The 63,506-nt window shown below is 35.3% G+C and overlaps 1 protein-coding gene across 2 annotated transcripts; it reads left to right on the forward strand.

The window, feature by feature from the left end:
* Positions 1-44,970: 44,970 nt before the first annotated feature.
* Positions 44,971-58,854, forward strand: LOC107850779 (transmembrane protein 87A). 2 transcript variants are annotated; one of them, XM_047400925.1, is made up of 5 exons: positions 44,971-45,371; positions 51,069-51,987; positions 52,622-52,717; positions 56,587-56,723; positions 58,409-58,854. In XM_047400925.1, the coding sequence occupies exons 1-5, from the start codon at positions 45,157-45,159 to the stop codon at positions 58,578-58,580; spliced, it is 1,539 nt and encodes a 512-aa protein (XP_047256881.1). In that variant the 5' UTR covers positions 44,971-45,156; the 3' UTR covers positions 58,581-58,854. The 2 variants fall into 2 exon arrangements, with proteins under 2 accessions (XP_047256881.1, XP_047256883.1); XM_047400927.1 differs by lacking the exon at positions 56,587-56,723 and having other exon boundaries at positions 45,034-45,371.
* Positions 58,855-63,506: the final 4,652 nt, after the last annotated feature.

Raw genomic sequence — 63,506 nt, forward strand, 5'->3', positions numbered from 1 at the left:
CTATTCGTTTCTCAACCTTAATAGATAATTACCCTCTAATTCTCTCAAACTTAAAGAATATATTGATAGGTCCAATTGATTTCTAAAGTGAGCTAATCCTATTAAGGCATCAACCCTTAACCCAAAGGCTAAATCCTTTAAGATCCTTGTTAAGCTCCTCCTTTCCCTACACACATTTCTACTCAAACAAGTGGTGTTCTTGGGCTCACCCTTTAAGTTTGCAACCAAGAAAGATCGTAATAATGAAGAGGTGTTTATACAATTGCAATTCGTTACAGAACTCAGGCAATCTCACAACCCAAAACAACCAATTACATCAAGGCTCCCATAACCCTAGTTATGAGAGTTTTAGCTACACATCATAGAATAAAAAGAAGATTCCATTTTATTTCTCATAGATAATTTAGAAAATTACTTACAAAAATATCCAAAAGATTGTTTTTGATCTACAAAGAAGAATAGAGAATAAAATATTAAGATTCTCAATCTCAGCTATTTCTCAGAGAATAGTAGGTTACAAATTGCTCAAAAGTTGAAAAAGAGATAAAATATGAATGAAAGATGCCTACTTTAACCCTAAATTGGGTATTTATATGTCCCCAAGTATTTGGAAATCAAAATTTGAACTTAAATTTGTAGTGTCACAGTTGACGTCCAAGTTGACAGTCCTTGAGTGTCCTGATGGTTCTTCACTTGGATCATCACTTGGATACCCAGAAGGCCTTGTTCTGTCTTAGGTATGACGGCTAAGTTGACAGCCTATTAGAGACCTGACGGTCCGTCACTTGGATCTTAGTTTGCCCTTTTCTGTCCCAGTCTTGATAGTTAGGTTGCTGGGTCGTCAGTGTCTTGACGGTTCGTTGCTTGGAACCTTAGTTTTTTCCACTCTGTTTAGGGCTGGCGGACATATTGATGGTCCATCACATGGTTGACGGCCCGTCAGTTTGACTGTCAAAAATCTTTAGCTTCTATTTTTCCAAGTTATTTCTTCTATTGAGTCCTTTTCTTGAAAACAGTAAAATCCAACATCAAATACACTAATAGTTGCTTAAAGATACACAATTATCCCTTGTAAAAGATGTAGAATGTTTCATCAAAAGCCAAAACATCAACACCCTCAACTTAAGACAATTGCTTGTCCTCAAGCAACTCAACACCATATCATATGTATGAACAAGAACAATGATGGGTATTTAACCGTTCAGCTATGTATAATTCAACCACTAAATTTCCAGCTAACTCATGTAGTTTCAACACATCAGAATTCACAATTAGCACTATTTCCAATTTAGCACATACACAATCATGGATACAATAACCCACAGAGATCCATAAAAGAAAGCATAGCTTAGATTGCCCTCATAGTAAAAGAAGTCCACCACACTTTATCAATTTAACTAGTGGACAAATAATTAAGACTCTCACTCTCACAAAAGAAGTTGCAAACACAACACATAGACCCATAAGCTTGCCCATCTCATCTAATGCTCCTCTACGGCTGATTCATAAGGATCAAACAGGACTTCTATGGCTTGTAACCAGGTTTCGAGGCTAGGTGGGGAGTAATTTTGGGAAAGTGACTTCAAGTTCAGATTTCACTCTCTTCTCCTTTGCTTGATACTCACCATGACTACCATTTTTATACTTTAATTACAATCTATACTATTCGTCTACAATTTCACAATAACTTCTTCTTTTTGGTCTACAACAGCCAACCTCAACTTATGATGATGCTTTTAGTTGAGGTGCACATTATCTATCTAGATTAGGGCTGGATGAGACATTTTCTTTTAACTCCAACCCACTTAAATTAGAAACTAACTTCTCAGCAGTAGCCACCCTCAACTTAGCCATTTTGCCTATCTTAAGGTGCATAATATCCAATACTAGACTAGGGCCAAAACTAGGTGTTAACATCCTAATGAGAGTAAATCAGAATTATTGGGGCTGAATAAACAATCAACAAAATCTCAAAGGGGGTGCAAAGAAAAAATAACATATTCTTGGTAGGATTTTTATGGATAAGTGGACTAAAACTAAAGGAGGTCTTCTATCCTATCCTATTAAACCAATCACAAGGTAACACAACTAAACCGGGCAAGTTATAGTTGTACATACTATGTAAAAACTATATCAAATACTCGCACACACAGGCAATGAGCCCATACGTTTCCTACAAATTCTTGGGTTCTCATCACAAGCTCATGCTTACTTTTTCTTTACATCCTAATGCCAACCGCAGATTCAAAATGGTTGTTCAACATATATTAAGTGATAAGAAAGCATACTAATATACAAGTATATTCACAGTATTCTACCATAATTCATCATTCATACATACGTACAAAAGGTGCTAAAAGAAAAGAACATGGAACATCTATAATAACTGAACGATATTTACATCATAATGCATAAGAGAAAGAAATAGCAACCTAAACATGCCGGTTCTACTAGATAGCACATGAGGGAAAAGAACACGGGCAACAAAAACCCCCATGGTGACCAATAACACAACAAGCACCCACCCCCACTAAACAAATATGTTTTGTCCTCAAATGCATAAACAATAAGGTACAAGAGAGTGAAATACTTGGAAAACTTATTAGGCTGTGAGTCGGACAAATTTGGTGAGGCTTATTTGGACTCAGGTGCAACATCAGTGACCCCAATGGTAGTAGGGGTACTCAAAATAGCTCCGACCAGATCAGGTATGGGCCCCTCAGTAAGGTTGAACTAGTTGAGACTCCCGTTGCTTCATCTACAGCTTTTTTCCTCCTCCTTTTTTCATCTCTTTTAGACCACTTTATATATTTTATCATGTCTCTAGATTCTCTTTCCTTAGGTGTAATATGTTTGTGCCTCCTTCTCTTGGAAGTCTTTCTGTCAGCACTTTCGTCAACCTGCTTATCTTTATCTTTCAGTGGCCTACCCATAAGATCAACAAGGCCCTCATCTTCATCACTGATTATCAATGTAGGACCAAAAATAGGCTACGATGGTTGCCTTTTCAACTCAGCAATGTCAGCTCGTGCCTGCCTAAACTCTGCCACAAACTTTACAAAATTTGACACTGATAACTCGTCCAGCTATTTATTTACACGCTCTTTTATGTCATCCATTCTGGCCTGTATATTCTGATATAGCTTGAGGGCTTCATCAATGATGCGGTCAACAAATGGCTTGAACTACTTTGCCCACATATTCAACTATCTTTCAAACTTCTTCTAGGCTTACAGTGTTTGAAGTTTCAACCACAGGAGGCATCTATGCTGACCCTACAGAAGTATCTGGTGGCATATAACTAGTAATTTGCAGTGGCATACCGGTGGGAATCTCAAAAGTCCCAGGAGCTGGAGAAGACTAAAACAGGTAGGCAGGGGGCTTATGAACGCACATCTCATATTTTGAATCATCCTTCATTTATTCAATATCCTATCGATCACTAGCCCAAACCTCATTATCAACTCCCCTGAGTAAAGGCATATTAGACCTCTTACATAGTTCCGTGATCAGACACGGGAATGGTAAAGCACTGGCTATTTTGTGAGCACAAAAAAATAACTAATCAATTATGGTGTGGCCAAATCAATTTTAAGCCCATCGATCAAACTCACAACCACCACCGCCTTTTGAAGATTTAAATGTACATCTCCTCCAATTGGCATCAACCTTAAACTCACAATACCCACAAGAAATTTTCCTTAAAACTTAGGGATTGCTTAGCTATGTGTTCCTTGGTCTTATATAGCCATGAAGGGTTGTCCTCTTTTGTTAGAAGTCGAGCCAACCAAGGTCTTTTCTCTGCTGCAGTAAACATACGATGCTCAAGTTTTGGAATTGCAGTCGGTGGCTCATAGTCTAGAACAAATAGCACCCTATTTAGAGTTCCCTCAGAAATATCAATGTTTACCCCTCTTACAGGAATATGCGACCTATTTGGCAAGTCACTCATTTTAGTGCCTTTGGGTCACTCCTTCTCCAGTAGCGCCAAGTATTTAGCAAAGAACTCCCACACAAGAGTCAGGTAGTATGAACCCAATGGTTTACTCATCCATCCCAACTCATACTCGTTGAACCTTCTTTCAAGATCTGGATACTCATAAAGTTCTGATGTGATGATTTGGTATTCTTCATATAAGGGTCTTTTAATTAGTCTATTGTTATTGGTGCAATCCCATCAAAGAAGTGTTGTCGTACTTCCTAAGTCTATCACCAAATTATGTTCCACATCTGAAGGTACTTGCTTTTAATCACATTAGCGTCCTCAGTTTTCAATGCCTCAACTTGGTCGGGGTTTTATGTGTTAACCCATTTATCGTTGGGTACTGAAGTAGAACTGCTGCGGCCATCACTCTTACTCTTCTCCTCAGACTGGGAGAGTACTTGAGTCGCTCGCTAACGAGTGTTGAAGGTAGTTTCTTCTTTATTGTATGCCGGTTCACCTCTACCCCTTGCTTATTGAGATTTGCCACCGCCTCTATATAGGGGTAGTTTCTTGCCATTTTTCCTAAACATAGAATAAACCATTAATGTTGTATTAGAATCAGAAGGAAATACGGCTCAAAGTTATGTTGACGGACAGTATAATGGCCTGTCAGGGGTCTGATAGTCCATCAAGGTGTACGTCTCAACTTAACCAGTGAAATCTTTATTCAGAAGCCTTATAATAGTCAAGTTGATAGTCCATCAGATATCTGACAGTCCGTCAAGAAATTCGTCATGGGTAAACCAAAAAGGCAGTTGTTCAGAAGGTAGTTGATGGATAGTGTGACGGTCCATCAGGGGTCTGACGGTCTGGCAACTTGTCCATCAACTAAAATTTTTGATTTCCTCTTTCTCTTTGTCAAATTGGTAAACATCTGGTATGCATCTTATCATTAGGCACAATAATCACCATAACAATTCAACCTTTAGACACTAGCTTCACCATTTTTGGTTATGGGTTACTCAAACTTCACCCAAAATAGTATTTACCAGAGTTCAATTAAATTAGAGGCATAACAACAACAACAAGAAAAGAAGAAGTTTTTTCAAACATTATCAAACTCACACTATTCATGTTCTTCAATCCAAAAAGAGAAGTAGTGTTTTGATCATACCTTATCCTTAAAGTACTCTTCAATACTCTGAACTTGCAAAACTTAGAACAAACTATACTATTCAGTTTCTCAGTGAGTGATTTAACATTGATTTGGATGCGAAGAACAGAAGACGGTGATAATTTAAATAGGAGAAGAGAGGATATGAAGAGTCCTAAGATAGGATGTATTTGATTTCCATTATGAATTAATAGGAAATTAAACGGTTTTAGGAGTTAAAGAGATGGGAACGTGTGTGTAACTGACTCCCATTATCCATTAAATATGATTTGGATTGGACCAAAATTACTAAATAGCCCTTTGGTGACCCGACCTGTGCTTTTAAAAACTAGGGCTTCTCTGACGGAAAGCCTGACGATCTGTCAGTTGACTGACGGTCTATCAGTTAGACTGTCAGATCCTACCAGAGAATTATCCTGTAACTACAAGTTAATGGTTGAAGTGATGGCCCATTAAGTAGCTGACATTCCATCATGATGTCTATCAGACTCTTTCCAGTATATCATATTTATGGAGTACTATTGACCGTAACTTTAACAATCTGTCGATGAAGTGACGGTCTGTCAGCTTAACCTTCAAGCCTTATCCAGACTATCCATTCCTGCTCATGGCTTTGATGGTTTCAGTGACAGTCCATCAGGCCTTTGATGGACCATCAAAGTTCCCATCAACCTTCCTCAACTTGTTCAGATTCTTTTCTCTTGTATTTTTATTCCTACACACTTCAACAAACTTATCAAATTGCGCAAAAAGAAACAAATAACTCTAATTACATTTACAACAACACATTTTGGGTTGCCTCTCACTAGCGCCTGATTTACTGTCGTGGCACGACCCAGTTATCTCAATTACTCAGACTTCGTTGAGATAAACTATACTTAATAATTTAATCGAGTCCATTGGGCCGATATATAGCTTAACTTATTTCTCGTTGACCCTGAAGACACTTTCATCTTCATTTTCAAGTTTGACTATTCTAGATGAGTAGACTTGTGTAACTTTAAATGGGCCAGACCACTTAGACTTAATTTTACCTGAGAAGAGCTTCAGTCTAGAGTTGAAGAGTAATACCCAATCTCCTTTCTGAAAACCCCGCTTTTCAATCCTCCAATAGTGGTATTTCTTCATTCTTTCCTTGAACAGGTTTGCTTTTTCATAAGCCCTGAGATAAAATTCATCCATCTCATTCAGCTGCCCCAGTCTTAGTTCCGCTGCCTCCTTGCAATTCAGATTTAACCTCTTGAGTTCCCACAAAGCCTTGTGCTCTAGCTCAATCGGCAAATGGAATATTTTTCGATAGACCAGCTGATATGGTGATATCTCAATAGGTGTCTTGAAAGTTTTTTGATACGTCCACAAGGCATTATTAAGCTTTTGAGTGAAATCCTATCTACTTGTGTTCACGGTTTTTGGTAGAATTGCCTTTATCTCCTAGTTTTAAATCTCTACTTGCCAACTGGTCTGTGGGTGGTATGGGGTTTCTACCTTATGTTTTTTCACCCCATATTTTGTCAATGCAGCTCAGAATACTTTCTTGCAAAAATAGGATCCTCCATCACTTATATAAGTATGTGATACTCCGAAGCAAGATAAGATGTTCTTCTTGAGAAAAGTAACCACTCTCTTGCCTTCATTGTCAGCCAAGGTGATGGCTTTCACCCATTTAGATACATAATCCACAGCAACCAGGATATACTTTAGCCCATAGGAGCTTACAAAGAGCCCCATGAAATCAATACCCTAGACGTAAAAAAATCTAAACTCTATTATTTTCGACATAGACATCTCATGGTGTTTTGAGATTGGCCCTTGTATCTGGCACTGGTCACATCTTCTTACAAACTCAATTGAGGAAGCATGGCAGGCTTCCAAATATTCAGCATTTCAACTTTTGGGATACATCTTCTGATGATATGATTGGCACAATGCCTAAATAGATATGGCTCATCCCAGAAGTACCTTTTGGCATCATGGAGGAATTTCTTTTTCCGATAAAAGAAAAGATCTTCAAGAATAAAATTGCTTACCACATAGTTGGCAAAGTTCGTGTACCAACGTACCCTCTCAAGTACAGCAGCAAGGATTTGCTCATCAAGGAATGCAATATCAATTTCAAGTTTATCTGTGACTGCCTGATTTCCCTCAAGCCTAGATAGGTGGTCTGCAACCTGATTTTCGCATCGTTTCCTATATTTGACCTCAAAGTCAAACTCTTGTAGAAGCAGCACCCATTTGATTAGCCTTGGCTTAGCATTCTTCTTCACCATCAAATATCTTCAGGCAGCATGGTCTGTATCAACCACCACCTTGATTCCTAACAAGTAGGCACAGAACTCCTCAAATACATAGACAACCGTGAGAAGTTCATGCTCAGTAACAGTGTAATTCCTCTGCACCCCATTCAATGCCTTGCTTGCATAGTAAATGGGATGAAATAATTTTTCTTTCTTCTAGCCAAGCACAGCCCCTAGTGTCACTCCATTTGCATCACACATGATTTTTAACAGCCTAGACCAGTCTGGAGCAACAATAACTAGGGCAGCCACCAGTTTTTCTTTAAGGCATTCAAATTTCTTCCTGTAATCATCATTAAATACAAACTTAGCCTCCTTCTCCAACAGCTTGCACAGTGGATTTGTAATTTTGGAGAAGTCTTTAATAAACCAACAGTAGAATCCAGCATGCCCCTGGAAACTAAGAACTCCCTTCACCAAGATAGGTGGGGGTAGTTTCTCTATAACTTCTACCTTCGCTTAGTCAACCTCAATCCCCTACGCTGAAATTCGATGTCCAAGCACAATGCCCTCCTTCACCATAAAGTGGAATTTCTCCTTGTTCAGCACGAGATTGAATTCCTTGAATCTCTGTAGCGCTCTACTCAAATTCACCAGACATAACTCAAATGAATCACCCACTACAGAGAAATCGTCCATGAAAACCTCTAAGGTGTCCTTGATAACGCTCAACTTACACGTCAATTTAGTGCAAGACGGTCGTCGTCAATATATTTACCCAACTTTGGAGTCAGGTTTGAATCCACAGGGAACAATGTGAGTGGCGATTAAACTAATTTGAAACTAAACCTACAAATTAAATTCAAACAAATGATACGAAAAGATAAAATGGAGGTTTTCAATGATCAAACAGATGTTAAAGTTGTAACTTGCTTCAAAATCAAAGACAAAATTTCAATAGTTCAAATCAATGATAAAGAATAAACTAGGGTTGTGATCACTATGATTACTAATCCCCATTAAATAATAGTTGTGGTATTGGGTTCTCAGGACTTGCGGGAAACACCAGATTATTAGTTTCGACAGTCCATCTAAGTGTTTCTCAACCTATCTAGATGTTGAACTCCCTAATTCTCTCAAACTTAAGAAGTCATTCTATTCATACTGACCTTATCTCAAGTTGATCAATATTGTTACAGCATTAATCATTAGATGAGAACTTAACCTTCCCAAATCCTTGTTGGTAATTCACTTCTTACTAGGGTTGATTTCTTATCTCAAGCAAATCAACAGTAAGCAAAGCCTATTATTAGCAACCAACAGAAAATAATTAATACAAAAAAATTATCAAGATGTTCCCATAATCACTTGAACCCTAACCAACTACTAAATCAATGAAAGAATAGTCATAGATCCCACAACCCTAGTTGTGCATTTTAGTTGCTCATAAGATAGAAAGAGATAACAACGATTGAATTCATAATTTAAAGCAATTAAACTTACAAAAGATGAAATCCAAAGTTGATTCTCCTCCAAGTACAATAAGAATTTCCCACAACTAAATCAAAGGATTCAAAATTGAATTACAATCTTAGAGCCCAGAAAGAAGTAAACTGTTCTATGGAATAAGTTCAAGATTTTCCACCCTTTCAAGATGTCCAAGATTATGTGGCTGCTGAATGAACCCTAAAAGCTGCTATTTCTACCCATAACTTGAGAAAAATTCAAAATAAAAAAATTCAGAATTTTCCTTTTAGGTGACGACATGTGTGATAACTTATCACAAATCTGATAAGTTATCAGACATGTCGTCAGATCCTCTGCTTCAATGTGATGACATGTCTGATAACTTATCAGATTTGTGATAAGTTATCACATATATCGTCAGACATGCTTCTAATTTCTTATCTTCTGTCTCAGTGTGACAACCTGTGTGACAACTTATCACAAGTCTGATAACTTATCAGACTTGTCGTCAGAAGTGCTTCCAATTTCTCATCCTTTGCTTCAGGGTGACGACATGTATGATAGCTTATCAGAAATCTAATAACTTATCAGACATATCGTCAAACAGGTCTCCAGGTGATATCTTCAAAATTCAATTATTTTACCAAAAATCATCCTTCTTGACATAGCTTTCATATATTTCCATGCATCTTGACTTTCCTATAAAATCAAAGAGAAAACAATCAAAAATGACAAAAGTTGCTTAAGACTTTGCAATTATTCTGAGTTAAAAGCCTCAAAAGTGTTAGCATCTGCTCACACATCAACACCCTCAACTTAAAACAATTGCTTGTCCTAAAGAAACTAAAACACAATACTACGATGCTTAACCAAGAGACACACAAGATACCTATGACAGTTGATTGTCAAGTTTAGCTCAAAACATATTACCCTCTCCATTTTCAATCACTTCAAACCCAACTATTTATATCGATGAAGATCAATAATGTGACACAAGGGAATCAGGATATGACATCAAATTATCAACAATAACCATGCATATATACAATTTACACTACCCCAACATATAAGCAGCTAGCAATGCAATCAATGTGCCCGTACAACAAAGAAATCCCTTATCACTCATATATGAAATCAAGAATGTCAATGAGGGGACGGTCAAGAGACACACGCTCTCATAAAGAAGTTCCAATCAATTTATGCCAAATACCATAAGCTTTCCCTTATTTTCATTACCGAAGCTTTCAGACAGTTAAGTTAGGATCACTATAGGACTTTTCCTCAGCTTGTAATGTAGGCTTCGGGATGGTATGATACACAAGGATATTTAAGGTAACTAAGCTTCCTTGTCACTACACTATTTTTGGGGTCTTACTTATCAACCTTTGTCTTATTTCTCCCTTTCTTGATTAAGCAAATTCAGGATGGGTGTGGTCATTGAGTCATTTATTTTCTCTTTTTCACAACTTTTCTTTTCTCATTCTTTTTCTACCACACCCAGCCTTGCATATATATATTTTTTTATTACCCTTCTTCATACTCACTTTACATCACACACCCCTATGATAGCTACCCTCATCTTAGGCTATTTGTATAAGTCAAAGTGCATAATATTCAAGAAGGATCAGGGCCAAAACAGGTTCATTGTGATACCAATGGGAAGGTGATAGGTATAATAAAAAGAATAGGCATTCATACTTAAAATCAGGATCAAGGGATATTATTCACACATGGAAAGTCATTTAGGCTAAAAGTGGACTAATATCAACAACGACCTATGATCCTTTCCTAACCGCTATCCTACAACTAAGGCAACTAGGTAGTATCTCACACACACATGGAACAAAGGTACATCACAAGCTACTACCCATTCAGTTTATGCAATTATTTAGCAATGGTTATCATGTCACTAGTACTAATGCCATAAAAAGGTTCACAGTAGTCGCATATAAATGCACATCACCCAGTTACAAAATAGACAATTGGAGAGGTATTTACCATTCCCAAAAAATCAACCAAGTATGTCAAATATCGCAAATACTTATTTTCTCCCAGTTAACCATAGCACATCACAAAACAAACACCATACGCCTAACATGTTGGCTCTACTAGAAACAGGACTACGGAGAAAAGAGGCACGACAACAAAAACCCCAAGAGGACATCAACACCCACAAGTAGTTCCACACTCAACTTATAAACATGTATTATTCCTAATGCGTCAAACCAACACAAGAGAGTTAGAAACATACTTGTGGCACCACAGGTGTGAAGATCTGATGTCAATCACATAATACGAATACAAATAACAAAATACCTCAGGTTGCCTCCCAAGAAGCGCCTAATTTAGTATCGCGGCACGACATTATTCAGTCATCCTTTATCGCTCCACTTATATGATTTGAATTATCAGCCCATCTTTTAATCTTTACTTCTTTTAGGTCTGTTGGGCAAAGGTAAGGGCATAAGAAGGAATGTTCTATCACGCCACTTCGAAGACTTGAATCGCTTGCCCAATTTTGTATCAAACTTTTGTGTGGGCTCATTGGGAAGTAGTGAGGATCTTAAAAAAACACAAAATGGACATCAATCTTTAGGCTTCTTGGCTTTTGTGAATGGGGTTGTGGTGTACCCTTTTGGAAGAATAAACTGCAAAATGTAAGAATTTTCCTTCTTATTTTCAAAATTCATCATTTGCTTGGGTGATTCAACTTTCATCACTGTAATACCCCGATCATTCCTTAAGCCTAAAGTTGTCCTTTTAAATAGATATGTATGACTTCCAAAGTGATTGATGTTTAAACCATATTGTATTTCTCTAATTTCCACATTTTTCATGTAAAAAATTGAATAATCTTTCCATCGATACCAATTTCATCAAAATCCGGCATCGAATGAGTGAGTTATGGCTGTTTTACTGAATGCTATCAAATAGCCTAGGTTTGACAGTCAACCTGGTGGACCGTCAAGTGTCTCATCAAGCCAAGGCAGTAGCTCTCTTTTTGGGATGTCGTGTGATGTTCAAAGTGGTGGACCGTCACAAAGTCGACGGAGCTTCAAGGTGTCCATCTGATCGAGATAGAATGTCTCATTTTTGGCCCTCAAATGACGGACGACTTAGTGGACTATCACTTTTCTAACGGACCATCAGGTCAACCATCACATCAAGGCAGAACGTTCTAGTTTTGGTGTTTGAGTGACGGATGACTTGGTGGACCGTCAGTCTCTCTGACGGACCGTCAGGTCGACCGTCACAGGCCCCAATCAGCAAATTTCAACCTTTTTTCAAAGGGGCATCTTAGTCATTTTCGCTCCTTGTGGCCTTATATATATATATATATGTAGAGAAGAGAAGACCATTTCTCTCCAAATTTCTTTCAAGAATTCACTAGAAATCTAAGGTTTCTTCCAAACCCAAAAAATCAAATCATCTCCAAAAAATTCAAGAAATCTCCCATAAATTTCTTCAAGTTGTTCAAGAACTAAGCTCCTTAAGTCAAAGCAGCAAGGTCTTGGTCTAAAAGTGTAAGAAAGAAGTTTCAAGCAAGTTTTTATATCTTTAAAATCAAAATCTAAGGTATGTGGGGTTTGAATAAGAACACTCCTTTCGTTCTTGTGACTAAAGGTTTAATTTCTACTATTGATTTATATGATTTTACAAGTGGGTTTACACCTAAATTTCTTTAATTATGATTTATGAGATTTGAGTTGAATAAGTTTGATATTTATGATTATTTCACCATCATGTTTCCTAAATTAAGGGTTTATTCCATGAGCTGTATATTATCATTATGTATTGATGATTTCTAAGAAATTTAACTCAAGTGTCATGAGTTGAATATTCTTAATATGAATTTATGATTTTTGAACGATTTGAGATAAGTGTTATGAGTTATGTCTTTGCATGAAAAATTTAAATATTGAATGTATATTGATATGTGAACTTGAGAGTCAAGAATGAGTCTTGTGATGTTTCCATGAAGCTTTTGATATTTTAAATGACTTGATAAACAAATGTATTTGATGCCAGAAAGATTGTGTTGAGTTGAGTTGAGTCGAGTTAGGAATCCACAAGATGTTTATGATTTACAAATGAGATATATTTATGTTTTGGTATTTATGATAGACCCATGAGTTGATATTGATTGAGGTGGATTTTCTAACGCGTTCTGAGCTGAGTCTGGGAGGAGTATTTAGCACCGAGCGGAAAATATGGTATTTCCGTAAAACTACGTGCCATCGTAGGATTGATGTTGATGATTGTGGGCCAAAGGCCGAGTATGAGATTATGATATTGAGATTGAGGTTGTACTCCCTAGCAAGAGTACAACACCCCTGCCAATGTGGGGTTCTCTCCTTAGAAGGGCAAAACATTGGACTCTATGCGGCTCACATGGAGTAGTTATGTTGGTTATAAGAAACTCTCACGTCCATAATAATTTAAGTCTCTTGAGTTATCGAGTAACTCTAAGTCATGAGTTGAAGAGTTTGAGTTGATATAAATGATTTACGAGATTTATGAATCATGTATTACTACCGATAATTTATGAGAAACATGTTTCAGATAATTCAAGCGAAGAGAATTATTATGGTCAGCATGTATGACTTTCTTGTACATTTATGATATTATTTCAATGTTGCATCCACCCCCGCATACTCAGTACATTCCCAAGTACTGACTCCCATACTCTTTTGCATTCTATATTTCATCGTGATATAGGTTCAGGTGCTCAGTCTCAGCAGCGACAGTGATCTTCGAGTACTTTCTTCTACATCTCTTCAGTTGGTGAGTCCTCATGGTTCGAGGACCTGCATCTCTCATTTTGTCTTGCTAATAGATGGTCATTTATTTTTAGTTCAGTACGATTCAGTTGAGGATTTGTCCCAACGGCTCCTCAGTCTTATGTAATAGAGGCTTTGTCAGATTAGTGTGCCAGTATGTACAGGATCTCAGTATTTTAGTTGTACAGGATAGTATCATTTTGTATCTAAGCATGGTCATGAATGCTTATTCCTCTTTATCTTAGCATGATTTGTGTTACAGTGAGTTTTGAAAGTGATGACAGGCTTAGAGGGTTAGCTTAAGGCCACGTATGACCTTAAGCACCGTGTGACGTCTCGAGATAGGTTCTTGGGTTGTTACAATCACATCCACCAGGCATAATGTTGAAAAGTGGTTCGAATGAGGACTAACTCTTACTTTCGGAGTAGCATCCCTATTAGTATCTTTACCCTGAAATGGACTAGAGTCTTTACACGAATTGTGCTTGATTTCTTGTTTTGCCTCTAGCACCATTTCCCCAATCTTCGCATTATCCCTTATGGTTGGTTCGGTTGGTTGGGAAATCTCCAAGGGTTGATCAACATCAAGATCATCATCAGTATAGGATTCTTTCTCCTCATATTCACACTCTTCGATTAGTCTAAATGATTCCACAGACAAGATATCATCTAAACATAATGTAGAAGAGTGCTTTGGATGATTGACCTCGATATCCATCTCCCCTATCCTTTCTTTTTCCTTGTTAAATAACCTAATGTCTCGAAGTATATCACATATGATATCATTCGTTGTGTCCATATGATCCAACATTAGTTGAAGCATAGCTTTAATGCCACTCTTTATGGTGCTTCGTTCTTCCTTTTTTTGACCAAAAGACCTATTAAAATCAAAAGAAAAAATAGAATTTGGGTTAGCACAATGGGAGCAGGGAGCATTTGGGTAATCATTCCAATGTCCATCTTGACCACCACATACAGAACAATCATACTCCCGATAGGATGGAGATGGTGCACACATCTCTCTTCGGGGAACATATCTACAGTCTTGCCAAAAGTGAGGTCCATCACAATATGGACATGGATCATCAAGATAAGATTTCCAACCACCAAGATCATGATCGTTCCATGATGCCATAGTAGTAAGAAAACTAAAATAAAAATCTACCTAACACAAGAAATAAAAGTAAACTAAAAACAAATATTTACAAGTTTGAATTCAAGCAAGTAGGCTAAAATTTCAAACCAACTCAATATGCCAAAATTGCTCCCCGACAACGGCGTCATTTTTGATAATGCTCAACTTACACATCAATTTAGTGCAAGTCGGTCATCATCAATATATTTACCCAACTTTGGATTCGGGGTCGAATCCATAGGGAACAATGTGAGTGGCGATTAAACTAATTTGAAACTAAAGCTACAAGTTAAATTCAAACAAATGATATGAAAAGATAAAATGGGGGTTTTCAATGATCAAACAGATGTTAAAGTTGTAACTTGCTTTAGAATTCAAAGACAAAATTTCAATACTTCAAATCAATGATAAAGAATAAAATAGGGTTGTGATCACTATGATTACTAATCCCCATTAAATACAAGTTGATAAATCTTGTTACAGCATTAATAATTAGATGAGAACTTAACCTTTCCAAATCCTTATTGATAATTCATTTCTTACTAGGGTTGATTTCTTATCTCAAGCAAATCAACAGTAAGCAAAGCCTATTGTTTGCAACCAACAAAAAATAATTAATACAAAAGAATTATCATGATTTTCCCATAATCACTAGAACCCTAACCAACTACTAAATCAATGAAAGAATAGTCATAGATCCCACAACCCTAGTTGCGGGTTTTACTTGCTCATAAGACAGAAAGAGATAACAATAATTGAATTCATAATTTAAAGCAATTAAACTTACAAAAGATGAAATCCAAAGTTGATTCTCCTCCAAGTACAATAAGAATTTCCCACAACTAAATCAAAGAATTCAAAACTGAATTACAAACTCAGAGCCCAAAAAGAAGTAAACTGGTCTATGAAATAAGTTCAAGATTTTACACCCTTTCAAGATGTCCAAGATGATGTGGCCATTGAATGAACCCTAAAAGTCGCTATTTATACCCATAACTTGGGAAAAATTCAAAATAAAAAAATTCAAAATTTTCCTTTTAGGTGACGACATGTGTGATAACTTATCACAAATCTGATAAGTTATCAGACATATCATCAGATCCTCTACTTCAATGTGATGACATGTCTGATAACTTATCAGATTTGTGATAAGTTATCACATATGTTGTCAGACATGCTTCCAATTTCTTGTCTTTTATCTCAGTGTGACGACTTGTGTGATAACTTATCACAAGTCTGATAACTTATCAGACTTGTCGTCAGAAGTGCTTCTAATTTCTCATCTTTTGCTTTAGGGTGACGACATGTGTGATAGCTTATTAGAAATCTGATAACTTATCAGACATGTCGTCAGACAGGTCTCCAGGGGATATCTTCAAAATTCAATTATTTTCACCAAAAATCATCCTTCTTGACATAGCTTTCATATAATTCCATGCATCTTGACTTTCCTATAAAATCAAAGAGAAAACAATCAAAAACAATAAAAGTTGCTTAAGACTTTGCAATTATTCTGAGTTAAAAGACTCAAATATGTTAGCATCTGCTCACACATCAGTCCTCCACCATGTCAAAAAAGATAGACATCATGCGCCATTGAAATGTGGTGAGTGCATTACATAAACCGAACGACATTCGCTTGAATGCAAACATTCCATATGGGGATATGAATGTTGTTTTCTCCTGAACTTCTGGCCCAATCAAAATTTGATTGTATCCCAAATACCCATCCAAGAAGTATTACCAACCCCTTTCTGCCAAGCGACCAAGCATCTGATCCATGAAGGGCATTGGGAAGTGATCCTTCAATATCCACGAGTTCAACTTCCAATGGTCCATACACATTTGCCACCCAATCACTGGTCTAATAGGAATCAACTCGTTCTTCTCATTAGAAACTATATTCATGCCTCTTTTCTTGGGCACACATTGCACGAGACTCAGCCACTTGTTGTTGGGGATGGGGTACACTACCCCTGCATCAAGCCATTTAATAATCTCTTTTTAACTACTTCTTGCATTGGTAGGTTTAATCTGCATTGATGCTCAATAGTTGGTATGCACTTTTTCTCTAGCTGAATTTTGTGGGGGTAGATACCCAACAAAATACCAATAATATCAGCAATCGTCCACCCTATAGCCCTTTTGTATCTCCTAAGCACAAAGATAAGGGCTTCCACCTGCTGCTCACCTAAGTATGCTACAATAATCACAGGTAATGTGTTTCCACTGCCTAGAAATACATACCGTAGATATCCCAGTGGATCCTTCAGCTCTAGCACTAGTGGATCTTCAATAGATGGCTTAGCGAGTGGTGTTGGTTGATTTTTGAGGTCCAAATCCAACTTCTTGTGAGCATATAAATATGATCCCATTCTCGTCAGGGCATATACTGTCTCTTTATATTCTTCAATACCCTCACTATCAAAGTTTATCAATACTGTAGCCAAAGTTTCTACAATAAATTTTTCCTCAATCAACACATCTTTCTCATTTTCATAATATACATCGAAAATGGAGAATACACTCATCTCATTGTGCTACTTCATCGACTGGCAGATATCAAATTAGAAAACCTCATCATTGAGCCTAAATTGTAGTTGATTCGCCTGCAATTCAATCAACACACTCCCAGTTGTGAGAAAAGTTCTACCTAAGATTATACGTACCACAAAGTCCACCTCCCAATCTAGGATCACAAAGTCGACAGGGAAAACAAAACTGGCCACTTTCACAAGCACATCATATAATATACCAACTGGCCACTTCACTGATCTGTCTACCATCACAAGTCTCATGTTAGTAGGCATGAGATCACCCAAACCTAATTTCTTATAGACTGTCAGTGGCATCAGATTAATACTTTCCCTAAAATCATACAGGGCCTTTGCAAAATCTAGCGATCCAATAGTACACGGAATAGTAAATGCTCCAGGATCTGCTTTATTTTGAACTAAAGATCTTGTAGAAATGGCACTACAATGGTGAAGATTGTCCACCGATTCATAGCTCATTGTCCTCTTCTTTGTGACAAGATCCTTCATGAATTTAGTGTATCCAGGCATTTATTCCAGTGCCTCCACCAAAGGAACATTTACAGTCAACCATTTTAGCATTATCGTGAACTTGCTAAATTTCATATCATCCACCTTTTTCTTTAATAGATAAGGAAACGAAGGAAGTGGCTTCGGTATTACTTTAACCATTGCTTCTCCATCTTTTCCCTTATCTTTATCTAACCCATCAGGTTGCTGGTGGTTAGATGGAATGCCATCATTATCCAGCTTCTCAGACTCCACTAGACGGTTTTCTTCTACTTTCTCATCCAACTCTACCACATCATTAATTACAGGTTTTCCTACAGACAGGCCAGGTAATACTTTACCACTACGGATAGTAATCTCCATACAAGAACCATCATTCTGAGGATTTTGCACTATGTCACTTGGTAATGTACCATTCTTTCTCTAATTAAATACCACCAAAATCTGGTTTATTTGCTGCTCTAGCTATTTTATAGAGGTTGAATATGAGTCAACTAACTGACTCATAGTTGATAAGTCACTGTTCATCATTGTTACACCGGCATTAGTCGACTCTACTCCTTTTAATAACTTTTCCATCATGTCCTCCATAGATATCTTACTCAAACTAGTAGCAACAATATCATGATTTTTAGGAGGCACATACAATTCACTCCTGTCGTTCTTATTTTTCTAGCTCCTTTGGTCATAATCTCTGTAACCAGCTTTATCATAGTAGTTCCAAGCTTGATTCCCTTGGCTATTGCCTTGGAAACCCCCTGATTATTCAGATAGTTAGCCTCCTTCTTCGAAACAGATTCAGCTTTTCTACTTTGTGCTACCATGGACTTTACCTTTTCTATCTTTCTTGATAGCAAATTCTTAGTAAACAAGTCCATCTAGGTCTTCATATGGGCCATGTCTTGATCTTGTTTTTCCTCTCTACTTTGTTGTTCAGTTGCCATACCATTAGACAGAGTGGGGATTGCTACCACAGAATTCCTGGTATGCCAAGCTCTACTTATCTTAGTAAACCTCTCTAACATCTCTGCAGTCTCAGTGAAAATAAACTCCATGAATGCCCCCTATAGCATTGTCCACAGTTGGCTTAGTTATTGAGTTTAAAGCTCTATAGAATGTCTCCATCAAATTCTCGTCGGCCATCTTGTAATTAGGGTACTAAGTCAACTTCTTCTTGAATCTCATCCAAGTCTCATAGACTACTTCATTCGATAACTGCCTAAAGTTGCTAATCTCATCCCTCAATTATAACATCCTGGAAGGAGAAAAGAACTTTTTTAGAAAAGCTCCTTTCAATTGCCTCTAGTTTGTTATAAAATTGGGAGCTAACTCATTCAACCACATTGTTGCCTCCCCAGATAGAGACAACGGGAATAACTACAAATGAATTGCATTCTGTCCAACTCCAGGGTTGTCGAAAGATTTACAGATATTAATAAAGTTCACAAGATGCATATTTAGGTCATCCCCTAAAAGGCTACCAAACAACTCTTTGAGGTTTAGCAGTTGTATCATGGTTCTTGTGATGTTGAACTTTACTCCTGGAGCCAATAGTGGTGGAATAATTGCTCCTATAGCATCATCCTCATCTAAATCAGTGTCATTATCCTCATCAGCTGCAAACTACACAGCAGGTTAGCAGTTTGCTCTTCCTCTAACTGGTTGATTCTTATTCACCAGTGTAGCTATATTCTTAGCACACCTCCTATTTGCCGGCTTAATCAGATCATCATCTCCCAGGTCCTCATCAGCTGGGTTAGGATCATAAGCTGGTTGACTATCATTTTGTTAATTCAATTGAGATCTAGCCAAGGAGGCCAATCTATTTGCTTTTTCCTGATCTTCCATTCTATCAATTAATTGAGGATCCCGATGAAATGGTAATAGTGGTTCTCCTGACCTCCTCATATGTGGCATGCAAAGTAAAGCTCCTGTAATGAACAAAAATGACAAATAAAAGTAAAATTAGGAACTTGACCAAATGTTAATTAACACTCATAAACTTAATTGACAACTGTATTCCCCGGCAATGGTGGAAAAATTTGATACGCCCAAATTACAACTCTCATTAGAAAGTGTAAGCGGTCGTCGTCAAATATAGAACCCAACCAGGTTAGGGTCGAATCCCATAGGGAATACTATATAAACTAAGTGTTATGATTATTAATGGACGGTTGATCAAAGGTTCCGGAATAAAAGGGGGGTTTGTTTGTTAACAGTGAAGTATGCTTGTAGAAAATCGTGTTCTAACTAATGATTATGCTTGTAAGTTTTGATTAAATAAGAATGAATAAACTAGGATTATGTTCACCAAGATGTTACAGCAGTCAAGGTTGTGAGGTATCCCGAATTCATATGTAACAATTTTCAATTGCAAGAATTATTGAACTTTAAAGTTCATCTATTCATTTCTCAACCTTAAGAGATGATTACCCTCTAATTCTCTCAAACTTAATGAATATATTGATATGTTCAATTGATTTCTCAGGTGAGTTAATCCTATTAAGGCATCAACCTTTAACCTAAAGGCTAAAGCCTTTAAGATCCTTGTAAATCTCCTCTTTTCCCAACACACATATTTCTGTGCAAACAAGTGATGTTCTTGGGCTCACCCTTCAAGTTTGCAACCAAGAAAGATTATAATAATGAGAGGAGTTTATACAATTTCTATTCATTACAAAACTCAGGCAATCTCACAACCCTAAGCAACAATTACATCAAGGCTCCCATAACCCTAGTTATGCGAGCTTTAGCCACACATCATAGAAGAAGAAGAAGATTTCATTGTGTTTCTCATAGATAATTTAGAAAATTACTTACAAAAATATCCAAAGGATCGTTATTGATCTCCAAAGAAGAATAGTGAATAAAATGTTAAGATCCCTAATCTCAACTATTTCTTAGAGAATAGTAGATTACAAATTGCTCAAAAGTTGAAAATAAGATAAAAGATGAATGAAAGATGCTGATTCTAACCCTAAACTAGGTATTTATATATCCCCAAGTATTTGGAAATTAAAATTTGAACTTAAATTCGCCGCATAATAGTTTATTTCCAAATTGATGGTCCATCACTTAGATCGTCGCTTGGATACCCAGAAGGCCTTATTATGTCTCAGGTCTGACGGGCAGTCAGAGACCTGACGGTCCATCATTTAGACCGTCACTTGGATCTTAGTTTGCCCTTTTCTGCCCCAGTCTTGATGGTTAGGTTGACGGTCCGTCACTTGGAACCTCAGTTTCTTCCACTCTGTTTAGGGCTAACGGACATCTTGATAGTTCATCACACAGTTGATGGCCCATTAGTTTGACTGTCAAAAGTCTTTAGCTTCTGTTTTTAAGTTATTTCTTCTGCTGAGTCTTTTTCCTGAAAATAGTAAAACCCAACATCAAATACACTAATAGTTTATTAAAGATACACAATTATCCCATATAAGATGTAGAATATTCTATCAAAAGTCGGAACATTAATACCTTGTGACTCTGAGTTAGGCTAGAACATGGTAAGAGAATTTAGTTTAACTCAGACTTTAGTAGAAGGAGTTAACAATACCTATGTGAAGATTATAAGTGGCGTCAAATGAAGAGTAGTATTTAAAAGAAAATATATAGTTGAGGGAGTATATGAGATGTGTGTCTAAGCTTGAAAGTGGGCAGTTGCATTTCCTAAGGCATAGTAAATTTTATCCTAGCTTATGTTTTATATGCCTATATTCCATGTTATAGAGTGGTAGCCATGTTGTGATTCCTTATTCAGATATCTCGCTTAGGTCACGCACAAAATTCTTTACTCCCTAATGTTATTAGAACTTCTTACAGAGAGTGTTGAAGAAATACTTTAGTTGAGTTATAAGCTTTCAGTAGGAGTCAGTCCGTATGGCCAACAATTCAGTTTAGCAATCAAACAGATAAGCTCCGATATTTTTCAATCCTTTCATCTAGTTTACTATCTGAAGTTTTATGAATATGCCTATTCCACGAGGTAATTTATTCACATTCATAAAATTTGTAAATTCAGTTGAGTCCTTACTCCTAGTCTAAATCAGACTCAACCATAAAGGTTATCTAGATTCAGAAACCAGTACCATGTTAGTTATCCAACTTCAAAATTCAACCAGACAGTACTAGTGAGTTCTAAAATTTTCAAGCTAGTTAAAGTTAGTTGGAAATTTAGTCATCATGTCCATATTCAGTTCTCATAATTTTATGTCAGGTATTACATCTCTTTTTCTATTCTTTCAACCAAGTCAGTCTTCATTCAAGGACGAATGATCCCAAGGGGAGTTATTGTGACACCCCAAAAATCCAAGATATTGTTAGAACCATGTTTTAAGTTCATGCAAGATCAAACCTTATGTTTTGGTAGTTTTGGAGTTTTATTAGTTATTTGGACAAATAGTAAGGCCTCAAATAGCTCCTAACTTATGGACAAGTCCAAACATTCCTTAGCGATTAAATTATTGTGAAGTATATAACTATAGTCATATACAAATGGGAATAACTTTTGGTAGACTAAGAATTTTTGCTCTCAATACCCATCAACAGATAGATAATTGAATTATCTTTCCAATGATAACAATTTTGACTTAATTTAATATCTGGGTGAAAAGTTATAGCCAAAATACTAAAGCACTATCAAAGTTGCCTAGACTACAACTCGTAATGTCTCATTACGGGTCGTTAGGAGAGAGTCGTAATCTGGGCGAAAAAGGCTGAAAATGGGGTTTTAACTATGACTCAAGTCACGACTCGTAGCCAGACCTTACAAGTCGTGACCTAAGTCATCGAGGCTGCTTCCAGGCAATTTTCAGATGGTTCCTAAGGGGTTTTTTGGTCTTTTTCCACTCTTTTAACCCCAAAACTATGTCGTAAGGCTGAAGAAAAATCCAAAACAACCCCAAATCCCTTATACTCAACACAACACCAAAAATACTCCTAAAATATACAAATTTTCTCTTCTTCAAAAGCAAGAAATTAGGGTTCTTTATCTCCAAGTTCAAATCCTCAAAACTTTAATTCAAGAATCGAAAGTAAACAGGTATGTGGGATTTGAACAAGGATAATATTTCATACTTGTGTCCAAAAATATTAATTTTAAAGTTGAATTTATGTGATTTCAAATATGGTTCATACCCAAATTTCCATATTTTTTGAGATTATTGCTTTATCATATGATTTAAAGTTCAGTTTGCACAAAAATTTACCTTTACTGATGTTATTACTTTCATATTTCAATTATAAGATGAATTTCATTATTTTGACATGAAGTTTGATGAATTGATAAAAGATTTCAATGTTGAGCATTGAGTTTGACATTTTGATATGAAGTCTCTATGAGATAAAGAATGATTTTAAGTTCAAGCAGAAGTTGCTGAATTTATAAGAAGTTTAAGCTTATAAACTCAAGTTACAAGTATTACAACATGATTAAAGTTTAGGTTGATCTTTTGATCTAAGATAAGACATGAAATCCACAAATGTTCCTTATGAATATGATTTAAGAAAAGATAAGCATAATTGGTTTTCAATTTATAAAACCTTATGTTATTTTAAGGTGGATTTCCTAAGTCTGAGTATATAAGTATATGATTTGAGAGTATTATTTAGCACAGAGAGAGAAATGTGGGTTAGTGCAACCTATTCTCTAGAAACTATGTGCCCACGTAGGTTTAAGGGCCTCTCAAGAGAGTGTCCCTTTAGTTTTCCATTATGGATGAAGTATAGTGATAACTTTAAGTTAAGGTTCTATTCCTATTTCAAGAGTAGAACAACTCTTCCTAATGTGGTTAAGACGTTGGACTCCATAATAGCTTACATGGTTTATGTCGGTTATAAGAATCTCCCAAAAAGAAAAAAAAGAAAAAAATTTGAAACTAAGTGTAATGATCACTAAATTTATGATATTATGATTTATTATTCATGTTTTATGATATTTCAACTTTCATTTTTATTCATGATCAAGGTGAGTTCTTTTACACTTAGCATGCATGATTTGAAAGTATGTTCAGTTTTCGTTTTACTTATTGGATTCACCCCCATATACTCAGTATATTCTAGAAATACTAGCCATATATATGCATTTGTGGCTATATTCCTACATGATGTAGGTACCAGTTATAGCCCACAACACCATGATCACACAGCACACAACTTCAGCCATCAGGTGATGAGTTATCTTACTTCAAGGACTCAATTCAGTTGCAGTTCTTGTATTTTATTTTCATTATTCTTATGTATTTATTAGGGATAGTTGGGGTCGTGTCCTGAATACCTATAGCCAGTATTAGTAGAGGCTTCATAGATAGTCAGTCAAAGTATTATATGTAATTCAAGTTTCTTCTTTAGATTTACCGCTTGTAAACATTCACAACATCATATTGCAATAGTTTATCTCACGATTATGCATCCGCTCAGCAAATTTAGCTTTTATATACATTTTAAATTAGTTGCTGAAGCAGTATGTCAGTACATAGGTTAACTTAGAATTACTTGTAGTTCTAAGCACCGTATGATGTTTGGGGAGGTAGTCTCGGGGCATTAACATATACTCTTTCTACTATTATGCTAAGCATGCCCTAACTTCTCATTCAAGGATGAATGATCCTAAGGAGAGGACAATGTGAAACCCCGTAAAATATTGATCATTTTATTTTTACCCTCTCGCATGCATAATATTAATTTTTACTTGAATTACATTTATGGATGTTAAAAAGGGGTTTTGGAAAAGTTTTAGAATTTTCCAAAGAGGTTCAGGGTTATTTTGGAACCCCGAGCAGTAAGCCTCCATGATAATGGTGTGCCACTAAGGTTAACCTCTGCAATAAAGGCATGGCACGGAGGCTACCCTCTACGGTAAGGGCATGGCATGGAAGCTACCCTCCACGATAAGGGTGTGCCACGCTCCTATGTTAATTTTATTCAATTTTTATTTTTTTCACTTAGCGTGAGGGACTTTTGGTATTTTTACCCCTTATATGACTTAAAAATATAAACTAACCCTTTTTTCTTCAGTTTTAAAAGGTCAAATACCATTCTTCTTCTCTCTAACTCAAAACCCAAGAAATCTCAAGGGTTTTACAAAGAATTCACCATCCAAGCTCCAAACTTTGAATTCTCTTCAAATTGTTCTATATTTCAGGCATGTTACTCTTTTCTTTACTTGTATTTTACATTATGACATAAATTGATTAGATATTCATGTGATTTAAATTGTGGGTTTGAAATTGGGTTGGGGGAGTTTGATTGGGTTTACTTGAATTACTTATCCCATGTTTTAAATAGATTATTTGAGTTTTAATTGATGGTTTTGGGACTGCATTGGTGCATTGTCTTAATGGTTGGAATGGGAGATATGGGTTTCCCTAAATGATAGAATTTTGACTTGATAATAGCATTAACCTCAACCCACTTTGTAAACTTGATTTTGAAGGTTGATAATAGCACGGTTTAACTTGTCTTTTGAACCTATTGCATTGCATTAAAGGAATAAATAGATAACAATGGATTTAGAGGCATTGGTGGCCATGATTTTGTATTTCAAAGGAAACTTGAGAGTCCAATAGTTATATGGATTGGTTTGGCATAAATATATTAGCTTGCAAGCATATTGGTATGACGATACCAAGTTGGTAAATAACTTAATAAATGAATCCTGGGTTAACGGTTGGTTTATGTACAACTATTATAATTTAGGCTTAAAAAAAATTATGTATCTCATCATGAAGGTGTAGGTTAGGGGGATCAATACTAGAAACTATGTTTGTCGATGTTGGGGGTCCATGTGACCGTGTGCTTGGTGCATACTTTATATTTTGTGAGGGCTATAGCCTTGGTGTCTTTAGCCTTTTCTTGGTTAGTGCGGCTAACACGCACTGGAGCCCTTTCAGTAGGGAGAGCTGGATCCATATAGCCCATGGATGTCTTTAGGATAGATTGAGCTACATAGTTCAGATTAATACTTTAAAATCTTATGCTCATGACCTTTTTCTCTATCCTAACATCCTATATATATGTATATGAATGTGGTGCATTAGTTTATGACTGGATTTTGGTAATTGCATTATATTGTCCCTATCCCCTGAGTTACATGCCAATGCTCACCCCATTGACCGCTCCTGAATGCTGCATCGTTTCATGATGTAGGATCTGGGGAATTTATTATTTCTCCTATGTAGTGTTAGGTAGTCGAGTACTCATGTAGATCTGCTGTGAAGTGGTGAGGCTCCATCCTTCGAAAGGCCCTATCATTTCACTAGTTTCTTTATTATTCTATTATTTTATTCTAGATTATTTTTTGTCATATTCAGGGGCATGTCTCAACTTAACTGATATTCTGATTTAGAGGCTTTTATGGGCAAGTGTAGAATTGGTTGTTTGTTTTAACTCTTAAACTTTCATTAGGTTTATATATCTTTCTTATTATTACTGTTGGTTGGCTTCCGCTATTTACATTTATGTGCTCTTAAGGTTAGACTAAGGGAGTGGTCTCTATCCTATGGTAGGCTTGACATACCCATCACGTCTAGACCCTGGTTCGGGTTATGATAATCTTGGATGCTAAAGGCTATACCTTGCTCTCATGCTATAGTTATGCTATATTTTAGAAGATTGGAGCCTATTCACTATGTAGCACATTAGTATAGTAAGGAAACTTACCTCAAGACCTGTAGTTACTTCATTCAACCTGTTAATGGAATGATGTGGCCACAGTCAACCAACCTTCTTGTATACCACCTGAGATTAGAAAACTATCAGACAAATCTAGTAGGAGTAGAAGAAAAGAGTAGTCTAAAAACAAGACTGGTAAGCTATCCAAAAGAGGTGTTGAGATGATCTGCATTGTCATGACAAGGGCCACAATAAAAGGGGTTGCCCTTTGGGTGCAAAATCTACTACTAATAGCGGAAAAGGGTAAGTTCAACAGAGTCAAGTGTTGGTTCTTCTGCAGAAGCAAGTCAATCTCAACCAAGCACAATAAGATGGAGAAGAAGACCAAGAGGTTCTACAAAATAGATAATATTTATCTTTTTTATTTACTATTAGTTTACTTAATCATTATTAAACAATTTCATATTATATTATAAGTTATTATTGTTTCTACAACAAATGTGATTGGTGTGAATGGAAGAGAAAGAGGATTTGTTGGTGTTGCTAAAAGGGATAGTGGGTCTATTGGTATTGCTAGAAGGGATAGAGGGTTTGTTGGTGTTACTGAAAGGGGTAGAGGAACTCTTGTTGTTGCTGTAACTAATATTGGTGGTATTGCTAGTAGGGGTAGAGGGACTCCTATTGCTGGTGCATCTAGTGCTGGTGGTGTTGCTAGTAGGGGTAGTGGAACAACTTTTAAAATGCTAAGGATGGTTGGAAGGGGAGTGTTTCATCATAGAGTGGTTTTACAATTCACAATATAAGTTGAATGATTTTATACTTTTCAATTTTCAAGCAAATGATCAAATCTCTAGGATAATTTATTCTTGTGTTACTGCAGTTTGAAATGTCTTTGAACTCCTCTATAATGACTAAAAATCTTGGGCATCACAAATCAAGATAAGGTGCAAAATGAAAAGAAAAAAATATTGTGATTCAATAAGGACTTCAAGAAATGAGAGCATATAAAGAATGGAGACAAGGTCCAAAGTTGTTGAAATGGATCATATGAGCCAAACAGGCTCATCAGCTGTCTAGTAGAAGATGCAGTAGTGACTCGTATGCAGTTATGACTGCATTATTTTTTATGAATATTTTGTTCAAACAATTGTTTAGTGAATGAATCTGTCTTTTTTAAAAACAATTATGCAATTGTGAATGCATTGTATTGATTTATTTTGTTTGAAACAATTATGCAACCGTAACTATAATTTAATGTTATTCTTTATTAATTATGGAGCTGTGATTGCACTAGTTTGATCTTTTTAAAAAAAAAAATGTAGTTGTGACTGCAATATATTCACAATCTTTGATAAATATGCAGCTATGACTGCACTATTTTGATGGCCAATTATGATTACATCATTTTTCTCATATCATTATGCAGTTGTGTCTGCACTTTAGTGAATATGATTCTAGCAATTTCATATAGCTAAGATTGCACTGTTGAATCTATATATTAATGACAATTTCTGTGTATTGATATTATGTTTGGCAGTCCAATAAGAACAACAATATTCTATTGTAATCTCACAAAAAATCATTACATTAAGATATCATCCCACAAGAACAAACAAGATTTACTCAATTTCAAATACAATAAACAGACCAAGAACTACATTACACTAAAAAATAAGTCAAGAATTATTACAAAAGATCAAAGTCATTTCAAAATAAAGGATAATACACACCATTATATCATCTAACAACACCAAATTCTAAGGTAATTTTATTGAGTCTTTCTTTACATAGATCATCCCAAACCAATAGCTAATAGCTATAACAACAACACAACAACAAAGCACAATAAAAATGAACGCATTATCCTTAGTACTTCCTTTAGCCATGTTACTTCTACACTTCTTCTCTCTTTCTTTCATCTTCTCAACCTCTTCTTTCAACTTTTTCAATTTCGTATCTACACAATTATCATCTTTTTTGGATACTCTAGGCTTATCAACTTCTTCAAAAGTTTCCTCAATCAATTTCTCAACTTCATTGACTAATGTAGACTTGTTACATTGAGATGATTCCATTAAATTCTCAAGTTCACCTAATTTTTTAATTAATTTAGAAATTACAAATTTGGATCTGAAATCAATATTTTCTTTATCCCTCTTACACTGAAGTCACAAGATCTCAGGCCCTTCATTGATTAAAAAAAATCAGGGTTTAATTGAATCAGTTGGAATAATAAAATGAGAAAATGAAAGCAAAATATGATATTTACCTCATAGTAATTACATGCCCAATATCTTCTACTTGAATTTTTCAAAGTTCAAGATGTCTTCAAAGGCACCACAAATTCATGATTGCATCAAAATTCTTGGTTCAAAGCAAAATCCTGCTCCTCCATCAAAGCTTTCTCAAGTTAACTGATCTCATAATATGCTACAAATAATTTATTTCAAAAAATTTCAGAAAATACAAAATAAATTGATAATAGAAGAAACTTGACAAGAAATTGTAACTTTTTTTTAGAAAAAAGAGGTGAAAGATTATACTTTTTTTCGAATAAGTTAGAGCGGCTTAGTGAGAATAATGAAGTAAAGTTCTTGACTTTTAAGCAATTTCAAATTTTGGATTGTATCTTGGATCGGGTGTTGAGTTGATTGAAGATGAGAGAGATGAGAAAAAATTAAGGTTCTTAACATGATTTGGGTCTTTTCTATATAATATGACTATTTCCATCAATTTTTCTTTAATTATGTATACAATTTATGCATTAACACGCTTTATTTTGATGTGGCAACATGCGCATTAGTTGAATGTACAAAGAATTGAAAAAAATTCACTTTAAAGTTGTTAAGACGGTATATAAATATCCGTTAAGTTAAGTGTTTTTAAAATAAGTTGGTGTGACAAAGTTTAGAGGTTTCTTTTATGCAATTTTTTGGAAAATTTTAATATGGGTCTCATGCACCACATTATATTTGCATGAGACCCCTATTATTTTGACAGGAAATTGCATGTCATAGACCAAAAAATGGATGGCTTTAGATATTTGACCCTAAATAAGAATGTTTTTGAAGAATAGTCTTTCTTACTTTTTAATATATTAAAAGTACTATTTTGCCCCTCTACACCTCAAATATATTTTTAGACTTTCCATACTCATTTATCTCTCAAAATTTATTTTTTATTATTTTCACTTTTTTATTTTTCCTTTACTTTTATTATTCTACTTTTTTTCACTTTTTTATTTTTTCCTTTAAATTTATTATTCTGTTTTTTATTATTTTCAGTTTTTATTTTTTTCTTTAACTTTATTTTCATGTTTTAATTTATTTGTCTCAACCTTTATTTTTTTCTATTTTTATTTTTTTTCAACCATTATCTATTTCTTCATTTTTTTTTAATTTATTTATCTTTAACCTTTATTTAGAGTTTTTCTTATTTCTCTTTTTTTTTTTGCCAGATTTTTCTTAGATATTCATTCTCATTGTTCATCCTTTTTCCTCATTTCTCAAATACTCTTTCTCTTGCTCCTCTTTCTATTCATCTAATTTCAGTCAAATAGACTCATGATATTGATCATCAACCATTGGATCACAACTTGGTTCACCTTGGAGATTATCGTCATTTCTCCTCTTTCTCTTGATCCTCTTTTACATCATGGTATAAGAGCTATTGACTATTGATATGATCTAAGTTAAGATAATCGAGGAAAAAATTAAGAAATCTAGTAGGAGTAACAGTGATGGTGGTGATAAATAATGAATTATCCAAGAAATTGAGTCATAATCATCAATTGTATCTGAATTATCAGATATATCTGGAATTATGGTGATTTTTATTCAATTAGTGAGATCTAAAAACTATTGTGTGGATTAAATCGATGAGAATTTCCATACTTGGAAGAAACAAGTTGAGATTCATCAATTGCACATGTAGGAAAGAAAGCTTCGACCCACAGATCTCTTATTTCTCAAAGATGTGCTGCCCGAATGTTTAATGTTTGACTCTTGTGTTGTGGATTCGAAGGAGTGGTTTTATTCACTTGCAACTTGTGGTCGACCTTTGAATGACACGATATTATCACTTGTTATCCTAATCTATATTTGTAATGTGCTTTTGACTTGTTCTTTGTTTTGTTCCTCCATTTCTTCTAGTAGGTCAAACATGCTGATAGTATTTCTTGTTTGGTTGTTTGTAATGGTTATATTTATTCTGATTCTTGGGATATAAGCTTAAAAAAATTATTTTTATGTGTGTTGTAGACGATGAATGTCTTGATGAAAATCCAGCTTCTGCTAATGTTGATCAGTAGTTTTGTTTAGGTTTATTAGAAAGTGCTAAAGTTTGCTGGTTTGGGTTTTTATTGTTTGTTTGGTTGTTTTCCATGGAAGTTTGATGTCTTATCCTTTATTCTTGCCATTTACTTCATTAGTAAAGCTAGGGGGCAGAGTTGAGTAGAGGTTGTGCATTGGTGAAAATTCATCTGTCATATTATAAGGTCAAAAACTATTTTATATATATATTGTAGATGATGAACACCCTTTATGAAAATCTAACTTCCACTAATACTGGTCAGTAGTTTGGATTGGCTAATATCTACCTGCTACCTTTGTAACTTTGGTGTAAAGTTGTAACTTTTCTATTCACTAGTAGAGCCAAGTGTATAGTTAGAGGGGTGAAAGGGGGTCATTCGGACCAACAACAATATACCAAGTGTAATTCCACAAGCCACAAGTAGGGTCTAGGGAGGGTTGAGTGTAGGTACCCCTACCTTGTACAGGTAGAAAGGGTCAACTGGACCCTCTTTGTCAAAAATTCATATTGTATACTTTATACAAGGTCAAAAATTCTCTTTGTTATGTATATATTGAAGATGATGAGAATCCGGCCTCCATCCCTTTGAACGATGTTGTTTCAGTAGTTGATTGGCTAAATATCTAGCTGCTACTTTGTAACTTTGGTGTAAAGCTGTAAACTTTTCTATACGTTTAATTATTGGAGTTCTATTTCCTCTTGCTTATTCTATGCTCTAGTCAAACTATTTCTTTTAAATCATTCAGCTGGGTAAATATATGTATAGAATTGGTTACCCTAAAATATCAAAGAAATTCTGGAAAAGGTTGAATATTGACTTAGGAAAGGTGTCTATAAATCATAAGTAAGTAAAAGAGAGTGAATTTTTCCTTTGAAACTGAATAAACTATCTAGAAATATTTTGATGTGGTTTATTGCAAAGTAAATAGTGGAATTAAACTTACAGTAAAGGAATGATGCATCAATTATGTACCCAAGCAAAGTTATTTGAATAGTTGAAAGAGTAAGAGAAAAAGGTACATGATTCTTGTCATACCTGGAATGCACAATTACAAAAGTTAAGTCACTTTACGTATCATGAGTCTACAATTGTATCAATAAACACCCATATTAGAATAGGGCTTATAGTGGGATAAGTTAGAAGAGAAGCAGTGGTTTGGCACAGTTTGAGTTGTACCTATGTCTACTTTGATTGGCCTTTTAAAGTATTCTTCCTTTTATTTACAGCTAAAATACTTCCAGTGGTTAAAAACCAACATCTTTTGCTTTGCACACTCTTGATCGGCAACGCCTTTGCAATGGAGGCTTGTGTACCAATACTTATTTAGCAATAGTTATCCTTTTACTACCCCTGCCGGCTTATTTATTACTTTTCTCCTTTTCCGTTGTAGTCTCTTCCTATATTCTTGGACAATCTTGTACTGTCGTGGGCAGCAACACTAGTATCTATTACACTGATTCTCATGTTCGGAGAGGTGGTCTATTCTATTCATCAACTTAACCTTTCAGCTTGTTAGCTATGAAATTTGCTCGGCTCTTGTCCTCTAAATAGGTACATCATTTTTATATTTGCAGATAATTCCTCAAGCAATCTGTACTCGTTATGGATTGACAGTTGGAGCCACTATAGCACCCCTTATTCAACTTATTCTCTGGTTATTCTTCCCTATTTCTTATCCAATTAGTAAGGTATAAAGCATAACAATCACATTCATAATTTACTTATGTAGAGTTGTTAAGTTTTCATGTTTTGCTACCAGAGAGAGAGAGAGATGCTTCACCAGCTGTGTGTTCGGTTGCCACCTTGTACTCATAATCCAGGTTAGATGACAGGGTTTAAGAAATAAAACTACATGAACCCATCAACATCTCATAAGATAGATTTGTACTCATATACGCTACGGTGGTTAATTTGTATGCTTTGTTCCTTTTCTGTAGCTTGGAAAGAAATGGAAAGAATACAATATAAATTTGAATAGAGGAGTTCCTTGGTTATGTTCTCCCTCCGTTTGGATTTACTTGTCATATTTTGATGTGGCACACCTATTAAGAAAACAATGATTGATATAGTTACTTTACAATATTAGCGCTATCAATTGATGTTTAGTAATAGGTATTAGAAATGATTTGGAGAATAAATAATTAATGCTAAGGGTAAAACATGAAATTTTTTGTTTTGTTTTTTCTTGATTTGTCAAAAATGACAAGTAAAAATGAAAATCAAATTAGGAAAATAGTGCCAAGTAAATCCGAATGGAAGGAGAAAATTTATAATAATATCACAGTTACTCCATTTTCATATCTCTATTTATTTTTCGTTACTACTATAAATGAGAAACTTCTCATGCTAATAATTTGATATGTAAAATATCCATTAGTTTCTCTATTAAGATACACAGATATTCATCTTTAGAATTGGGAAAAAAGGCCAAAACCTCATGCAATAATTTGAGAGAATTTCTCAGTGCTACTTTCTGTTGTTAAGGATCTTATAGTTGGCTTGATAAAGAAAAGGGATCTTAACTTCATCCTTGGTTTTTCTTCTAGTTCTTGGATTGGATGTTAGATAAGGGGCACCCTGCCCTTCTATCGAGAGCTGAGCTAAAAATGTTTGTTGATTTCCATGGCAATAAGGTAATCTGTTCAGTATTTCCTAATTTTTAATGCAAATCTAAGCAAGTGTAAATATATCTCTGTACATGCAATATTTTTGTATATATGCATGAACACAATCCCCTTACACGACCAAGTTCATCTCACTAAGATTAGGTGCTATAGCTAGTTGAACCTCGTTTTCAATTCATTATGTTCCCTTTACTGTATGCCTCGGCTTGTTTGCTTCTTATTGCTATGACAGGCTGAAAAAGGAAAGGAATTGACACATGATGAAACAACAATAATTGTTGGAGCACTTGAGTTGACGAAAAAAACTGCAAAAAATGCAATGACTCCAATATCAAAGGATTTTTCTCTTGATCTGGACGTAACACTTAACTTGTGGGTTTATAAATTGTTGTTCAATTTTATTCATGATTTTACAAACTTTTTATTTCCAGTTTATGTTCCACGAGAAAAATCTGAACTTGGACACTGGATTTTGAAAGTTTTTGACTTTACTGATTGGTACATATACGTATACAACTCCAACCGTACCAAGCACAGTGATAAAGTTGTTCAAAGAGTGATGTTACCTTACCAAACATTGATACCTTATTTTCTGAAAAAGGTCAATTTCTATCTTAAGAAGGGCATTGACAAATCTGAAAGACACTTTGCCGATAAAAATGGTTGATGAGCTGCCACAACAGACTCAATGGTATCTTATTGCATTCATTTTTTAAATATTCATTTCACTTCTTTTTTTGCTGTTTTCCATATATTCACATAATATATTTCTTTTGTATCAAAGTGATTGTGGAGCATTTATTTGTGCGTTTGTTGAATATGTCATTCATGGTAGAGATATTCCTAAATAGATTCACATTGGTTATGTTTGCATGAGGTATGGAGCTTTGTTGTGGGATTACGGAAATAAAAAACTAGAAGCTAGTATAAAAGACAACACTACAAAAAAAGTTGGCAATTATTTGGAAAGGAAAAGAGGAAGAGGACGCACCAGTAGTAGTAGTTTTGTTTTGTAGTTATTGAAAATCACTGCACATGAAGGAGTTTTAGCTATTTTTATGCGATTATGTAAATTTTAAACAGTATTTTCAAATTGAATCGGCTATTTTTTATGCGATAACATAAAGTATACAATGTAGAATCGCTACTGATTCATTTGTTGGTATCTTTATATATTTATGTTTTATTATCGAAGAATATTTTTTGCCTTTTCTTGTGGAAAGTCTTGCCCCCGAGGCAAGAGTTATTGACTATCTTCTAAATTAGTAAATAATATGGCAGGGCCAATTCATGCCCATGAGGTATAACTTGTTCCTATGGTGGCTGTCTTATCTATGTGCGACTGCTACATGAGTATTTTGATCATTGTGAACTTTTCAATCACATTTGTCCATGATTAAATGGCATAAAATAAGAAACAGTTTGGACCTTGTAATCTAAGGGTCATCTACTTCTTCTCAATAGTTGGTTCTCCACTTTTATTTATTTGGTTAGATGCTTGATTTTGTTGATTGATATCATCTTTTTTCTACTCGTAATTGAATACTTCCTCGTTTTTTTCTTTTTGTAATTTTTAATATTTATTGATTTTGTTCTTGGCTTATAGTATTTTTGTTTTTTATCTAGAAGATTGATTCTCATATGGTTGTAAGATTATAATATTCCTATAAACATATTGTGTATTGTAGAGGAAGAATGTTCTTTGAAAAGTTGTGAATTGAACCACTTTTGATGTCTAAGTCTTGCCTCTAGGGCAAGAGTTATAGATCATCTGTCAAATCATTATAGACTATACTAGTGTCAACTCTTGTCCATGGGGCATAACTTGTTCCTTTGGGGTCTAAAAATCTTGCCTCTTGGGCTAGACTTATAAATTATCTATCAAATCATTATACACTAATCTAGTATTAACGCTTGGCCATGGGGCATAACTTGTTCGTTTGTTGTATTAATTTTTGCCTCTAGGGCACGAGCTGTAGATCATCTGCCAAGTTATTACACACTAAGCTAGTGTCAACTCTTGCCCATAGGTCATAACTTATTTCTTTGGGGCTTAAGTCTTGCCTCTAGTGCAAGTGTTATAGATCATCTTTGGGGTTAAGTCTTGCCTCGAGGTGAAGTGTTGTAGATCATCTGCCGAATCATTGCAGAATAAGTTAGTGTCAACTCTTGCCCATGGGGCACAACTTGTTCTACATCTTACCTTCAAGGTAAATTTTAAAGTGTATCCCGTGAAATTATTCACATCACATCTCTTGGGGGTGTGGTCCTTCCCCGAATCTTGTTAATATGATATATTTTTACACATCAATATATAAAAAATTTAACATGCTAAGTAATTTTTATAAAAAATCAATAAGAAGGTATTGAGTTAAATACTTCACCACAAGTTTAAACTTCAAATAAATAAAAAGGCATTTGTGATTGAAAGTCAAAAGTACTTGTTACTAATTAAAATAGGGGATCAAAGAATCGTATTATAACTGTTATTTTGATCCAACTTCTTGGACAGAAAGTAAAACTAATTATGTTTTCTTATTTTTTTCTTTCTGTATCTTCTTGCATATGGATGAAGGATGGGAGTGTAGTGACAATTTGATCTGTTATGCCCAGTTCTTTTAAATTTCGAACATCTGCAATTGTTTCTTGAAGATTCTGTTCTACAAGGATATCTGAATGTTTGTCTTCTCCTAAGCAGAACCTCTTTATCTGGGGGTTTTGTGATCAGATCCTTTATGCTATTTGGGACAATCCATGATGTTGTGCTTCCAACTAGTAGGATTTCTCCCTGGTATATTTGTAGCCAAGACTGTCTTGAGAACTAATGAGAATAGTAACTATACTTATTCGTATGTCTACTGTTTATTGCTGCAATTGCATGGGTGCATGGTATCTCATCTATTTGAAATATCAACCATTGACAAGTCCTACTCTTCAGGTCTACGATATATTCAACTCCTTCTTCTCTTACAACAAATGTTGTTGCATCAATGGGGTCTACCTGTAAATAAAATGATAAATAAATGACAACTGATAAACATCTAGTATATGAGCAGGATCAGGCATACGGAGCAATAAACCATACATAGGGAATGAATCTTGAGGCAACCAAAAAACAGCTATAATTAAGCATATAACATCAAATCACAATCTAATATTAAACTAGTCAAAAATCTAATAATAAGTGACCAATAATAAGGAGTCACAATTAAGGTTCAGTTTCAAAATGGAAGAGAAGGGCCAATATAGTTAGAGTTTTGATGCTTGGCTTGGTCAGGGATAGCGCAGGAGAAGGATCCGCCATCCAAGGAATGAGTTTTCAAAGTCAATTTCCTGTATTATATGGGAAAAAACAGAACCTTGCTCGGGAATGATAGTTGATTCAATAGTGATGCTTCCAACATATGAGCAAGAGAATCAGCTACAAATAAACTGAGATAAAACAGATATTGCATCTAACCTGGGAGTAGAATCAACTATGATAGTGAAACATCTAGTAAATGAGCAGAATCAGCCATATAGAAAAATTAAACATACATAGGGGACGAATCTTGAGGCAGCTAAAAAACAGCTACAATCAAGCATACAACATCGAATCACAAACGATCACACAGCTATGAGCAGAAGCAACGGAAAAGAAGTAACAAAAAATATATTTCGCGTGCGAATCTAAAGGAAAGCAAAAAACTAACAATAAATCACAAATAACAGTAAATCAGCTCTATATAATCTGCAATTAAAAAACAGTAACAGTATATTTCCCTATCATTAAAATACAATTTCAATTACTTACTTTTAATTTCAAGGCAACTTGAATCTTGGCAGTCACCTCCACTTCCGCCCAACGTGTGATGTCATGAAAATTGCCTTACGCTTCCAGTTTTCTTTCATAAAACCAACTTTGTAACTTATTATGAATGTAATCAATCAGTCCCAGTATTGGCAGTTGCCTTGCTTTTCTCAGTACCTCATTTATGGACTCCACGTTGTTAGTTGTAAACATATTGTACCTTCTGTTGGTATGAAAATCTTTCTGGTTCTTCTTCTTTCAAGTACTCCGTAACAAATTTGTTGACTTTTTCTATCTCATCCATGAAAGTATAAAATTTAGTTTATTTGTATGTTGTTGTTACATTGTAGAAGAGTGATAGAACCACATTTGAGAAGTATCTTTTTCTTCAATTCCTCTCCATGTGATAGATGCATATCCCGTGCTGAAACTCTAGATAGACATTTGCAATTGCATTTGCAATGGCTGGGTAACGATCTGATAGAATAGATAATTGTTCACATACCCCAATTGCATTTCTTAACTGATTGAAGAACCGATTATAAGACTCATTATTTTCTGTGTCTGCATTTCCAAAAGCCGAAGGAAATATGTTGTTGTTTCCGTCCTTTGATACTGCTATCATGAGGACACCAGGATATTTTAACTTCAAAATATTACATCTTCCATTATTACCAGTCTACAGTTGGTCCATCTAATGATTGAAGCACCATAAGCAAAAAATGCATATTGAAACCTGTGTTGAGCAAAAGAATATTAGTAACAATTTGCATTTGATATTTATAATCAGAGTACAACAATTTTCTAAACTAAGTCTTGCCTATGAGGCAAGAGTTCCATCTATGTTAATAATATAATCAGTACAAATAAAGGATAAACTTTTGCCTAAGAAGCAAAAGTTCTCAATTTCAACAATTTTTTAAACTAAGTCTTGCCCATGAGGCAAGAGTTGTATATATGTTTATAATCTAAACAGTGCAATTAAAGAATAAACTTTTGCCTCTTTGGCAAAAGTTTTTAATTTCAACAATTTTATAAACTAAGTCTTGCTCATGGGGCAAGAGTTGCATATATGTTAATAATCTAATCAGTGCAATTAAAGAATAAACTTTTGCCTCTTGAGCAAAAGTTTTCAATTTTCTAAACTAAGGCTTGCCCATGAGGCAAGAGTTGCATATATGTTAATAATCTAATCAATGCAATTAAAGAATAAACTTTTTCCCCTTAGGCAAAAGTTTTCGCATTTGTACAATAATTTTCTAAACTAAGTCTTGCCCATGAGGCAAGATTTGCATATATGTTAATAATTTAATCAATGCAATTAAAGAATAAACTTTTGCCTCATGGGAAAAAGTTTTCAATTTCAACAGTATAGCATTTGTACTTGTTCTCATCGTCCCTCTTTATGTTTGTGTACGTGCCTGAGTTGTTTTCTTTCATCATGTGAAGATACGATGGCAACCTGTTGTAGTTCTCTTCCACAGTTTCTCTTATCACCGTATAGGTATGTTGTATCGCTCTCCATCCTTTGTTATAGGATATGATTATTCCATATTTCCTTCTCATTTCATCTACCACAAAGTTTGGTGTGATTACATTACTAGAGTCACACACAAACTCTAGTATGTAGTCACATATGACTTTTGATGTTGCATTTCTGTGATCGGACGTTATAAAATCAACCGAGCAACTATAAGCCTTTTCATATGTAGTAACCTAAAAGAGTAAAGAATCGGGAATCTTCGAGGCATAAAATCGCCATACGCAGTTATCGTCCAAACATCGTAGTGAATATCTTGTTGTGCTTGATTTGATAAACTTAAATTGAATGTTGTGTGTAATTGCAATGTTTGACATGCACATCATCATATTTTGTTTGTCAATGAAGATCGACTTGACATTTACCTCATTCAAAGAGGCATTGTGTCTCAAAAGAGTAGTCTCGACATCAAGTATCCTTTTTTTTTTTTGCCATACCTTCTTAATCTTCGATGGCTACCCAATTTCTTCATCTATTGTAGCTTCCAATATTGGTTCGATAAACTGTAACTCGTTATTTCTATTAATAATTTCAATTGATTGTCCCCATATTGTATTGCTCAATAATCATTTCTTTTCCATCCATTCCAAGCACAACCCTTGTGAAAAATGAAACAACAAAAGATTAGTAACAATTTAATTTAGAATATATATCTTCAACAAGTAAAATCATTAAAGAGTAAGGCATAGTCACTATTGCCCATAGAGCATAACTGTCAAAGTCTTGCCTTATAGGTCACCTGCCAAATCATTACAGTCTATGGCAGTGTCAACTCTTGCTCATGGGGCATAACTGTCTCAGTGTTGCCTCTAGGGTAAGAGTTATAGGTCATCTGCCAAATTATTACAGACTAAAGAAGTGTCAATTCTTTCCCATGGGGCATAACTTGAAATGTATGGCAGAATCTGAAGATGCTAAAATTGCATTTGAAACTACTGAATAACACACACTATAGGGGTGATTCTGAGAGAGTTGTTTACTTCAGAGATAGGTTTCAAGTGATACAACATAGTTTATCAACTCAATACTCTGATAGTATGGCCTTGAAAGAGAATGATGTACTGACTATTATTGAGAAGTGGAGCAATATTGAAGAGAGCATGTTACAATAAAAATTTTGGGCTTTATGTATAAGCTAGGTGATTCAAACCCCATGTATTTTAGTGCAGTTAATAAAGAAAAAAGTAACAAGAATCCTATTTAGTTTTTAAACTAAGAATCTTATTATTTTAGTATTTGCTTTGCCTTTCAGGTTTTCGGTTAATGCTTTGATGAATATATTTTTTTTCCTCACCGGATACAGCCAGAAAATTTTCTTTTGGCTTTAAAATCTTGTAGATAACCATGGCTACCCCAAACGGAATCAATAATTATTCTGCCAAATCACCTCAACATCCAAAGGTTCACGGCCATAGTCAAGGGACTAAATATAGCAAACATAATGGATATTCTAATATGCCAAGACTAAAGTTTTCTAATAAAGGGTTCTGGGAGGTTTGTGAAAAACTAAGCAACTGTCATCTTCAAGGGATCTCCTGTGTTGTGTCACTCAACAGAAACACGAGATACTGAGACCAAAAAAGTTTCCAGAAACACTGGATACTGAGACAAAAGAAGTTGCCAGAAATACTGGTGATTATTCCAACATATCTAGGTAAGCATTGTTCAACAACAAATGGTCAATGAATATAAATATGATGTGTGTTCAACAATGAAGGATTTTTTTTAACACTAAAAATTTGTATAATAGTAACCTTGTTACCTAAAGTATCAAATCCTACTACCATTAGAGAGTTTAAACCTATTGCCTCTTGCTCTATGTTATACAAGCTAATAACTAAGGTGCTTTCTCTTAGAATCAACAAGTTAGTGCTTCTTTAATCTCTAAATCATAGGCTGGATTCATCCGAGATGGAAAACACAGTCTTTGCCTCTAAGACCAAACCCTTGCAACTACTCAAACACAATTATAATCGCAATAACAAACTCCCCACAACATGTTCGACACAATTCCTCATCATCTTCTAATGCTAATTATATTACTAGTTTGAAATACTTGAAACTAATTTCTTGTACCACCTTGACCTTATACGTTTGGCCTTCCCAAAATATGTTGCGATCAATGTTAACTCCCATATTAACGACTTTTACCTCCAAGACCAACCCCCCACAACTACTCAAACACAATTATGACCGCAATAACAAACTCTCCACAACCTGTTCGATGGAATTCCTAAATGGTAAATATGTTACTACAACAACAGCATATCCCAAGTTCAGCTTACGTTCACCTCCCCAAAAATCAAATCAATAGGCTAACTATATAATGAGCTAAAATTACCACAATGCATCAATAAACTAAAATTACCACAATGAATTTTGGTGATGAAATTCATACCTGAAGAAACCTTACGGCTAAAGTCAATTTTGCGAATGTGTGAAAGTCGATTCTTGAATTTGGAAGAAAGCGATTTAACAGCAATATTTTGGAGGTCGGTTCTGGAATTTAGAAGAAAGAGAGAAAGAAAGAGATTTAAACTGAAATATTTTGCAGAAGGGTATTTTCGTCCAAAAGAATATGGCTTAACAAGTAAAGACTATTTTGACAAAGCCTTTTTATTTGGGGTTACAATTTGAAAGTCACCCTAATTTGGGTCTATATTTGAGAATTACTCTTATTTTGACACATAAGTTTTGTGGGCCCTATCTATCAAAATAATTCTTTCTTCCTCTTTCCATATTCCTTTACCTTCTCATTTTTTTAAACAACTCATCTTTTTGCTCTTTTGTCTTAAAGTAATTTTCATTTTTATATTCTTTTATTTTTTAGATTTTTTTTTTTTTTTGGACAAATCACTTTTTTCCTTTTCCTTTTATGAGGTTAACTTTTATTTACTATTTTTTTATTTTTCTTTCTTTGTCTTTTTCTTCAAATTATTTTTTTCTCGTGTTATTGTACTAAATAAATTGAAGTTTTTATTATTTTTATTTGTTTTTATTTCCTCCTAATTTTTATTTGTTGGTATTTATAAATAAATTAATTTTTTTCACTCAATCATGGTGGTAATTTATATTTTTTTAATTATATTCTCTTAATTTTTGTTAGTATAAAGAATTTTGGATATTGTAAATTTGAAAGTAATAAATTTATCTTTCATAAGTCTATATGATATTATTTATTATGATTTAATATTATTAAAGTCATCTCTAATATTAGAAATTAAAGAATCATCACATATTTTTTATTGGTAAGGTCATCTCTTGTATAATAAAATTTAAAATTGATAGGATCAAAAAATGGATGGGTCCTACATAAATCTAAATATTAATTTTAATTTTCTTAGTATTCTTTTCCTAAAATTTTAGAGTTGCCCCATCATTAAATAGACATAAAAAATTAAATTAAAATATCTTTTAGAGTTTGTTTGAATAGGATTAAAATCTAATCAAATCAACTTTTAATCTTTTTTTAGTTTTTTTAGATGTGTGGTAAAATTAAAATGTACTTAAAAAAAGTTTTTAAAAAAAAGTGAGACGTCGGTTACCCCCAACTTTTACTTTTTAGATTAAAATTCTCTTTAGTTTGACCAAAATACTTACCTTCTTATTCCTTATATTTTTCTCCAATTTCAACAATACCCTAAATTTGCAGCTCTTAAATATATTATTTTTCTTTATTTTTTTCTTTGCCTCTTTTCTCCATCTCTTCCCTCTGGTTTTCTCTTCATCTATTTTTTTTTTGTTTTTGGATTATTAGAATTAAAAATATTTAAGTCATTTTGATAATAAAAAATGGTTAACAATCCTTGTTTATCAAGCTCATCCACAACTTTTTTTTAGTTTCAACACTTCTATCCAAATATTTATCTACTTAATTTTTAAACACTTATTTCAGCTTTTAAACACATAAATTTAAAATTTACTTTTTAATCCTATCCAAACGGGCTCTTAATTGATCTTAAATTAAAAATATATAAAATATATTAAAGTATTCTTTAACTTTTGTGATTTTAAACTTGTCATGTAAACAGTTAAAATAAAATAAAAAATAAAAAATAAAAAAGACATTCTTTTTTAAATGAACTTATAAAAAGTGACATAAATAAATTAAAACAAAAAAATACTATATAAATTTGATTTGATTCCAAATATCTACTAGTAAGAATTAGAAAGATAAAAAAATCATTAATTTAATTAGTTTTATGAGTATAAAAAAAATGAAAAGCAAGAATAAAAAAAGACAAAAAAAAAACAATAAATAAAAATTAGCTCTAAAACAAAAAAGCAAAAAGATGAGTTGTCTAAAAAAAAAAAGAGAAGGTAAAGAAATATGGAAAGAGGAAGAGAGAATTGTTTTGATAGATGGGGCCACAAAGTTTATCTGTCAAAATAGAGAAAAGACATTTTTTTTTCCCTGAACTTGTCCTCTAAACTCACTTTAGCACTTAAACTTAACTTCTGTTTATTTAACCCCCCCCCCTTAACATCTTTAAAGTATATTATTTTCACCCCTAAAGTTAACGTAAAAAAATTAAAAAAAAAGAAAAAAAAACGTTTTTTTTAATTTAAAAATTGATATGGCCCCACTTTTTAATATATATATATATTAAACCACCTTCTTCATACCCTCATCCCCATTTCTTCATCTTTTTCATACCCCTCCACCTCCATTTCCCATTTTCTTCTTCTATCTCCACCCCCACCATCAGTTTTACTCTCCAAACCCGCCACCACCAGCCCCCTTTCTCCTTCAACCACCAATTTCTCCACTACCAGTCCCACCCCTTTCCCTCCAAACCCCCAAAGTCTTCTCCTTCAATTACCAAATCCTTCACCCCACCTAAAACCCTTGACTAAAGATCATTAGAAAAGAATGAAATTGAATTTCTAAAATGAAAAGTTAGCTTCGTGAATTTGAAAATTTAAAATAAAATTGAAATTGAAGAAGTTATTTAACGGCGGCGTTAATGGTGGTGGTGGTGTTAATGGTGGTGATGGTGTTAATGATGTGCATATATTTTTTTGGGTTTGTTTTAATCATTTTTCGGTGAGTTTTGTCAGAATATTTTGAAATGAAGAGTTTTGAATTGGAATGTGGTGATGCTATTGCATTGTTGTTTCTTGAATTGGTGGTTTGATGAAGGAATCATAAAGGGGTTGTAATTATGTTTTAAGAAATTCAATCTTGATTTTGTTTTCCATGTTTTTTGTTGTATGGTATATTTTGAGCTATTTGTTTTGTTGGGTTTGTGTTAGAATCAAAAGGGGCTTTTAATTATGTTTTGAATTGATTTTGTTGGGTTTGCTTAATGGTTATTGGTAATATGTTTAAGTTTGAAGAAGATAGAAAATGAAGGAGAGGAGAGAGGTGGGGTGTTTTGAAGGAGATAGAAATGGGGGAGGGGGCTGTGTTGTAGGGTAGGGGGCGGAGTGGGCGGGCTGGGTGGGGGTTGTGAAGAAGAAAGAAATGGGAGTGAGGGTGCTTTTTTATTATATATATATATATATAATAGTACAACAACAACAACAACAAACCCAGTGTATTCCCACTTACGTGGGGTCTGGGGGGGGTAAGATGTACGCAGTCCATACCTCTACCTCTGCTGAGGTAGAAAGGCTGTTTCCGAAAGACCCCCGGCTCAAGTAACGAGATATCACACAAACACATAGTACAGCACAGAAGCAGATGACATAACATATAAAAATATATAAATGTCTATTTTTTATTTTTTTAAAAAAATATATAAAAATAAAGTGTGGGGGATTAATTATTTCTTTTAGAAAAATTGAACTTCTTACGTGGCAATGACATGACTCTGGCGTGGCATTGAAGTGACGTTGATGTGTAGGCGAGTGTAACACACTCTTCGTTGTGAGAGTGGTATTTAGTTTTGAGGGCGAAAATAATATACTTTAAAGATGTTAAGGGGGTAAATAAACAGAAGTTTAAGTGATAAAGTGAGTTTGGAAGACAAGTTCAGGGGAAAAAAGATGTCTTTTCTCGTCAAAATAATAGGGCCTCATGCAAATATGATGTGGTGCATGAGGCCCATATTAAAATTTTCCCAATTTTTTTTTAAAAAAAATTAAAAATTACACAAATACACAACTTATGTTTCTAATATTACAAAAAATCCTAACTCCCTAAACATATTACAAAAATTCCAACATATGCTTAGAATGTTATATATATGTTGGCTATATTATGTATATTAATAGGGGAAGAGAGTAAAAACAATTTAAAAAATGTCGATTATGTTATGTATATTAATAGAAAGAGATAGTAAAGTAATTAAAAAAAAGTGGGAGAGAATTTATTACGTTGCTATTTATGTTATTTAAAAAAAAAAAAAAAAAAACATAGTAGCAAATAGTCTTGTCTTTAACGTGTAGGCTCCACTCGTCCAATGGGTGATGGGTTTTCTTCTTCACCAGTTCATTTTACTCAACAACACCAGATCTACCATTCTTTCTACACTAAGCTGAAGTTACTACTTCTGTCTACTGAACTCCGTTAAGGGCAATGTCGTCATTTAACTTAATCGGAGGTTCAGCCATTGTTGGATTACTCTGCTTATTATACTCACTTCATTTTTCACAAGCTTCAGTACACGATTACTCCGCCGAGAAATTCGCAAGTAAAGGCAATGTATTCGTGGTTCATGGAGGTAGCGAAGGAATTTACTCTTCTGCCCCTAACCTTAACCAATCTTCTTCAAATGCCGACTCTTTTATTCGGTAATAAAAATATCTCTCACTTGCTCCAACTATATACATATCCCTATTTTATTATGCATTTTCACTGCTGTAAAATTTGCTTTTCTCGGACTTTTACACACATATAAAGAGACTAAGCAGTTAGGTTGTTATAGTTTGTTAGAAAAGAGAGCGATGTACAGCTGGTGCACAGCTGTCAAGTTAGTGGAGTTGGATGTTAGTGAAGTCGGTTATTTTTCTCTATAAGTAGCAATTGCATCACTAACATTGTAATAAAAATCTGATCATTTTTAATCAATAAAGCTTGTTCGTTCCTCTAAGAACCAGATCAACAAACTTGGTCCAACAGCTCTAGGGATTTTATCATGGCATCAGAGAAGTGATCCACGAGCTGCTGCAGCTACGCACCGGAGTATCGTCAACAATGGCGGACAATACCTCCTCTTCACTCAATTCGCAGAACCCAGCAGGAATGGCAGTGCAAATTGATTTCCATCATCCTCTATATTTGCAAAATTTCGATACACCTGAATTGGTGTTAATTGGCATCAAGTTAACAGGACCTGAGAATTACACATTGTGGAGCAAATCGATGCGATTGACCTTGCTAGGGAAAAACAAGCTAGGTTTCGTGGATGACAGTTGTACAAAAGCTCAGTATAGTGGCGATTTGGGGAAACTCTGGGAATGATGTAATGCGATTGTTCTGAGTTGGATTGGAGCTACTGTTTCGCCGGATTTGGTTTCTAGCATAGTGTATGTGTCTGATTCAAAAAAGGTTTGGGAAGAATTCAAGGAAAGGTTCAATAAATCAAATCTCACGAGAATATATCAGCTCTGGAAGGATATAGCTACTCTAACTCAAGGTACGGACTCAGTCACTGCTTACTATTCCAAAATGCGAGATTATTGGGATGAGATAGATGCCTTAGTACCAGGGGTAGGCTGTAGTTGTGAAGGATCTAAGGCTTCCACTGAAATGCTAAGAAATCAAAGGTTGTTGCAATTTTTGATGGGGCTAAATGAGAGTTTCAGTCATGTTCGAAGTGATATTTTAGTGCACACCCCTGTCTTGACGGTCAATCAGGCATTTGCACTAGTAGTTCAAGAAGAAAGCCAAAGAGGCATGGGTGCTGGTAGCAAACAAATGGATTCCATCACGTTAATGGCTGGAGGTGGCCACAGACACAAGGGATCAGCATTTAACCCATCTAAACCTGCTTCTACTTCAAATCAGACCACCTATAAGAAGCCACTTTTTCCTACAGGTTGTGCTCACTGTGGTTACAGAAGCCATTTAACAGAGGATTGCTATAGAGTGCTAGGATATCCATGGATTGCTATAGAGTGGTAGGATATCCACCTGATTTCAAAAGCAAAAAGAAGGGCCAATATAGTTCCACTAAAGCCTATGCTCGAGGTAATGCTGTGGATGCAGAAATTGGATCTGTTTCTTCAGGAGAAGGGAGGTACATATCTGAGGAACAATATCAACAATTCATCACAGCAAGTTCCAGTAACACCTCAGGCAGCAACAACACTAACAATACCTCAGGTGATTTTCAGGCTAATATGACAGGTATACGTGCACACATATCCAGTATTTTTTCACATGAGTGGATAATTGATTCTGGTTCATCTCACCATATCACACCATATAAAGAGTGCTTGTTTAATCCCTTAAAACTTGAGGGTTGTGAGAGAAACAAGGTCCAAGTACCTACAGTTGGTAGATGTGAAGTTACACACAAAGGAACCACTGTCATACTGAGATATCATAGGCTTAAGAATGTTCTATATGTTCCTGATTTCAAGTACAACTTGTTGTCTGTGTCAAAGATGACAAAAGATCTTTGCTGCTCAGTATGCTTTTACCCAGATTTTTGTGTTTTCCAAGACCTTTACTCTGGCAAGGTCTGGGGAATTGGTAGAGAAAATAAAGGTTTATACTTGCTAAAGGATGATGCATCAAGACATCCTGTAGAGGCTCAACAATTCATAAAGAAGTTGATGGTGCAATGTAGCATATGAGATTAGGCCATCCATCCATCAGTATTCCAAGTTGCACTCCCATTGTTCAAAATGAAAGAGAAGCACACAAACTATGTGAGATGTGCCCATTATCCAAGCAGACAAGGTTACAGTTTCCTGTTAGTAACTCATATTCTAATAGCATTTTTCAGTTGATACATGTTGATGTATGGGATCCTTTTAAGGTTCCTACTTATGACAGAAAACATTACTTTGTTACCATTGTTGATGACTATAGTAGATATACGTGGACATTTTTGGTTCAGTATAAGTCTGAAGTGATTGTTGTTCTGAAAGATTTTTTGTTGAAAGTAAAGAATCAGTTTGGTACTACTGTGAAGACATTATCAGAATAGGTAGAGAGTTTTTCAATTCTCAGTGTTCTGATTTACTTTTATCCTGGGGCATTATTCATCAAAGCTTTTGTCCATACACACTCCAACAAAATGGGGTGGTGGAGAGAAAACATAGACACATTCTTGAAGTAGCTAGAGCTCTTAAATTTCAGAGTTCCATCCCCAACAAGTTCTGGGGAGACTGTGTTATGACTGCAACATATCTTATAAATAAACTGCCTACACCAATTTTGCAAGGAAAGTCTCCTTATACAATTTTATATAAGAAACCTGTAGTATATGATCACTTAAGGGTCTTTGGTTGCTTATGTTTTGCATCTACTTTACCTAAAGGAGATAAGTTTGAACCAAGAGCCAAAAGAGCAGTTTTTATTGGTTATTCTGAGACTCAAAAGGGATACAAGTTATTTGATCTTCAGCAGAACACATGTTGGGTCAGTAGAGATGTGGTATTCAGAGAAGACATCTTTCCTTTCAAGGGAATCACATATGAAGGAACCACTATTTTTGATGTTCCACACTCTCTCAATGATCATCATCATCCTGACCCGTCAATGATCATCATCATCCTGACCCTACTCCAATACCCATGCCTGCATCACATGCCCCTGATCCTGCTAGCTCTTCTAGTGTGCCAGAAGTTGTAGATAATATGCAACATTCCACAATTGAAGCTAATGAAGTGCCACCAGTGGAACACTCATTTCCACCTGTTCCACAACCCGCAGACTTGAGAAGGACAACAAAGAGTGCCAATCCGCCAATATGGTTAAAGGATTATGTAACCACTAAATCTGGTGGTAAGTCTGGAAGTGTGATCCTTTATTCTATCTCAGATGTGTTGTCTTATGATAATGTCTCACCAGCATATCAAGCCTATCTGCAAGCCTTTTCAGCTCAAATTGAACCACAAAATTTTAAAGAAGCCGCAACAGTTGAACACTGGATTAAGGCTATGCAGCTTGGAATTCAATCCCTAGAGGAAAATCAGACTTGGGACTTGGTCCCTCTACCACCAGGGAAACATGCTATAGGTTCTAAATGGGTATACAAGATTAAATATAAGGCTGATGGGAGCATTGAAAGTTACAAGGCCAGATTAGTTGCGAAGGGATACAATCAGCAGGAAGGTTTGGATTATCATGATACCTTCTCACCTGTTGCTAAAATGGTGACAGTTAGAGCTGTGATAAGCCTGACAGCCTCCAAGAAGTGGGACATCTTTCAAATGGATGTAAATAATGCTTTCCTACAAGGAGATCTTTATGAAGATGTACACATGGAATTGCCTCAAGGCTTTCAGAGATAAGGAAGTAAACTGGTATGCAAACTGAAAAAATCATTATATGGACTCAAACAGGCTTCAAGACAGTGGAATATTAAGCTCACAAATGCATTAATTGCTGGTGGCTATACATAAAGCAGCTATGATCACTCAGTGTTTATTCAGAGATCAGGACATGATATTGTAGTGGTCTTGGTTTATGTTGATGATCTGCTTATCACAGGGAGTAACTCTACTCTAATTCAGCATGCAAAAGACACTGAACTAGGCATTCAAGGTGAAAGACTTGGGCCAGTTAAGATTCTTCTTGGGAATTGAAGTACTCAGGTCTGACAAAGGTGTCTTGCTTAACCAAGGAAGTATGTGTTGGAACTGATCTCACAAATTGGCCTGAGTGGGTGCAAACCATCTCCAACACCATTAGAGGTTAATAAGAAATTAACTTCTGTAGAGTATGACCTCCAAGTTGGTCCATCTGATGATCCAGAAATAGATGACATACTTGGTTATCAAAAGCTGGTTGGCAAATTGCTTTATCTCACTATTACAAGGCCTGACATTTGCTATGCAGTACAAACATTAAGCCAATTTATGCAGAGACCTAAACAGTCTCACATGGATGGTGCGCTAAGGGTGGTGAGGTATCTGAAGGGTAATCCTGGACTTGGAATTCTACTTAAAGCAGATGAGATCACATTTATGACTGCCTTGAGTATAGGAGCATGGCAGGTGCAACTGCTGAAGTGATATTGCTGGCTGGTTTATTGGCAGAGCTTGGAGTGACCTTAAACATTCCTGTGAAGTTGTTTTGTGATAATAAAGCTGCACTACAAATTGTTGCTAATCCTATTTTTCATGAGAGAACTAAGCACATAGAAATCGATTGTTATTTTGTCAGAGAAAGAATCAAATAGAATCAAGTCAGGTTTGCTGCAACCAGTTCATGTCCCCTCCAACATGCAACTAGCTGATCTCATGACTAAAGGACTTCCAGCAGCTCAACATCAGTTTATTCTTTCCAAGCTGAGCGTCCTTGATGTTTTCCGATCATGAGCTTGAGGGGGAGTAAAGAGACTAGTCAGTTAGGTTGTTATAGTTTGTTAGAAAAGAGAGTGGTGTACAGCTGGTGCACAACTGTCAGGTTAGTGGAGTTGGATGTTAGTGGAGTCGGTTATTTTTCTCTATAAGTAGCAATTGCATCACTAACATTGTAATAAGAATTAGATCATTTTCAATCAATAAAGCTTGTTCATTCCTCTAAGGACCATATCAACGAACTTGGTCCAATAGCTCTAGGGATTTTATCAACATAGGCAATAGGATTTACTGTTTATTTTTGTATAATGTACAATTTACGGGCTATTTTAAGTTTATGGTATTGACACCTATTCGGGTTAATTCTTTTTTTTTTTTTTAATACTGAATTTGTTGTGTGGTGTGTTTAAGTGTGTTTTTGACCGAGATACTTTAAGTGTGTTACCATTAACTAGTGAGAGCAAATACAAAGTGAGGATATGAAGTTTAAGAAAATAAAAGAGGTATTCTTTTTAAACTTCATGACACGACTTTGAGTATGTACATCTAGACATTTCGACACGTCTATACAAACAAATTGAAAGAGGTATGCACATCTTTCAGTTTGAGTATACACATCTAGACATTTCAACTCATCCCTATTATGTCAGTTGAACACTCCAATTTACAAAATGATCATCTTGTACCTTCAAAGTTTTTGTGTCATGTCAGCATCACGTGTCAAGGAGACATTGTGGAGACTAGTTGAAGTGTTTAGTTACCTGTTGAGGCCAAGTTTGAGTAGTATTTATTTATGTATTATGCCCTGTTTAATATGACACCATCCATCTGCTAAAAGTACACCTAGCTCAAGCACTGGTCTTTGTTAATGCTGTTGGTAAGAGAAACATATGAATTTCATGCTTTGATGAAAAGACTATGTGGTTAACCATATTAATGATTTTGATATATCCAACATCAATTGAGATAAAAATGGCGCATTTTCTGATCTTTATCATTTGTGAAAACCAGCTTTGAGAAGATTATATTCCGGAGACCTGAAGAATTTTCAAACTTTAGCTCAGGATCAATTCATGCAGTTGTTTTTGAGGTGGATGACCGAGAGACAATCGGAGGCTCTGCCTATGGGGGCCAAAGAGCTGTTTGTTGCACAGCAGATCTTGCAAAACTTGGAGTTTGTAAACAAGGGGAAATAATTCACCGCCCATCTACTAATAATCATGGTTGGCCTCGAGTATTTGGTGCCTCATTTGGCATTGATGAGCTTGAAGCAAAACTACAGCCGAGAACATTAAATATTACAAAAACTGGAATGTATAATGTGTATTTTATGCACTGTGACCCTAATCTTAAGGAAGTTGTTGTTGAAGGGAAAACCGTATGGAAAAATCCTACAGGTTACCTACCTGGTCGAATGGCTCCACTTATGAAATTCTATGGGTACATGTCTCTTGCGTTTGTTTTACTTGGGATCTTTTGGTTTTCTCAGTATGCAAGATTCTGGAGAGAAGTTCTTGCTTTGCAAAATTGTATTACTCTCGTTATAACGCTGGGCATGTTTGAGATGGCATTATGGTACTTTGATTATGCTGAATTCAATGAAACTGGAGTAAGACCAACTGGGATCACTGTATGGGCTGTTACCTTTGGTGCAGTAAAGCGTACAGTTGCTCGTTTGATTATTCTGATGGTCTCTATGGGGTATGGTGTTGTTAGACCTACCCTTGGTGGTCTTACATCAAAGGTCCTTTTGCTTGGAGGAACTTTCTTTCTGGCATCGGAAGTGCTTGAACTGGTCGAAAATGTTGGTACTGTTAGTGATTTCTCAGGAAAAGCAAGGTTGTTTTTCGGACTTCCTGTGGCGATCTTGGATGCTTTCTTTATCCTCTGGATATTCACTTCCCTTTCTGCAACTTTGAATAAGCTTCAGGTATATTCAACTTTGCTTTTGTTTATAACTTTGTGTTGATTTTCTGGTCTATAAAAGGGCTTCCTTTCCACACTTTCTATCCTATTAATGACCAGAGATCTTGAGGTGATACAAGTTCACCTTCATATATTCTGTATTAATTTGTAATGCACTGTTGCTAATTAGCTCTTTTGTGTTCTGTATAATTGCAGTGATGAACACTGACTTTTTGTTAGCTTGGTTATGAGCTCTCTTTTGTATGACTATTTATGTTAAATTGCATTCACATGCAACACTCTCTATCATGATATTTACATAGTTGTTTCCATAAGCAAGGAAGTTCCTTCACACAGTCATATTGTTAGTGCTAATGATTTTATCTTCAGCATTGAAGTTAATTTTTTATTCAACTAAGAAGAGTGCTTCAGAGTTCTATTACTCGCTTATTTATTATCATTCTTCGGTTAAGATGGGACTTCTACCTCTCTGCCAAATAAGGAGCATTTTGTGTGTTTCTTGCAATAAAGGATGAAATTAGTTTTTCTTTTCCTTGAGGAGTTTGGTGTGAGGGGTTAATTATGACATGACTTCATTTTTTCAACCATTCTTACTATCAACCAACGGTAGTTCATTTGTTGCTGTTTTGGACTGACAGGCTAGAAGATTGTTGGCCAAATTAGACATATACCGGAGGTTCACAAATGCTCTAGCTGTAACAGTTATTGTTTCTGTTGGTTGGGTGTGCTATGAGGTAATATTGGCTGTCTTCAATTTAAGGTTGAATTTTTTGTTTATTTCCCTCGATCTAATATAGCTAATTCTTGGCTTTTGTCTACTCTTCCTAAAAAGAGCCAAATGATGGCAAGCCTAAAGTGATATTTTCAAAGAGATCTGAATCAAAAGGAAAAAGGGTCAAAACTTATGCTCAAGTGTCCCCTTTATGTGTACTGGGAATGAGTTCGTTGGATACCCAGTGTATTCCCATAAACTGGGGTTTGGGGAGGGTCAAGTGCACACAGTCCATACACTACCTCAGATGAAGTACAGATGAGAGGTTGTTTACTGTAGATCCCCGGCTTAGGAGAAATAACAGTATATCAAGCAAAAAACATAAAAACAAACAACAAAATGGGGTAACACACCACTAGATAATAAAAGAACAAGACATAGTGTAATTATTATGAACTATCTATCCGAAATCACAAACATCACGAGAACACCACGAATAAGAAACTACAAGGTACATGCATAACACTATGACTACAGGCACAGCTACAAACAAAGCACTTCTCCCCACTAGTAAGGACGCACTCCTACCCACTAACCCTCTACCCTAATCCGCATCCTCCACACCTTCCTATCAAGGGTCATGTCCTCCGTAAGTTGGAACTGCTCCATGTTATGCCTAATCACCTCCCTCTAATAAGTCTTCGGCTACCTCTGCCCCATCTGCAACTATCCGTAGCCAGCCTCTCACACCTCCGAACTGGGCATCCGTACACCTCCTCATCACATGCCCGAACCATCTCAACCTCACTTCCTGCATCTTGTCTTCCACCGAAGCCACTCCCGCCTTCTCTTGGATAATCTCATTTCTAACTCTATCTTCCTAGTAAGTCCACACATCCATCTCAGCATCCTCATCTCGCCCACATTCAACTTTTGGATGTGGGAGTTGAAACAACAACAACAACAACAACAACAAACCCAGTGTATTCCCACTTAGTGGGGTCTGGGGGGGTAAGATGTACGCAGTCCATACCTCTACCTCTGATGAAGTAGAAAGGCTGTTTTCGAAAGACCCCCGGCTCAAGTCACGAGATATCACACAAACACATAGTAAAGCACAGAAGCAGATGACATAACATAGATACGGCACCCATAAGGAATATAAAACAGAGTAAAGCAGGAATGCAGGAATATAAAGCAGAGGAAAGCACACAGATTCGTAATAAACATGGAACACGGAACACGGAACACTGAATACGGGATCATAACAGGAATACACCCCCCCAATTAATTCCCTACCCTAGCGACCCGAACTGGCCCTAATCCTCTGCCGTAATTCGCATCTTCCAGACCTTCCTATCTAGGGTCATGTCCTCGGTGAGCTGTAACTGTTCCATGTCCCGCCTAATCACCTCACCGCAGTACTTCTTCGGTCTACCCCTACCCCGTCTAAAACCATCCAACGCTAGCCTCTCACACCTACGGACCGGGGCATCCATGCCCCTCCTCTTCACGTGTCCGAACCATCTCAATCGTGCTTCCCGCATCTTACACTCCACTGAAGTCACACCAACCTTCTCCCGGATAGTCTCATTTCGAACTCTATCCCCTCGGGTCAGTCCACACATCCAGCGCAACATCCGCATTTCTGCCACCTTCATTTTTTGGATGTGGGAGTTCTTAACTGGCCAACACTCCGCTCCATACAGCAAGGCCGGACGGACTACCACCCTATAGAATTTGCCTTTAAGCTTGGGCGGCACCTTCTTATCACACAGCACCCCCGATGCGAGTTTCCACTTCATCCATCCCACCCCAATACGGTGCGAGACATCCTCGTCAATCTCACCGTTACTCTGGATCACGGACCCGAGATACTTGAACTTATCCCTCTTCCCTACCTCCTGTGCTTCTAGCCTCACTACTACCTCATTCTCCCGCCTCACGTCATTAAACTTACATTCCACATACTCTGTCTTGGTTCTGCTCACCCTGAACCCTTTAGACTCCAGAGTTTGCCTCCACAACTCTAATTTGTCATTCACACCCCCTCGAGTCTCATCTATCAGGACTACATCGTCTGCAAAAAGCATACACCACGGCACCTCCCCTTGAATACGCCGCGTCAACACATCCATTACTAACGCAAACAAAAAGGGACTAAGAGTAGATCCCTGATGCAATCCTGTCAGGACAGTGAAATGCTCTGAGTCTCCTCCTGCCGTCCTCACCTGGGTTTTCGCTCCCTCATACATATCCTTAATTACTCTGATATATGCCTGCGGTACTCCACTCACCTCCAAGCATCTCCAAAGCACTTCCCTGGGGACTTTGTCGTACGCCTTTTCCAGGTCGATGAACACCATGTGCAGATCCTTCTTCCTCTCCCTATACTGCTCCACCAACCTCCGTACCAGGTGGATTGCCTCCGTCGTCGAGCGGCCGGGCATAAATCCGAACTGATTTTCCGAGATAGACACTATCCGTCTCAGCCTCACCTCGACCACTCTCTCCCAGATCTTCATAGAGTGACTCAGTAACTTAATCCCCCTATAGTTATTGCAACACTGAATGTCCCCCTTATTCTTATAGAGGGGGATCATGGTACTCCACCTCCACGCCTCGGGCATCTTTGCTGTCCTGAAAATTTCATTGAACAATGCAGTCAACCACCTTACACCAGCCTCTCCAACGAACTTCCAAAACTCCACCGGTATCTCATCCGGCCCCGTCGCCCTACCCCTTCGCATCCTGCGGACTGCCTGTCTAACCTCGTCTACCTTAAAACGTCTACAATAGCTAAAATCCCGACACTCCCCTGAGTGCTCCAGTTCCCCTAACACAATAGCTCTGTCCCCCTCGTCATTCAAGAGCCTATGAAAGTACGACTGCCATCTCTTCTTTATGTGGCCGTCCTCCACCAACACTCTACCATCCTCCCCCTTAATGCACCTCACCTGATCGAGGTCACGACCCTTCCTCTCCCTAGCCTTAGCGAGTCGGAACAACTTTTTCTCCCCTCCTTTCCCCTGTAACCCTGCATACAAGCTCTCAAAATATCTAGCTCTGATTGATTTATTAACTGACCTGCAATTCTTGACAAGGACTTTTATTCTTGATAAATAAACATGAAAACAGTGAAATTAAGTATTTAAGGTTGACGAGAAGGTGTTTTTATTGGAGTTAAAGTTGTACTGTTATTCATGTCCAGTTTCAGCTGCTACAACAACAACAACATACCCAGTGTAGGATGCCTCCCGGGTCATAACTTTTATCATGTAATGGAGCTAGCATATCTCCTTTTGCACTCTTTGCATCTTCTTAATGCCGGTAATGAAACAACTTACTTCATCAAAAGAAAAAAAACATACCCAGTGTAGTTTGACAAGTGGGGTTTAGGGAGGGTGGGGTATACACCCATATCTTTGTGGGGTAGAGAAATTGTTTCCAATAGACCCTCTGTCTAGTTTCATCTGGTCTAAGCCATTAAAAAAGTAAAACATCGTAACTCTGAGTTATCCTTTTTCTTCTATCCAGGAATGCGTAAGAAATGTAGACAAACTAAAGTTCAGGAAAGAGTAAATCTATTAGTGGGGTATGATCAGTAAATAAGTTTAATGAGTGCAAGGGCTGGGAGACCTACCTATTTTGAGCATTTCCATTAGCTGAAGCAAATATGTTTGGTAGCGGGATTATTACGTTCCTCAACTTAGGATTAGTTGGACATGATCGTGGGCTCATTGTACGGATCCTTCAAGATAATGGGAAAACCATCCAAAAATTGAAATCCTCCTATCTCGTACCTGAGTTGATATAGCATAAGTTTCTTATCCTCCTAATTTCCCTGTTTTTATTTTACCAAGCATTTAAAACTTTGTTTTCCCGTGGCAGCTGTACTTCAAGTCCACTGACGTGTACAATGAGCGATGGCAAAATGCCTGGATTATTCCTGCCTTCTGGCAAGTGTTGTCTTTCGCTCTCCTTTGCGTCATCTGTGCTCTTTGGGCTCCATCTCAAAACTCCATGAGGTAAGATTAGGCTTCCACCTCTATAATGCATGTTTTAGATTTGATTGAGTTCCAGAGCTTCTAATGTGTAATTGCTTACCATAAAACATGCTAAAAATTATCGTTTAGTAATGATGATTGTTCGTTCTTATATAAGAAGGCCAAACTCATAAGCAGCCCCTTAAACTAGTCACAGAATTCCACCTCGGCACTTAAACTTTCCCACTTTCCATTTAGACACTCAAACCACTTCTATGATAATATAAACGCTAAAAGGCTGACCTGGCAAAAGGTTATATCTCACTGCTCTTAGGCGCGTGAATGAGATATGATAATCTTTTTTCTGTTTTTTTTTTCTAATTTTTTTTCCAAAGATCTTCCACCACCAAATCTCCATTGACGCCGTTTATCTACCACTGGTACCGTTATTAAAATAGCCACCCAATCAATTCTCTCATGTTCTACGCAGTAGCTCACTGACATTCCTTAAAATCTTAATTTTATATCTACTTTTTGAAAATTTCAGTTCGATCTGCGGTGAGCTGCTCACCGGAAAAAATGACTGGAAATTAGTGGAAAAATTTGTCTTAGTAGCCAGAGTTTCCACCAAAAATTCATTGATATTCTTTTCCCTAAGTTAACATTTTTTCTCCCATGTCAAAACTCACATTAAAAATGAAACCAAGATCAAAATGGAAGAACACATAATGGTTGATTCTTATTCGACTTTTTTGGTCCGAAGAGATAAATTTCAATTCATTAATCTATTTGGTTTCCCTTTACTCTATCAGATTTTGGGGATTTTTGAGGTTAAAAGACAATGGGAGACGGGAGGGGAAAGAATTTGTTTTAGGAAGAAAGGATGCATCTCCTTAGGGGAAGATGGATGGGTGGATTACGGGATTTTTTTTCTTTTTGGCTCAAAATTTTATTTTTAAAGAATATTTAGATCTTAAATGCCATGTGTCAGTGTTTCATTGGTTAGCTTTCCACATCACCCGCGTGCATAGTTAAAGTTTTGATAATCATGTGAAGTGTGGTTTGAGTGTCTAAACGGGAAATGTGAAAGTTTAGGTATTTTGGAGGAATTTTATGGCAAGTTTGAGTGCCTAGACATGTGTTTGGCCTAAAAAGAATAATGATGATCTTTCACGATGTCCTTTGAACTAGGGATCCGTGGCAAAGTGTTATCTATCATTAAAACTTTGATTTGCTTTGTCCCAGAACAATAAGAGGAGTTACCTTGGCCATTTTAGAAAATAAGATGATTTCCTCCTCCACCCAACCCTCCCCATTTTCATTGAGTGATCATGAATGAATTAAGTCTCTCCGTCAGTTGAGGGGGAAAGAAGAAAATGATACATACTGATTCAGGATCGTTTTCTTCAAACCATTTCATATCTTCCTTCATGAAAAAGAATCTCAAAAGTCACGAGTCTCTCTGTGAAAAAGTTAGGCATTTGTTAGAACCTATATGTTCCATTACTACTTTGATTGGCTTCACTTGAGCTGAGAGTCTTTCGAATACAGTCTTTCTACCTCCACGAGGTAGGGGGAAAGTCTACGTGCACTCTTCCCTTCCCAGACCCCACTTTGTGGGAATTCACTAGGTATGTTCTTCTTGTTAGAACCTATATCTTCGTGATATTTGCTCTCTTTTATCTACACACTTCTATACTAACTGATATTCTTTTCGATACATCCAGATATGCGTATTCTGATGATAGTGAAGAGTTTGATAAGGATATGACATTGACACTCATAAAACCCTCTCCTCTGCCAACAAAGGATGTAAGAAGTCCATCCGACATGAAATCAACGCCTGGTGGAGATGGAACATCTAATTTAGGCGATGTGGTAGAAGATAAGACGGAGTAAAGTATATAATTTTGTTCATACTACTGTAATAGAAGACGTCACGAGAAGAGTAATTGCTCTTAGAATCGTCTAGCCTGTGTGTTCTACGTGTTAAAAATATTGAAGGTGGGATTTGGTGAAAGCCAAAATAGGTAATACCATAGGAAAATTGTTGTTTGCCCGTTGCCTTCATTCATATTTGTTCCAGTACTTATTTAACGCTGTGATGTTCACTAGAGCTACCACACAATGTTTCTTGTGATCTTTTTGTTTAAGAATGGCTATGGTTATCAAATGATTGAGTAACCGGAAACAATTTACTTACAATACTTGGTAAATAATTTAATGTAAAGTTTAGATATTTGAAAATGCTAGAAGTTGCATCTCTTCTCATATTAATCTAATGAAAAAATATATCTTAAAATGTTAGTTAAAGTCCATACAATTTGACTTTTAAAAGGCAAATCGTGACAAGTGAACGGAGGAGCATTTTATTCCTACTAGGAAATATTATTACATAGTTTTGACTTGCCTAGAATATATATTGTACCCAGACAATCATGTTTATATGAAGACAATTTAAAAAGAAAAAAAACAGGGGTTCATGATATACAACATTAATCTTTCATTTGCCTTTCAAAAGAGGCTTCAAATTGCACGTGGCTTAGTTGCCAATGACGTGGGTTGAGTACCATGAGGTGTCAGGTTTAATTTTTTAGCCGAGATAAAAACGCTAGGTGATCGGAGGCCGGTCAGGTTCCGGCTAGCATGTGGAATAAGTCAAAGTGCACGCAAACTAGCCTAGACATAAAAACACTAAGTGGTCTGCAACTTTGTTTGCTTCCCTCGTGGCCCTTCCCACGTTAAGCATGAGCCACCTACAAATACAATCATCAACAATATTGGAAGATTGGTTGTTGCCATAAATAAGAATGTTAGTGATTCCCTTTCAATCAATTTCAATTTCGATAAGAACTAAGTGGACGTTGGCACGTTAAAATTGTGAAATTTGAAGAAAGAAAGTGGTATTTGGAAAAAGGTTGAAAAGATATTTGGAAATTGGAGTTATGTTTGAATATGAATACAAATTAGATTTGTTTTTGAATTTTTATGAGTTATTTGGAGTGAAAAGTACGAAAACAACATTGCACAATTTTTTGAATTCCAAAAAAATTGTAATAATTCTTTGTACAAAAAGTTTTATGGAACAATATCTCGGAGAAAAAGTGAAAACTATACATATGTTGTGTTTAACCTCCAAACCCAAATATAATTTATACAATGTTAACTGGTAGGATTAAAGTTATAACTTTTAAAAGCTATAGTAGATCCTACTGTAAATGTTTCTTTTTATAGTGAAACAACCATTTAGCAGAAGGCGGATGTACAATATATTACATAGGTTTGCTAAATTTAATAATTATGGCTTAGATATATATGTATTGAGAAATTCTCTAAAAATATACATACAATAAAATGTGAACCAAGTAGGATATGTAAACGAGTTGTAGAATCGTTGAGAGAAAAGAAATTAACAGAATTCATAAATTTTAAATTCCGAATCCGGCTCTGACCATTAGAAGATATGTATTCCCAAAAATTCCCAAAAATCTAGACTAATAAGATTTTAGTATTCGTTTGGCCATGAAAATTATTTTCTTTTTTCGGAAAATTATTTCACTTTAGTGAAAAAATAAAAACAAGATGTGTTTGGCCATGAAAATTTCAAATACAATTCCGAAATTGTATTTGGAAAATTGAAAATAAGTTTTACTTATTTTCACTTTTTTCTCTCATACTTTTCTTACAAAATTTCAAAAACAACACTAATTTATATTCATGGTCAAACACAACTTCAACTTCAATTCCACCTCCAACTCTGAAAAATTATGATTTTCATGGTAAAACGGAGCGATGTCAAAAATAGTGGAACAATTATTTTTACTCACATCTGACATGAGAATTAAATCATTAACATAGAAAAACATATGTGAGATATGGAGGGTCCTTCTTAGATATCTTTATGAGATTCCACATTCTATAATGGATCGCCTTGTCTCATACCTACAGAGGGTTTGAAGGGTTGTGCTATTCAAGCCATTTATATGTGTGATGAAAGTTGAATTCATAGCAATACAAGACAAGACATGATCACATGTACTGGATATTAAATTAAGTATTTGAATTTGTTACATTTTTTTGTCTTTAATTTTTTCAAGCATAAAATAATTAAATTTGTTTTTCTTTTTGATTTTTCATTCTATGTTTGATTCTTATATTGAAGTTTTCGATTAATTCGGAGTTGCCATCAATTACTCTTCTCAAAAATTCATTGGTCATTGCCTAGTCTTTAATCATGGTGGGATTAATGTGATAAATCTCATCAGCAATGAGTAAATTGAATTTTGCTCTTAATTTCTGCTAGTAGTTTTTGTATACAACTGCATCATTGGCTGAACATTTAAGAATAAAGCATAAAATTGGTGTGGGTCACGAAAGCAGTATTAAATCAATGTAGACTATTAATACTAGATAGATCACAAAATAATAGTAGTTCACAAAATTGACTAGTAAGACAATGGGGAGATAAATTTTATCGTCCAAAGTAACACAAATAGGAATAGCACACAAAAGTTAAGTAAAACATTTTCTATAATAATGAAATATACCATTTACATCGTGTCAGCTATATTAAAATGTTTTTTTGATCGATTTGAAAAGGTAAATCAGCTAATTTTATTTTGAACGAGTATAAAAGTTATTATTTGAGTCAAAAAAAAATCTACCGAAACACTAAACAAATAAATTATAAAAAATGTTAGGAATAATTCAATTTACTTTTCGAAATATTGAGTAAAATTTCCGGAGCTCAAATTCAAATCACGTGTTATTAGTTAGTGTGTGGTGTTTACTATATATTGCAGTAGCCCTTGGTTGGACCACAAGTTATTTTCATGATATTCACATGTAAATCTTTCCATGCATCTTAGTCAAAAAAAAAATAATACTTAATAATAATGATAATAAAGCAATTCAGCAACACATGACTTTTTCTCTATACAATTTAGGGGTTTTTGGGCATGTTTGTTAAAAATCTCAACCTAATTATTGAAGATGGACAATGATGGATTATTCTCACCTTCGCTATCATGCTGATTGGGCCAAACATGACACAAAATTTCGAAATAATTGTAATAATAAGAACATAAACGTGTGAATTTCGTAGCCATTATAAGCATTTTATCATAAAACGTCCGTGAATTTGATTAATTAATTTTCATACTTTGTCAACACACAGAGATAATATTCACCTAAAGCATATTTTTAATTTTAATTTTGTTTCTTTTGTGGTTAAGTAGGTTCACATATAGCAGTTACCATCAATCCCCAATGATTAGGATAATTCCTCCTATTATACGTTCATCTACATTGTTCACATTCAATTTATACAAAGAACAAAGACAAGAAATTGTGATATTTTGCAAGTATAGAGTAGAATTATACAAAGAACCAAAACAAGAAAATGAGGTATTTGTAAGTATAGAGTAGAATATTACTTCATTTTGTGCAATTTATGAGTATATTGTTTAAAATTTAATATATTATATTAGTATTTAAGATAAGACAAAATAGTATTTAGGTTTTATTAGAATTAATTTAGTCTACAAGTTAAATTAATTTACAATCAATTTTGATTGCAATTAATATTCAAGATCCATCCCAATTTTAAAGAATACATAATTATGGAATAAATCGGTAATTTATGTTACAATTATATTATGTATTAGTGCAATAACATCAATAACATACTCAATAATTTCATAAGTGCAAAAATATTAGTATAAACAATATTCAATTATAACACCAATGGGCAATATAATCAAAATATATCTAACTCATTAAATCGAAATTCCAAGCTTGTTCACACTACACAATTTCAACTACATTTTTTCCAAGTTAAATAACTAAAAAAGAAGAATTAATAAATCTGAAAAACAAAACTCTAATCTAAAAATATACTGAAAATGGATTAGGAGAAACTTGTCAGATTACGAAACAGGGTAAAAAATAGTTACTTGTACCGTTTGTTTTACATCAAATAAATAGATACATGACATATAGTAACACATACGACTGACACTTCTATCACTTAAACATAATTAGTTGATATTTAATTTCACTATATTAAATCACTTAATTATATATAATAAGCTGAATAGCTTTAACATAAACATCCGATACAAATAAAAAATTATCATAAATAAAATGTCAGTGAAAAAACAATTAAAGCAGACACCTGAAATTTACAGAGAGTTAGGAGGCCATCGGTGTATTAAAAAATGATAGACTATTAATTTATGGCAAAACCCATATGCAGCCCCTCTTAAGTACGCGTCATTTTTCACTTAGGCACCTCAAGTGGACATTATTTCATTTTGACACCTCAAGTAGGTATAAAGTATGTCATTTTGACACTTTTTACTGAGTTGACAAGGTGCGTGTGACACACGCATTGAAGACACGTTTGGGTGGCATTTTTGTAATTTTTCAGTGGCGTTTTCATAATTTTTATTTTTCTTCTATTTTCTTCTTCTTTCTTCAATCCATTAACTTACCACCATTTTTTTCCTTAACACATCATTATGCTAAAATGGTTAAATCAAGAATCTTACTTCTTTTATGAAAGAAGAAATCAAAAAACAAGGATGATTAAATCAAGAAATAAGAATGCTTAATTATAAGAAATAAGAATGCTTAAGAAATAAAGCTAAATCAGTGAAGAAAAATTGAAATCAAACAAAATCAATAAAAAAAATAAATTAAAATCGAAGAATAAAAACCAAGAAAAATCAGTGAAGGAAAATTGAAAATTGAAGCAAAATTGATGAAAGAAATTAAAAAATAAAGCTAAATCCGTGAAGAAAAATTAAAATCAAATAAAATCAA

This window comes from Capsicum annuum, chromosome 12 (genome assembly GCF_002878395.1).
Source record: "Capsicum annuum cultivar UCD-10X-F1 chromosome 12, UCD10Xv1.1, whole genome shotgun sequence".
NCBI classification, from domain to species: Eukaryota; Viridiplantae; Streptophyta; class Magnoliopsida; order Solanales; family Solanaceae; genus Capsicum; species Capsicum annuum.

Excerpts from the sequence above, each read along its gene's own strand:
- LOC107850779 (XM_047400925.1), top strand. The coding sequence starts at position 45,157 with ATGTCGTCATTTAACTTAATCGGAGGTTCAGCCATTGTTGGATTACTC. Across the intron at positions 45,372-51,068 it reads AATGCCGACTCTTTTATTCG|CTTTGAGAAGATTATATTCC; the intron begins GTAATAAAAATA and ends TGTGAAAACCAG. Across the intron at positions 51,988-52,621 it reads CAACTTTGAATAAGCTTCAG|GCTAGAAGATTGTTGGCCAA; the intron begins GTATATTCAACT and ends TTGGACTGACAG.